The sequence below is a fragment of the Trichosurus vulpecula genome, chromosome 8 (genome assembly GCF_011100635.1).
Source record: "Trichosurus vulpecula isolate mTriVul1 chromosome 8, mTriVul1.pri, whole genome shotgun sequence".
Classification (NCBI taxonomy): Eukaryota; Metazoa; Chordata; class Mammalia; order Diprotodontia; family Phalangeridae; genus Trichosurus; species Trichosurus vulpecula.
The window spans coordinates 129,920,345-129,992,433 of record NC_050580.1 but is presented as its reverse complement, the minus strand read 5'-3'; the positions used below and the strand labels follow the sequence as shown (position 1 = coordinate 129,992,433).

At 40.4% G+C, this 72,089-nt stretch overlaps 1 protein-coding gene across 2 annotated transcripts; it reads left to right on the top strand.

Annotated features, from left to right (window-relative positions):
• Window positions 1-15,228: 15,228 nt before the first annotated feature.
• On the top strand, window positions 15,229-51,279 carry FAM174B (family with sequence similarity 174 member B). 2 transcript variants are annotated; one of them, XM_036769647.1, is made up of 3 exons: window positions 15,229-15,739; window positions 33,973-34,104; window positions 46,279-51,279. In XM_036769647.1, exons 1-3 carry the CDS (start codon window positions 15,420-15,422, stop codon window positions 46,280-46,282), a joined length of 456 nt encoding a protein of 151 aa, XP_036625542.1. In that variant the 5' UTR covers window positions 15,229-15,419; the 3' UTR covers window positions 46,283-51,279. The 2 variants fall into 2 exon arrangements, with proteins under 2 accessions (XP_036625542.1, XP_036625541.1); XM_036769646.1 differs by having other exon boundaries at window positions 15,265-15,739; window positions 33,973-34,116.
• Window positions 51,280-72,089: the final 20,810 nt, after the last annotated feature.

The following is a 72,089-nucleotide window of genomic DNA, read 5'->3' as shown; positions in this document are numbered from 1 at the left end:
CTTAATGTCGATGAACTATTTTTATGGCCAAACAGCAAACACTTTATGGGGTGACAATCTATTACCTTATTAGAATCCTTGAATGATTGGTGGATTGGTAGATTGCATCTTTGGTAACACCTGTTCTTAAACCATTTACAATTTTAATTTCACTGTGGGTTGGGGATGTCAGTAGGACATGCTTGCCTATTTAAATGATGGTTGGTTGGCTTTAAAATGCTAACTTGTGTGTTCATACACTCTATTGCTCCTAAGTCAAAACTCTATTTCACATTTATTTTTTTTAGCAATTTGTTGTTATTAAGTGGAGAGCTAGCCCTGTGACTTCAGGACCATGGGGTACTCCCAGTGTGGAAAGTCCCTCTAGCATAGATAATGGCTATCTTGAAATTTATTAGATTGCCTGGGGTTTGAGGAAATTGATAGACTTGGCCAGGATTATCACAGGTAGGACTCAAATCCAGCCTGACTCTAAGGCTGGTCTGCTGTTCACTGTACTATCCTACTTCTCTTTTTAAAAAAACATATACCATAAAATTAGTTTTTATATAGATAAATGTTATAGATAGTAGCCCATAGCAAGTATCCTATTAGATATCAGTCAGTTTTGAAGATAAAATAATACTGTTCCAATCAAAAAACACTAAGACTCACTGTGGTAAATGTTGGAGACATCATTTGCAATAAAACAACTGATAAAAATTAATATTTCCCTAAGAAAGGTTAAGGCCTGTCCTTCCTTTTTTTCTAAGGTTAATATCTCTGCTTGTGTTCTTTTTTATTTTGTTTTGTTTTTGGAGGGGGGAAGGTAGGGCAATTGGGGTTAAGTGACTTGCCCAAGGTCACACAGCTAGTAAGTGTGTCAAGTGTCTGAGGCTGTATTTGACTCAGGTCCTTCTGACTCCAGAGCCGGTGCTCTACTCACTGTGCCACCTAGCTGCCCCATCTGCTTGTGTTCTTGACCCTAGGACCCTATTCCTGCTTCTTCAAGGACGCTGCTCCATCAATCATTGCCCCTTTCCTTTATATCTTTTATCTTTCTCTTTCCTGTGGGTTTCTTTTCTATTTATAAACATGTTTAGGTCTCCCCTGTTTTAAAATAACCCTTCTCTGGCCCTTGCTGCCAACTTAGCCTACCATAATCTTTCTATTAGTTTATTGCAACTTTGTAAAAGAATCATCTGTACTTACTACTCCCACTTATTAACTCTTTTGCTCCTCATTCACTTACAATCTGGTTTCTGCCTCCATGAATTCACTGCAATGACTCTCCTGAAGGATACCAATGACCTAATTCCCAAATCCAATCTTGTGGTCCCTTTTCAACTTTTTCTGCTGCAATTGACGCTGCTTACCACTCCATTCTCACCTCTGTGAGAGTTTCTGGCTCACCTACCTTCCTGCTAATTCCTTTTCTATTGGCATTCCTCAGGGATGTTATTGGTTCTCCTTTTTTCCTTCTCTTTCCTCTTTTTACCTTAGTAAACACAATCATACCTTGTTCTCTCAACAAATCTCCTGTACAGTTATTTTTTAACTTAAGTGTTGGATTTTATATATCTCTCTGATTTCACCTTATTAGATTCAGTTCATCCGGCAAGATCTTTTTGACTCTCAGCTCTGTTATCCATTTTATTACCTGGCTTACTCAACCTCATGTCATTTGCAAATGTGATAATCATGCCATTTAGGTCTTCAACTAAGTTTCTGTTAAAAATACTAAACAATATGAGGCCAAGGACAGATGAGTGAGGTGCTTCATTAGTGATTTCCCTTCCAAGTTGGCATCTGGTAATGACTACTTACTAGATCTGAATTTACTTAAATGTATCTTGTACATCTTCTCAGTAACCTTAGAGCAGAGATGAAGCTCCAGGGAAAGGGGGGCTTCTATGGGACATTATTATGATCAAACAAGAATCACAGAACCAAAAAGAGAAGCAAGAGTCTTTAGAGGCCATGTAGTCCAAACTACACCTAAACAAGAGAGCCCTCTCTACAATATACTGACAGGTAGCTATCCAGCCTTTGTTTGAAAGTATTCAGTGAGGAACTCACTATCTTTTAAATGGCCATAATCAAAGGGGTGCTAGTAAATGGTTTAACAACTGGCTTTCTGAAAAAAAAATGTACCCATGACACATTTTTTTTTTTTGCTTTTTTGGCAGGGCAATTGGGGTTAAGTGACTTGCCCAAGGTCACACAGCTAGTACATGTGTCAAGTGTCTGAGGCTGGATTTGAACTCAGGTCCTCCTGACTCCAGGGCCGGTGCTCTACTCACTGCGCCACCTAGCTGCCCCCCCATGACACATTTTAAAATTTAATCTGCATTATTAATATTTTCTCCATCACTTTCTTAGGTCCAGACAATCAACAAAAGAATAAATCAGTCTTTGCCTTGTAGTGTTCACCATCTTCTAAGGTATAAATGCTCACATTGAAAATTTAACACCTGGCCCGCACAAACTGCATGAGCTGGCTCCAGTATACCTGTGGATGATTATTAGGAAATTCGTCCTTACCTCAAGCCTTAGAATACTTCTTTGCATCAACCATTCATCAGCTATTCTTTTTTCCTAGCTCTTCTCTCTAGGGCTAAGAGGAAGAAGTCCAATCTCTAGTCCACCTGACAGACCTTCAAATCTTTGAAAATAGTGAGTTAATGTATGTAAAGCACTATGTAAATTCTAGCAATTATTCATGTTTCTCCAAAGCCTTATCATCTCATTGTTAAATATCCTCTTGATGCTCTATGCCTATCAATATCCTTCTTAAGTGTGGTACCCAGAAGGGAACACAATGTGGTGTGACAAGGGAACAATTGAATGATCACCTCCCTAATCTAGAGAACAGTAATTCTCAAGACTCCCATTGGGTTTGCATTCCTTTAAAATTCCTTCCTAGATCTTTTTTTTTTTTTTTAAGATGAATTGCTATCATCAGGGGTGGAGAACCTGTGGCCTCGAGGCCCCATATGGCCTTCTAGTTCCTCAAGTGTGGCCTAAACAATGGATTCTGTCAAAGGGCCACACTTGAGGATCTAGAGGGCCTTGTGAGGCCTTGAGGCTGCAGGTTCTCCACCCCTGATTCTAGTCCCTAACTTATATTTTTAAAATGGACTTTTTTGAACCCAAATGTAAGAATTTATCTTTATCCTTATCACATTTCATCTTACTTAATTTGGTCTAATGTTTTAACCTGTTGAGATCCTTTTGAAAGTCCTGACTTTACTCTGAAATGTGTCAGGTATTTCTCTCAAGTTGGTATCGTGTGCAAACCTTTATCTAAGTCATCTTTAAAAAATATTAAACAGAACAGAGCCAGGCACAGATCCCTGTAATCCAGCAATCAAAATGTCTGACCAAACTGATACTGAGTTGTTAATAATATTCTTTGTGTCCTACAGTAGCATATACTGGTAGATAAATGTTTAATAACTGGCTTGGTTAGTGTAGGGGAAATGTGCACTTGACATACCTTTATGTTTAATCTACTTTATTAACATTTTCTACATCACATTCTTAAGTCTAGAAATCAACAAACAATAAAGCCCTGATTTGTAGTATTTACCAATTTCTGAGGTGAAACGTACCCACTAAAAACTTAGCAATGGGCTCAAGAGGCAGTTTGAGTTGGCTCTAGCACACTCCTGGTCCTACATTGAACCAGTTGTCTACTGTTCATTCATTCATTCATTCATTCATTCATTCATTCATTCACATTTTAGGATTCTTCCAAGAATTAAGTCAGGATGACATTTACATTTCTCCCATCTTCCTGTAACTCTTTACATCATCTTTCAAAGATCACGGGCTAGTGTTCAGTTCTTTGAGTATACTAGTGATAAACTGGTTAAAGAGAGCCACGTACTCTCCTATTTTCTCCATACTTTTCTTGGGTAGCCACTTCCTAGGAGCCATTTTTTGTTCTGACCCTTCAAGTCCAATGATCATTCTCCTTGGCAGAAAAAAAACCCAGAAGGAAAACAAGAGTTGGGCAGCTTTACCTTCACACAGTCATCCATTATAGTCTCATCAATTCTGAATGTCATTCTTATCTGTTTTTTAATCCTTTTTTTCTCCCAATATAGCTTAAAAAATTTTTTTTTGTGGCTCTAACTTTCCTCACTAGTTTCAGCTCATTCTGAATATTACAACTCCTCAAAATATTAGTAAGGGATTGTGCTGTGTTTTTGTATCCATCCACTGTTACCTTGCTTTGCTTCTATCTTTTGTATGTCTTTAAAAAAGTAGGTTAGTTGACAAATTTACTTTTCAATTCTCTGACCACTATCCTTCCTCCTCTACTGGAACTATTTTTCTTTGTGTTTTCTGAATTTCATTCTTGAGAATGAATACTCTTCCCTATATAATTTTAACCCTTGGAATTCTATTTGTCCTTTCTCTTAACCCTTTAAGATCTACTCTCCCCAAATTGAGGGTGCATGTTAGAATATTTCTGACTTTCCATCCTTCTCAGTCATATATTCAAAGGTATAGTAGTCACTGCCCTCAAAGACATCCATGATTTCTATCACAGCAACCAGTTGTTCTTTGTTGGTGAGAATTAGATCCAGTACTGATGCTTCCCCCTTTGTTTTTTCCACCTCTTGAAGGATGTCAACACTAACGAAAGTCAAGAAGTTATTAGTGGCTCTGATTTGGTCAGAAAAATGTACAGTTAATTTAAATCTCTCTAGCATCTATTATTGACCTCTATGATACACTATAATAGGGCAGACCCGATTCAGGCTGGCTTAGTGGCTCAAATTCGAGACTGGAATCAAATGAAACACTTGTAGAACAAGTTACCAAATGGAAGAACACTTAGCCATAGTCGGGGAAGGATATTCGGAGCAAGGGAAGGATATTGGGCACAATCTTCCTACTTTTGTGTTATCCATGAAGGTCCATCAATCAGAAAACTAAGGGAGAAGTTGCTGACTTCTCATGCCCTGGTTATTTTTTCTTTCTTTTTTTTTAACTTGGGCCATCAGAAAGCTTGATCAAAAGCCTGAGCTTTCAGTGCCCTAAGCCAATTAAGATAGTTCCAATACCTTTTAAAGAAAAACTAGCCTAGTTTGCATGGGGGAGGGCCTCAGGACATCTCTCCTATCCCAGGTGCCATTACTCACCTCTGAGCCAGGCTTGTAATCTGTTTCCCAAATATCTCCTCTATCTATATGTAATGTATTTTGGTGGCCATATTGCTTCTGTTTCTGTCTCCACTAAGATTTACTTAAAAGCTCTCCATTTTTCTCTGTGGCCCAGGTGTTCTGAACGGTACAACTTCATTATATAGCTTTGACCGTGCTCTTTTACTCCAGCCATTTTCTAACTTGCCATGCCCATCTACTTTCCCCTCCCTTTCCCTTCACTCTGGGAATTATAATAATAAAATCAATATCCCCCTTGGTTCTGGAAAGGTCATGTCAATTGATTGACTTTTTGTTCCATGAATAATCCCTGTGACTTCCCAGATCAAAATACCCTTTCCTGATCATCAATCCCTGTGTATCTTGTCTTTACCCTTAGAATACAAACTTTTTGAGGGCAGGAACTTATCCCTTTTTGGGGAGGTAGTTATACTAGCAGCTTCTGAGGATCAGAAAAAGCTTCATACAGAACATGGTACTTGAGCTGGGTTACAGAGTCAACATATCAAGCTATATAGGATCACAGGATTTAGAACTAGAAGTGATGGAATCCTAATAAAGCTGCCCCCGGCCCCAGTATTCTAACTTCCATATGGGCCCCATTGAACAGCAGCCATGTCCTGATTTAACCACATAATCTAGCTTTAACCATACCTCAGGGCCCCAGACTCCATACAGCCACTGCCCCTAGCTAGCCACTGTCCCCAGATCCAATTCACATAGTTGAATGGGTGTGTCCTTGTACTCAACCCCAATCACATCATTCATTTAGCCAAAGGCAGGACCACAATACCTAACTATCCATCTTGACCAGAAAGGACCACAATAGCTAGCCAATCAGAAAGCGCAAACAGAATGTTTGACTACCGAACCATAGAAGTGACCCCTTCCCATTACCTAATCCCTTAACAAATCCCTCCTGCCTTTGTAGTATTCATAATTTCTCTTGTATAGTCAGCATTGATACACTATAAATTTGCCTGTGTTGTCTTACTAAATTACTGGTTCCTCTTGGAACCTAGCTTCCTTCTGAGGGGCGTCAATCCTCAATAAACGCCTGTACTTGGATTAGAGGTGCTCTGACTCTGAATTCTTTGAGACGTTGCCACCACAACATGTCATGAAACCGCAACAGAAGGAACCCTAGAATTCATTTAGACCAAGCCTCTTATGTTGCAGATGAGTAAACCAAGGCTTTTACGAGTTATAGAGCTCATCCCAGATTATTTGATGGTAAATAGCAGAAACAAAGTTAACCACATTCTTTGGTTTTTTTAGACTTAAAAATCTAGTTTTCTTTATAATATACTACAGGGATTTCCCAATGAGCTCTGTGAAAAATCAATAGGATTGAAAAGCTGATCAATTAATGTACTTAGATCTCAGCTGAGATACTACAAAACTGCAGGGAAGCTTATAAACATCAGCTCTTTCAACATGTCCCTCATCTACCCATAACCTTGCATGGCTGCCATTAATAAAGTCATGTTGTAAATAAGAAGTAACATAGGGCTAGATTTATAACCTCCTTAAACTAATCCTGTGTCTTAACTTCACAAAGGAAATAGGACTTTTTATTGGGAGTGGAATGATATCAAGGGAGTTGTTCTGCAGGCTTAGGTAAAGCCAGGAGGTTCTTAAAGAGCCTGAGGTCACTTAAAGGGGAGCTGTCAAAAATAGACAAACTCACTTTTGGCAACCCTACTTCCCAGGGGCTGAGTGCCTTCATAATTGTCCCTATGGCTGCCCAGCTTCTCACACCAATATAACATAACTGTGCCTCTGTCTTTTTTTTCTAATTAATTTATTTTTAGTTTTCAACATTCACTTTTATAAGATTTTGAGTTCTAAATTTGTCCCTTCCCTCCCCATCCTCCTCCCCAAGACGACATGCAATCTGATATAGGCTATATATGTATAATCATATTAAACATATTCTCACATTAGTCATATTGTGAAAGAAGAATCAGAGCAAAAGGGAAAAATCACGAGAAAGAAAAAAATAAAAAATAAAAAACAGAAAAAGAGAAAAGCATATGCTTCAATCTGCATTCAGACTCCATAGTTCTTTCTCTGGATGTGGATAGCATTTTCTATCACGAGTCTTGGAATTGTCTTAGATCATTGCATTTCTGAGAAGAGCTAAGTCTAACAAAATTGGTCATTGTACAATGTTGTTGTTACTGTGTACAATGTTCTCCTGGTTCTGCTCACTTCACTCAGCATCAGTTCATGCAAGTATTTCCAGGTTTTTCTGAAATCCACCCGCTCACCATTTCTTATGGAAGAATAGTATTCCATTGCATTCATATACCACAACTTGTTCAGCCACTCCCCAATTGATGGGCATCCCCTCAATTACCAATTCTTTGCCCCACAAAAAAGCTGCTATAAATATTTTTGTAGATATGGGTCCTTTTCCCTCTTTTATGATCTCTTTGGAATACCAACCTAGTAGTGTTATTGCTGTGTCAAAGGTATTCGCAGTTTAATAGCCCTTTTGTATGCCTCTGTCTTGTAAGAACATCCTAAAATGCAGACATTTCTTAACATCCTTCAGTTTATCAAAACTTGTTTGTCCTATGTTCTTTTCTTTTACAGGTTATGATCTTGTTCCCTATTGATAATTAACAAATTAATACTGTAATAATGCTTAACTACAGTTTTCTACTACTTGCCTCATCGTAGTGTGTGGTGTGGTGTGGTGTGGTGTGTGTGTGTGTGTGTAGGGTTAGTTAGGGCAGGGAGAGGGAAAGACAAATGGGTTCTGAAAGGCAATATGAGTGTAGCATAAGATCTAGAAAAACTTCAAGTGTAAGCCCGGGGACCCAGGATCAGTCCCGCTAAGTTTGAAGAGGATTATCATCAGAGCTTGGCTCCTAAGTAGAGATTTCTTTTTGGAGGGGAGGCAGCTACAGAAGCTTATGAAAAACTCTGTTAAGATGGAGAGGAATTGAGATGGCCTGAATTGGTGGAAAAATTACCCACACCAATGAGACTAGGACTCCTTAAAAAAAATGGGATCAGAGGTTAATGCATTCCATTTATATAATTCATATTTGCATTTTAAGAGAGACTTTATGGAAACAATGCCTTAATTCAAAGGAATGAGGCTAACAGTTGGAAGTCATTTGGAACAGCCCTTTTGGTTGGTCCTAAATCTAATAATAATGGTGTTAATAATATCTGACATGTACGTAGTGATTTAAGCTTTACAAAGTACTTTCCATACATTATTTCATTTGCCCCTCAAAATCACCCTGTAGTGGTGGTGTTACAACTATCTCCATTTTATAGTTGAGGAAACTGAGGCTGAATAAATTGCCCAGAGTTATATCCTTTTTTTTTGAGGGGGGAAGGCAAGGCAATTGGGGTTAAGTGACTTGCCCAAGGTCACACAGCTAGTTAAGTGTGTCAAGTGCCTGAGACCACATTTGAACTCAGGTCCTCCTGACTCCAGGGCCGGTGCTCTACTCACTCCGTCACCTAGCTGCCCCAGTCCAGAGTTATATAGTGAATAAGTGTCTGAGGTAGGATTGGAATTCAGGTCTTTTTGACTTAACTATAGTGCTCTATGCACTACTTCATGCTTCTTATTGATAGGATAATAGACATAGCATAAGGAGGCAGCAACTGGCAAGTTTTCATGGCTTCAGGGGGATCCAGCCCCTTAATCCCTATTTATAAAGTGCAAGTCAAAGATGGCTCCCTATGTAAAGGCTTTAACAGGGGACGGTTGGTAGCACTGTGAGGGCTTGTTTAGCTGATCTCTGCTCTCCTGAAACCCACTGAGACTTTAATACGGAGCAGGCCCATGTTTGAATAAATAAGTAGCTGTAGACAGATGGAACAATCTTTCCATTCAAAGGCTTTGTGGATATTTCCATCTCTGCATTATTAATTTCGATACTGTGAAATGACTCTTTTTGAAAAATTTTTTTAAATAAATGGGTGGCACTTTTACATGCTGCTTGATTGGTTTATTAAAACTGGTATTATTTTGTTATGTCTTTGTCCCTCTGAGAGGATGCTGGAGACATAGAGATTGAAATAGTTCTTTACCTGGCAAAACCCCGTCATTTCCATTGTTTTTTGGGAAAATTCTTATATACCAACTAGACTATATAAAAATTGATGAAATGGTAAATGTAAAGAACTTGAATATAGTGCTGTTAACTTAGCCTCACCTGAATATATGGAAGAATCATTGCTTTTCATTAGCTACAATTTGAAGTTAATGGTCCTTTCACTTGATATTGATAGTGATGCTTATTACCATAAAAAATAGACCCAGATGTCATTTTAGAAAGCAGGAAACTGAACTGATTGACTCAGAGAATGAAATGTGTAAAGTCCCTTCTTATAAAAAGTGTATGATATTGATAGAAAAAAAATGACAAGTAGAACCTTCTTTTTTTTTAATCTAATGGTAATTTTTTTCAGTGTTTTCATCTTTCTAAAAAAGTAAACTAACTTCCAGAATTGGGAAAAAAGAAGTTATACAAATCTTAATTAGTTTTGATCCCATTTGCCATAATCACATCTGACAATATTATCAGAGGTTGGCCTTCCTTCCTTCCTTTCTTCTTTCTCTCCTTCTCCTCATTCTTATTGGTGTCTTCTGATGTAGAAATTACATGTTCATATATTTGACAAGGTAAGGTTTTAAAAAATGATTCAGTAAGTTATATGTATACATACATATATATCAAATTATTTTTAGATCTATGTACATAAATGCTACTGGCTAAGGAAAACACAGATCTTTTGTACCTATCAAGAATGAACAGAGACAGAACTTTGACAATCTTTTTCCTGCTAAAAAATAGAGACAGTGCTGAGTGTATTTTAGCTTTAGGACTTGTACAAACTGTCTGGCAACTAGCACATGATTCTTTTATGAACACTGTATAAAAATTTCTTTGAAATATCTTGCTTGAGGCTATTTTACTTCCATGCAAAAATGATGAATAATTTATAAAATTAGGTATGAATATCAGATGATAAAACTTTCATTTCCCATCGGAAAGTAAAATTAGTGGCATCAGGCGATCCATCAGAACCAATGTAGCTCTGACAAAGGGAACAAACTGAGAATGGGGATCTGATCCTTATGAATGAGCTCAGTTCTTTAAAAAAAGTTACTTTCTGGAGATATTTTCTAATGCAAGATGGGACCTTTATAGTCTGAGTTATGGAAAAAAAATTGACTTTGTTATATTATTAATTTATTTACAATAACTGGAAATATTTTTTTAGGGGGTGAGGTCAATAGAACTTTAAAAGTACTCATTGAGTGCTGTGTTGCTCTCAATATGTGTTAAAAAAGAAAAAAGGCTAAGGGATTATTTAAAGGCTAGAGGGATTCCTGTGGGCAGGAACGTTAAGATGAATTTGTCCTCTACTGTTCTTTTCTTTCACCAACTAATACTATTACATGTAACCTGGGGCCCTTTATTATAGCTCTGGGCTCACTTGGACAGTGTTTATTCTTGAAGTCTTCTCAATAATAACTTTATAGCTTATTTTGCTCCCACCCAGTAGTCTCTCTGGGAAAACCACAATCTAATTTCCTTCTAGTTCTCCTAAGAATATTTAATTTTCCTCTAAGCATTAAGCTTAGAAAGCATGGAACACAACATTATTAAAATGCAGGTAAAGACAGAAATGACTAGTCTTTTATCTTGAATAGCAAGAAAACAGTTTGTAGCCTACATTCTGGTGATTGCCATTTCCTCCCTCAGTCTCCAAATGGCTGAATCTCACAGTGCCCACAAAATGAAATTGTTACAACAAATTAATTAATTAAATGAATGAACTTGGTGGATGGCAAAATCAGTGTTTCTCCGGTCAGCAGCTCACTCTCTTACTCTGACATCAATATGCCTGGTTTGCATCCTCTTGTTCTTGGTGTTGTTTCTCCTACCTCCAAGGTGATACCACCAGGTTTTTGTGGCTTTAACCACAGAGCAATCATGAACACCTTGGCCTTTTCTGTCTCTGCCACTTTTTCTTCTTGCTACCATGACCTATAAGGCCCTTCTGGCTTCCTGGCGGCTCATTCTCTTTCCCAGGAGCCACTGCTCCTGTATTATAGGGCTTTTCTTCCATCCATCGTATGGGAAAATTCTCCTTAGAAATGATTGAATTATTGTGTCATGAATCATATCTGTCCAGACCTGCTACATGTAGAACTGTTGGGGTAACATCATCAGACCTGGGTTTTAGGGGTGCATTGACTATCCTAAAGATCCATGAAAAATTCGTATAGTCTTTAACTATAAAACCTTAGTACTAACTTTGCTTTCCCCTCCTCTTTGTACCATCCTGTTCTAGCTTCTTCTAACTGCTTTGGCAACTATTGTTCCCATAATTCATTGGGGGCAATTAAACACATGGGCTTTATGACTACTTTTTTATTGTTGTCTTGGAGGATTATTTGAATCTTTTCATATTGTCTGTCCAGCAGGAATGTGAATCCTCATGTTCCGTAGACTGATACTTTACTAAAATGTAGTTGATTCTCAATAAATGTTTGTTGATTTGATTTGAAAAGCTCTTTTTGAAAACACAACATTCCTTGCCTTAAGATAATGTAAAATCCTATTTTAGGGGGTGAAGGGACCATATGCATTGTGGGAGGCTTTTTTTCCCCAGAAAAAAGGACTCCTAGGCAAAACTGTTTTTAGGTCCTTTGGAGGCAGCTGTCAGATGTCTAGAAAACAAACCCTGCTACTGAGAGAACTTGTTCATCAGGAGCAGGTCATGCCAGACTAACCTCATTTCATTGTTTGACAGGATTAATAGACTTGTAGATTGATAAAGGGAATTTCAAAGATATAATACACCTGGATTTCAGCGAGGCATTTGACAAAGTCTCTCATGATATTCCTGTGTACAAGGGGGAGTGAAGGTGGCTAAATAACTAGACAGTTGGAGAGGATGAAAAATGATGGAAAAAGTGGCACCACTACATATCTAGAGATCCAAGTTTACAACCCCCATTTTTTCACTTTCCCTTACCTTACTCCCATCCAATTAGTTTCCAATTCTTGTTGATAAGACCTTAGAAACATATCTCACATCTGCAAGACCCTCCTCGGCCAACCTCTTTCCACTCTAATTTAATAGCTTGGATTATTGCAATATTCTCCTAATTGGATTCTTCCCCTCTACTCCAGGGGTTTTTAACCTGGGATCTGTGAGTTTTTTTTTAAGTTTTGATAACTGTATTTCAATATTATTGGTTTCCTTTGTAATCATATGCATTTTATTTTATGCATTTACTAGTGTGCCAAAAGTTAAGGAACCCCTGACCTAATCTCCCTCTTCTCCAATCCATCCTCCACACAGCTACCCAAGTGATATTCCATTCCTCTGGCCAGGTCACGATCAGCTTAGTCAATTCCAGTGGCTCCCTACTATTGCCTCTAGGGATCAGATATGAACTCTTCTTTTTTGTCATTTAAATTCCTTCACAACTTAGATAATATTAAAAAAGTAAATAAACAAAAGGTAGTTTATTCAGATGAATTGAAATGAACAGTTTGGAGCAGCTAATGAAATTTTCTTCTCTCTTTCTTTACTGATCTATATATATCTTCATGCCATTCCTCCTCCTACCACCTCTGGCTTCCACCTCTGATCTGGCACTCTGGTCCTTGCCAGGGGCCCTGGAATCCTGATCAGGTAAGAGTTCTGCATATCCATCCCAGCCCTGACTGTTCCCCCCTTCTATTCCATGCTTTGCAAACAATAATTAAATACCTTCCCACCTTGCCCTTTCTACTCCTGTCTCTGGGAACAGTAACCGTTTCAATGATGTAATTCTTGGAAAGAATAAGTCCGTCAGTTGTCCTAGTGCTCCATTTCATGGTCCCTCCAGACCAAAATCACCTTCTTGGCTATGACTTTTCTATATGTTCTATGTATTTTCTTACCCTATTAGAATTTAAATTTCTGGAGAGCAGTGATTGTCTTACTTTTTAAATCTGTATCAAGTTAAGAATGACTCCAGGGTTGTAAACTTAGACAAATAGAAGGATGATGCCCACGTTAACATAAATCAGAAGGATTGGAGGAGAGATGGGTTTTAGAGAAAGATGAGTTCTGTTTTTGAGTTTGTGATGACATCCAGGTGGAGATAGCAAGCAGGAGTTGATAATAAAGGAGTAGATGAAACTAAGGGGAGAGATTAGGGGTGGATACATAGAATTGAGGGTCTGCTAGTAGAATTTAAGTAGCTCCCAGGGGAGCGAATAAGATCTTTGAAGAAGAGACTATAACGAGCAAAAATGGACCAGGACAAGCTTTGGAGGACCCCCATACTTAGTGGCAGGCTAGAGGATAATAATTGACTAAAGGATATTGAGATAGAATAATCAGACAGGTAGGAAGAGAACCAATAGAAAGAATACAAGTTCCCTAAGGGCAAATACTATTGTGTCTTTATATCAACAGCACCTAGTACAATGCCTGGCATTGTAGTAACACTAAGTGCTTGCTGAATTGCACTGAACCCAGTGTCATAGAAGGTAAAGGAAAAGAGTGTCAAGGAGGACGGGATGTTTAACAGTGTCAAAAGCTGTATAGAGGAGAAGTAGAATAAGAAAAACCATTGGATTAAGCAGCTGAGATCATCAGCAATCTTGGAGAGATTGGTTTCAAGCTGGTAAATAGGATAGGAAGCTAGGTTGCAATGGATTAAGGGGGGAAAGTGGTATGTGTGTATGTGACAGAGAAAATGGTGCCAACAAGTGTGGACAAGCCTTTCTAGAAGTGTGGCTGTGAGAGGGAGTTAAGTCCAAGTTCATTCTTGGTTCTGCTGTTGCCTTCTAAAATAACCTATGTTAGCTGTAAGTAGTCTCTTGTCTCAGTTTGCACACTTGTAAAATAGCATTGCAAATCTCTGCCTTATCCAAAGGAAGTTAATTGCTGGGTTGTGTGTCCACAAAGTCTGATTTAAATGGTAATGCAGCATTCAAGAACCAAATTGTTTTTTACCCTATGAGGAGGTAGCAAGAAGTTCTGAAATATCAGACTCTTAAATTTGGATATGATCTATGCCTGAGAAAACAGCCCCGCCAAATATGGTAAGGAAAATTATAAAAGTTTCTTGAAGGAAAGATCGATGACTTTTCCCACATAACACACATTTAGCAAGGTGTTGTGATTTCAGCAGCAGGGGATTCCCAATGTGGGAAATTCTATCAACTCTCAAATCTCAACCCTTCTGTGACTAACTAGCGGTGGCCTGCAGTGCATAGAAGTTAGGGTCACACTGCTAGTGTCAGAGACTGAGTTTGAACTCGAGTCAGCCTGACTCCGAACAGTCCACTCTATCCACTCTGTTTTTTTTTACAACGGATATTATTTATTTTTACAATAAACAATTCTAGAAAATAAAGATTTGTCCTTCAAAAGATAAGACTGTTGTCGCTTAAAGGTTTTTAGTTCGAGCTGTGATTTGTTCTTCCAGCAGGGCTGATATATTTACGTGGGTCCCTATTGAGGGTCTGTAATTAGTAGCATCTCCTTGTCTTTGAGGAAGACCCAGAAAAATATAATTGAGTCTGGCACATGGATAATTCATTCTCACTTCACTCGTTCTTCATGTTGTTTTTTTTCCTTTTAAATCCCCTGTGCATTTTTCCTTTTTCTCCCGGGAAGAGGACGAATAGGCGCAATGGGGCATTAACCTCTCAAAGTCACACTCTGTGGCTCAGTTCGGACGTAAGTTAATAGCCTGAAATGTTATAATTGTTACTACTAACAGTTGCCAGCGTCCTGGGTTCGTGAGAAAGAGCTGGCCAAGCTCCGACCTAAATAACTTTCTCCGGGGTCCCCGTGGGGATTTGGGAGGAAGAAAAGGCGTCTGTGAGCCCGAGCAGCGGGAAAGCTGTGGCCAGAGGGGTGTCCACATCGCGGGCGCATCCACGGCCGTCCCCCTCGCGCAGCATCGCAGGGAGCCGGGGCGGGGGACTGGACGGAGCCGACGCGCCGCTCCCCACCCCTGCCTCGCCTCCCCTCGCCTCCCGGACCCGCCCACGTGGGGCCGCAGCCCATCGAATGGCTCGGTGCAACGTGTTGGCGGCGGCTGCGCGGGCTCTTCCGGCCTCCGCCGTTTCCTGCGAAGCAGAACCCCCCCACCCCCTGCCCGGCCCCTTGTCTCCTCCAGCCTGCGACCCCAGCAGCTGCCCCCGGCCCAGCCCAGCGCGGCCCCGGCTGAGCGCGAGGCTCTGGTTAGCTGCAGCCGCGAGCATCATGAGAGCGCTGCCTTCCCCGGTGCTGCTCCTACTCCTGCTGGCTCCCGGAGCCTGGGCTAGCGTGTTCCTCCCCTCGCCCAAGCAGCAGCCGCAGCCGCAGCCGCCCGTGCCGCCGGAGGTAAGCCCCGGGTCGGGGCCGGGGAATGTCACCCAGCTGGAAGGAGAGGCGGCGGTGGGCGGCAGCGCCAACCGAAGCGAGACCTTGGTGACTCGCATCTCCAGCCTGCTGAGGGACCTGCCCACCCTGAAGGCGGCCGTGATCGTGGTGTGCGCCTTCACCTCCTTCCTCATCGCCTGCCTGCTGCTCCGGGTGTTCAGGTATCCTCAGCCCGTACCCGGGCTGGCCCTCTCCCGCCCCCTTCCCCTCTCCTCCGTACCCCCGTCCCTTCTCATGCCAAGTGATGAGGTGTGTTGTAGGAGAGGGCCTCGGAAAGCACCAGCAGGGTCGGTGTCCTTGATCCCGAAGATGCTGTAGGGCTGCCACAGCTGGGCAACAGCTGTCACGATCCATTTGAAATGCATCAGGTCGTATGCTTGGTCTTCTAAGGAAATCGGGACTCTTTGCTTTAGGGTAACTGTAGCAAATTGAGATCCCCATCCCCAGGGTTGATGTTATGTTGCAATGGTGTCTCCATTTTTATACATTTCGGCAGAAACTTTAGGACTACTCCATGGACACCTTCAGCCCTTTGGGTCTCAGTTTCTTCGTATATGAAACGAGGAGGATCTCCAAGGTTCCTTCAAGCTCTGGAATGCAGTGATTTTTGTGACCCTTTTGCTTTCTGCTTCTCTCTAATAACCATTTTAGTGTTTCAATTCATGTCCTTCCTCCGCCAAAATAAGTCTCTGCCTTTCAGGCTTTTCTCTTTGGTTGCCATTGTCCCTGCCTTTTCTTCCAGTCTGCTTTTTATCCTCCTAGAAGTGTTTGTGAATTGGAGTACACAGGTGCTGCTTCGGGCTGGGTGTTACTAGGTTAAGAGCACCACGAAAGGGAGTCTTGAGATTTATGTGCTCTAGTTGTGGCTTTAACATTAATTCTTTGTGTGGCTAGGCAGCTCATTTTCTCAATGTAAATAATCCCATTTTCTCTCCCCATCCCCTCCCCCCTCCCCTTCTGCACATTAGAGAAGCCACAGAAAGAACATTGGCCTTATAGATAGAATTATCACAATAGCACGTAGATGGCACTTTATTATCCCATCTGATCCTTGCAACAACCTTGGGAGGTCGGTGCTATTATTACCCTCATTTTGGGGTTAAAACGGAGGCAGAGTGAGCTTGAGTGACTTGCCTAGGATGACACAAATGGTGCTGAGGCCGAATTTGAACTCCTCACTCCAGGATCAGTGCTCAATGCACTAGTTGCCTCAGTCAGAAGACCTCTATTTGAAATTCAAGATCGCTTCCTTACTAGCTTTGCATAATACTTGGAACTTTTCTGAGCTTATTTAGTCATCCATAAAATGAGGATGACAGAACCCGTGCCACTTATATCACAGGGGTGGGCTTTTTTTTTTCTTGGTCTGTCTATGATTTCATCTGTGTGCAGGGCTCACCTTCACCTATGAAGATTAGCAGTCCATTTGTAAAATGAATTGCCTAGGAGATTGTGAGCTGTTCAAGGTCACACGGCTGATACATATTAGAGAAAGTCTTCATCTTCTTGATTACAAGGCTGGGTTCTCTACTACACCATGATGGCCTCTCATGTTGGACCAGAGATTTAGAGAGTGAAGGGTCATCTAATCCAGCCTCATTTTATGGTTGAGGAAACTAAGCCCAGGGAGGTTAATGACTTACTCAGGGTCAAGCTAGAAAGCAACAGAGCTAGGATTTGAACCCAGGTTCTTTGACTCCAAATGTAGCACTCATTCCAATCCATCATGCTCCCATGGTTGTTGCAGAGAGAAAGATAATATCTGTAAAAGTACTTTGTGACCATAAAGTGCTACGTAAATATAAGCTATTAATTTATTTATGATAACAGAGTAGCCTAATTGGGATATACATAATGAGACTCAAGTAAAAGTTGAGTAAATGAAACAGGATTACACACTAGGGAACTTTTAAATGAAAAGTTTATAGATTCTAGGGCCAGGGTAATGGGTTGATTATATTTCAGGCTGCATGTGTGGTGGTGGTGATGGGGATAGGGGTGGTTTTGTATATGTATGAGAGCTTATGGAGGAATTAACATTTGCCATGGGAACGGTGTATCTGTGTGTGGCCACACAATAATGTGCTGAAGTAGCATTTTGTATAATGGCTGCAAGATGTTGATCTTGTGTTAAGTGTAACAAATGTGTCTTGTTGCTCAGCCTCGTTTAGCTGCCCATAACCTGTAAGGGGTCAGGGTTTCGTGGGTCATGTACCTCCATCCCTAGGCTAGCAAACAAACACTTTGATGTCTATTGTATTCATAGGAGCATGTATGCAACCAGCAGCTCACTAAGTCTATGAGCACCATCAAGAGATGGGAAGAAACTTAGGTAGGAACTTTAGGGTTCTTGATGAGAAATTTTGCCATTCTTTGCTTTGAACTTTGGGTAAAGGGTTTTCCTTATAAAGAAAGGAAGATAAACAACACACTGTGTCCCAGAAGTAAAGGGGCCATGAAAAACAAGAGATGGGAAACCATAAATCCCAGAGTTCTGCTGGCTTTCTAGTTGGAGAACTTCAGTGGCTAGAGAAGCAGTCGCTTGGAGATTTCAGTTGTTAGTTGGGCCAAAACATGAAACCAAACCCATAAGACTAAAAAGAAAGATTTAAAGAAAATATTTTAACTCTTTAACTAGCATGCTCCTTGTTTTTGCCCCAAGAATGGGAAATAGAATATAAACCAGGATGGCTCCAGATGTGAAAGGACTGCCCTGCATATTTGAGTCATGCAGCTTACTCTGCAGGCTAGGAAGGGGGTGGATTCTTGTTTACTTGGGAGTGGAATGATAAAAAGAGATTAGTTTTGCCGAGAAACAGCTGTCATGGCAAACTGATTAGTGTTCTCTCCTCCTCTAGACCATTTTTATTTGAATAAGCTTCTGATCCTATACCTGTGGGCAAGAAAAATCTAATTAGCTACTACCTATGCTGGCAAAAAGACTAGCCATAGACTCAGTGAATCTAATACTTATAAAACTGCTACTTTTGGGAAATTGCTTTTCAGTTTTCTTTGACTTGTATTCCCCAGGACAAATTCCATCTCTTTCATGAAACCTTCCATGATCCTTCTTGCTCCGTTACCTAAAGGCCATGATCTCTTCCTCTGAACTCACAGCACTTTATCCATTACCCCTACAGTTATCATACATTCTAGTAATATAGGTATTTATCTAACTGCTGGTTTCTCTACTAAATTGTAAGTTTCTTGAAGACTTATTTCTTTTTATTTCCCACATCCACAAGCATAGTGCCTTGTACACACTAGATATTGAATGAATGTTGAAAAATAGAGATGATGTGGGAAAAAATGGAGATGGTATTTGTAAAGCAGCAGGTACCTCCATTGAGTGAATCATCCAAAAAAAGGGCCTGAGGAAGGAAAAAAAGAGGGATCAAAAGAATAGTCAAACTGAAGGCAGTGGTGCCTTTGTTTTTGACCTTCTCAAGGTCAAAATAGTAGCTCCTGGGCTGTCTCCTGAAAGTCACTTTTCTTCCAGCTTTTCCCCTACTAATTCTTTGCTTTTGTTCTTGGCATTAAGATCATAGAACAGAATTAGAGCTGGAAGGTACTTTAGGACTGAACTGTACCTTGCTTTTCCAGCCCCTTGTGTTTTCTGAATATAAATTTACCAGTTCTCCCATTTTTCTCAAGGCATGTAAGGTCTCCTGTGACTTGACCAAAGGTTCTGTAAATGAGAAGAGTATGGCTAATCCCTGAATTTACAAATGCCCAGTTTACAGATTACACGTCTGTAGCAAGGACCACTTCCCTCCTGCCCTTCTTCGGGTTTTCTCATTACCAGATAAACTGTGTGAACCCAGGGAAGGATCTGGGAAAAGCGGGATAGCCAAGGTAAACTGACCTAGTGGCAGACTCCCAGGTAAAGTGGCCTGCCGGGAGGGTGATGTTTCCCTTCTGAGGGACAATCACTCGAGTTGGAAGGAACCTCAGAGGCCAATCTCCCTCATCGAACCAAAGTGAAAACAAGAACAACCTGTTATAAATACAATACTAAATGTCAATATGACCAGTAAGACTTACTTCACAACTGTTTACGTTGAAGTAAATGGGTTTTGAGGTATAAAATGTCATCCCTGGACTCTTTAGAATCATTTGTCCATTTGTTCTCATTTACTTTCTGCTTAAATACCTATATTTAATATGTACCCTTGTTCTTGTTAAACCACTTTTCTAGAAATCACTATAAACTCCTGTCTGAAAGGAGAGTTTTCTTTGGTACTTGGGGTTGGGGTGGGGCTGGGCAATATAGGTCAGCTAACATTTCCTGGTTTGGATCGGTGGCAAAACTTCAAGACAGGATTCTTTCCTTGTGGAGGGAGACTCCTGAGACCCGGAGAGATCTGCTCAGACTGTGTGCTAGGCAGAAACTAAACAGTAAACAAAACACCCCCCACCTTTGCCCCCATCACCCTATTCCAAACAGACTAGTTGTTGCTTATGATTGTCATCTCAATTACATGAACACCCCCCCTCCATCTTTGGTAACAAAAAGGAGCCCCACTGACTATTTTTACGACTTTAAAAGAGAACATCAACATTCCTTTGGTTTGTTTATCATGATAAAAATACTGTAGAACTGAAACTTTTATTGAGTGTTTTATGTTTCATAACGTAATAAGGTGGCAAAGTGTGTCATAGTGGATAGAGTGCTGGACTTAGAATCAATGAGATCTGAGTTCAATTATTGCCTCGGACACTTATTAACTACATGACCCTGGGCCAGTCATTTAATCTTTCCCAGCTTCAGTTTTCTTATCGGCAAGGTGGGGTTAATAATAGCATCTACTCCCCAGGGTGGTTGGGGGAATAAGCAAAGATAATACAGGTAAAGTACTTTGCAAAGCTTAAAGTGCTTTATAAATGCTATCTACTATTATTAATGCTTAATGATTAAAGGCATTAAATAAGCTGCGTATAAATCAAGGTGAGAATGGGTTTTTTTTTGTTAGAAGTCATAAGATTTAGAGATCATTTCCTACTGCCTCTCATTTTGTACCCTCTGCCCCTTTTTTACAGTATTTCGCTTGACAGATTCAACTCAGCTTTAAAATACTTAACTCTCTTCTGTCTAATGCATTCAAATTATGACTCGCTGTGCCAAAATTTAATTTGTATTCGACTTTTAAGAAACAAAACTGCCTTTCAAATTGAGGTATCCCTGTACAAAATAATTTGGAGTAGAACATCTGCCTCCCCAGACTAGAGGCTCTTGGGCCTCTTAATATGTTTTTGCCTTTATACTGTCCTACCACATAATGCTTTTGAGTTCTAAGGTCCCTGTAAGTGCTGGCTTTAGAGACGCAGCATGAGGTATTTTACATATATATATATGTATATATGAGGCATATATATATATATATATACACACACACCTCATGCTGTGTATACACACATATAACACATTGTAAAAGGAAAGATGAAGGAGCTGGTGAATCTTCACAGTCTCCTCCAGAAATAACAGAACAGATGGAAATAAATTCAGATTTTAGTTGCATACTCTGTGATCCATTGACATTGGCCTCCTTGCTGTTCTTCTACATCAGGACTTCTTAAACTTTTTCCACTCATGACCCCTTTTTGCCCGAGAAATTTTTACGTGACCCTGGGCATATAGGTATATAAAATAAGTATACAAATCAAACATTTATTGATAATAAATCATAAGTAAACTTATTTTAAAACAATTCTTTGGTATACGTATAATTTTAGCATTTATTAAGGAGATGGATGTGCATTTTATGTTTACATAAAGAATTAAATCTTGGCGGAATATTCAATATTGCAGGACATAGGGCATCTTCAGTGTTTTTCTTTTTCTTATTTTGTTTTTGTTTTTTTGGCAGGGCAATTGGGGTTAAATGACTTGCCCAAGGTCACACAGCTAGTCAAGTATCTGAGGCCGGATTTGAACTCGGGTCCTCCTGACTCCAGGGCCGGTGCTCTACTTACTGTGTAACCTAGCTGCCCCATCTTCAGTGTTTTACAGAGTTGATTGATATTTTGATTTTATAATTATCAATGTGAGAATGCTGCTTTGCGTAAATACATAGTACAAAATGGCAGAAGTACGTCTAGGCCCATTTCAGAAATTGTTGGAAATTCTGTCCTAATCCAAAGCCAAAATTCATTCGCTGATTTTGTATGTACAGTAAAAATACTGCAATTTATAACATAACAATAGTCCCGAATCTGAGCTGAGGTATTTCTGGCAGTGCTTGTTGGTGTTGAGTGGCAATGTGGCAGGTGCAGTGCGAAGTGTGCGTGTTGTGTGTTCAGAACCAAGGCTGCGGTGAGGTTGCATGATGTAGCGTGGGCAAGTACTGCCAGAACCACCTCGGGTTCATTACAGCTTTGATTTTGAATTAATTTTTGGTTGTTGCGTGTTCAGAAACCTTTTATTGTTGCCAAATTTTTTGTGACCCTCACATTCACTTATGAGGTGGTAACCCACAGTTTAAGAAGCGCTGCTCTACAAGACACCCCACCTCCTGATTCTAGGCATTTTCACTGATTGTCCTTCATGCCTGGAATTCTCTCTCTCTTCTTCTCTGCCACCTCTGCCATCCTGGCTTCCTTCACATTACAGCTAAAATCCTACCTTCTACAGGAAGCTTTTCCTCATCTCTCCAGAATAATTCTAGTACCTTTTCTCTGTTAATTATATCCAGTTTATCCTGCATATAGATTGTTTGTTCACAGTTATTTGCATATTATCTCCCCCATTAAACTCCTTGAGAAAAGAATTTTCTTTTGCTTTTCTTCTCATGCCTAATGCTTAGCACTGTGCCTGGTACATAGTAGGCACTTATTAAATGTTCATTGACTCACTGTGAAGGCTTAAAGAAGAAGAGAAAGAGGGTAGAAGGGCATTACAGGTAAGGATAATGGGATGAGCAAAGGGTCAGATGTAGAAAGTATGAGACATTTACAGGAGATAATGCATTGACCATTTTGGCTGGAATGGCGATTTGGGGAAGGTGGAGATAATACTGGTAGATACAATAGATTTTAGACTAGACTGTGGAGGGCCTTGAATTTGGACTTCGTAGATGATGGGGAACCGCTGAAAATTTTGAGCAGGGGAGTAAGTAAAATTGTCAAAGGAATGTGTTAGCATAATTAATCTAGTGACAGTGCACCGTATGACTTGAACATTGGAGGCAGTTAGGGAGCCTTCCAGTACTCCAAAAATGGACAGAATTTGTTGAATGACTAGATGAAGGTTGCAAGGAAAAGGGAGGATTAAAAGGTGATTCTGAGGTGACAGGATGATGACTCCTCTTAAAGAAGGAAACGAGTCAGGAGGGAGAGCTAGTTTGGGAAGTTAGACAATGAGTTAAGTTTGAGTTTAAGGTCAGTGGAAATGTAGAACAGATACCTAGAGATTTGAGATTGGAGCCAGAAAACAGATCAGGGATGGAGCTGGATAATTTCATAGAAATATAAATTTATAGCAGGAACCAACCTTTTAGTTAATAGAGTACAACCCCTTTATTTTACAGTTGAAGAAACAGGCCCAAAGTGGCTAAGTGACTCCAAAAGTCATAAAGTAGTAGGTATCAGAGCCAGAATTTGAACACAGTTCCTGACCCCCAAATCCAGTGCTCTTCCCACAGCATGGTGGTATCTGTATGGAGGTGATGGTTGAAGAATGGGAAAGGATAAAATCTTCAAGAGTGAGGAGAGAAGAGGGTTTAGAACTGCATTTTTCAGAGCTTTTCACAGAATTGGTGAGGGAGTGGAAAAAGCAGGTTCGTGGTAAAGATGTTTCTACAGTAGTTTCTGTTTTGCTATAGTTTCTTATGAAGGGTTCAGTGCCCCTGAGAGGTAGTATGTTGGTCACAATTGATAGAGAGCTGGCCTTGGAATCAGGAAGATTTGTGTTTTCAAGTCCTGTCGATAAAACAGGTAGTCCGTGTGACTGTGGACAGGTTACTTAATCTCTCAATGCCCCAGAGAGCTCTTTAAGACTAAATTGCAGAGCAGTACCTTTGGTAGAGGAATCTTCTTCCTCTTGGGGATTTCCCTATACTTAGTCACAAAAATGAAGCATCCAGCGTGGCGTATAGTTAAGACTATTACACCATGGAAGTTGATAGGTTACAGTTTTGCTAGGTTTAGGGGTGGCAGTGGTAAAGCCAACTCCTAATAATTATGCCTTTTAAAATAAATTCCCTTGAGAATGGCTTTCTCATTATCTGTTGGCATCCGCAAACCTTATTTGCTTGACTAATAAAAAAAGTGCTCAGCCCTTTTTAAACATAAGTGCAAACCTGGAGAAACTTGTCTAGCAGAAATTGTCACTCTTTTCCCTGTGACTCCTCTAACAGATTAAACATAGAGGGTCACAAAGAGCTGGTGTGATGATGAGAGAGGAGTTTGGAAGGATTTCATGAGAGCGCTGAGAAGTTACTTCCTGGAAGATTAATGGTGTGAGTGTTTATCTGCCTTCCAAAGGTTAGAGGAAGGAGAAGAATGGGGACTGTGTGTGTGTGTGTGTGTGTGTGTGTGTGTGTGTGAGGGGGGAACTACAGTGGTGCAAAGAAAACCTGAAATTTTAATTCCTTCCCCCCAAATGTTTTAACTGAAGTTTTTTTTTTTACCAGTATTAAGACTAAACAGTTGGGGGACCACTTTCCTCTCTCGATCTCTCCTCTGCCTCCCACTCCTCAAGCCAACCCTATTTCCTAGCGTATTACCACTTCCCCAATGCAGTAACAGGGTGCTGTGGTGGGTCAGAAAAGGTTAAGTGCTAAAAGATGTGACCTGAGACTAGTAACTTTGATGCATACAGTTGGAAGCAATGCAATTTTTGTGATCTTGGGAGATTTTAGAGCATAAAGATTTTCTTGGTAACCTTTTTGAAATAATTCTTAAAGATCAATGTCATGTAACACCCTTTTGTGTGTGATGGGAAGAGGAAGGCTGGACCTGTGATTTCATGGGTCTATGGAATTCTAGGTGAGAACTCCCTTCACCAGTGTAGAAGAGCAGAGTTACCCAGGGTTCTTGAGAGATTAATTGAATTGTTCAGGTCACAGGATCCATAAATGTTGGGGTGGGACTTGAACTAAGGTCCCCCTGACTCCTAGGGTTGTATAATTAACATTTATATAGTGCTTTAAAGTTTGTAAAGTGGCTTACATACATTATTTCATTTGAGCCTCAGAAAACCCCTTGAGGTGAAGAACTACAGGTGTTGTTACCCCCTTTTAGAGATGAGAAAGCCAGAAGCTCTGAGGGTCACATAGAGAAGTGTTGGGGTGAGATTTGAACCTTGGCCTTTCTGATTTCCAAATCCATTTGAGTAATCCATCATATTCACTAATTCCCCAGAGAACTTACATGCCCACAAATTGCCCCAACGAAGACAGGTTTCTTCCTTACAATATGAAAATGTGGATGAGTCTGTGGAATTCCGGAGAACCTCTTCCTTCTCTCTTGTTCAACTTATTGGGGAGTAGTTATGGCTTAATTGTTCCTTGTCTTTCTTCCCCAATCCGCAGGATAAGAAAATCTATGATCAATACCAGAGTTGAGAATGTATTTAAGTTTGTTGGTGGGGAAATTGATGCTCTCATAGTAATGCCTTTGTGGTTGAATAGAATCTAAAGGCATTGTACTGAACTTGCTGGCTAGCAAGCCAACCCACCTGTCATTGTAGTCCTAAAGGCTCAGGTTCCAACTTTTGTGTGTTTATTTGGAGCCTCAGATCTTTGTGTGGTGTTTTTATCAGAGCAATACTGACAGCTGCCCTAGAGAATCAGATTACTACAACAACAAATTATTCCTTGAGCGGTGTAATCTTGGGACACTTTTCCCCACCCCCACCCCTCTCCTTATCAACTGTGCAGGAAATGTGGGTGTTGGGCTTGGCAAAGCAGTGGGCTGTGGCATTCCAGTTACACACATACTGAGGCGTTGCTCTTCTTCATTGTCACAGGCAGTGAGTTGAAAAGTCCCAGCAAAGGACCTGTTCTCAGCTCTTAAAAAAAAATCTGGCTTTAATCAGGTTAAGGTGAAATGGTAGAGCCTAGATAAAGAAGAAAATGCTTGACACCTTTTGAAAGCAGTCATCCTCAGTTTCTTATTATTAGCAGCACCGAGTAACTAGCTGAGTGAATGTTGTTATAGTCTTAAATAGCTTCCTCTTCTGGTTTATTGTCCTCCCATTTCTAAAAGCTTTACTTAAGTTACACCATCACATTATCAGCAGGTGAAAGTGTTTGACCTGAGTGTTAGTCACTGCCTGGTAATGGATAGTCTTTGGTTCTAAGGCCTGTAGTACTTAGTAATTTTCTCTCTCCTGTTTTGGAGCAGTATAGTATTTTAAGTTCTATTATAAACTGTGTTATCCTGGTAACAAATTAGGTATTAATTACAATGAATATTTATACTTTAAATTTTTGTAATCATTTGTGCCTTTTCAAAATATTTGCATCCATTATTCATTCAACAGTAGTAAGCATCGACTGTGCAAATATTAGATCTCTACTGTGTGCAAGACACTGTGGTAGGCTATAAAGTTTGGGGATAGAATGATGGGGTCCTTGTTTTCCATGAAGTTATAGTTTCATAGAAGAGATATGGCACAAAACAAATATTACCATAATGCAATGTATTTCTGTGGCAAGTGCCATTTAAGTGGTACTGATAACAAATGCTTAGGGAAGTGAAGGGGGTTGTGTTAGATGACTTCTAAGACAATTTCTGGCTCTAAAATGAGTCTGTGAGTTCTCAGGAGAAAAAGAAAACTTTTTGGTAGAGATGATGAGAGATTTCATGAAGTCTATAGCATTTGAGCCCTCAGTCTTGTCAAGCAGACTTAGGGCAAAAATTTATTCCCATCTGGCAGGTGAGGAAATTGAGGCTTAGAAGGATCAAGCAATTTGTCAAATATCATTCAGCTAGTTCAGGGGTGGGGAACCCGCGGCCTCGAGGCCACATGTGGCCCTCTAGGTCCTCAAGTGCAGTCCTTTGACTAAATCCAAACTAGATTCTTGAGGATCTAGAGGGCCACATGTGGCCTTGAGGCTGGAGGTTCCCCACTTCTGATTGCTAGTTCTTAGAGAAGCTGAAAGTACAACTTCTAGCCCCGTTCGATAAATACCTCACCTCGGAATATAGTTTCAGACAAACAAACGCTTAACCCTTGGTTGTATTTAGGAAGGGGGCGGCTTTTTGAATTGGTTGACTGATCATTTGATCTCCAGACCCCTCACTGTAATTTTAAAAAATCCCTACATTATTTGTAGGATTTTAGAATTACAAGAAATCTTAGAGAGTATTTAGGACAAACCCTCTTATTTTAAAGATGCAGAAACCACACCCCAGGGAGGTGAAGTGATTCATCTGAGATTGTGTAGGTCATAAATGTTAGCTCTTGGGCAAGACTCCCGGCTTATAAAGACTCTTCTCTGCTCACAGATTTTCTTAAAGTAAAATTGTGACATTTTAAATTAGGAATGAATGAAAGAACTTAAGATTCAAACATGAAACAAGGCCTTTTTGGGCATTCCTCTCGCAGCTCTATTTTCACTTCATGTCATCTTTTCTATTTTTGCCTTGTTTTGTGCACCCTTTTAGGAGTTTTGTGGCCCAGGCAATTTTAAGTTGGGATATGAACTGTGATAAATAACAATTTAAAAAATTTTTTTTTATTTTTAGTTTACAACACATGGTTCTACATAATTTTGAGTTCCTGATTTTCTCCCCTCCCTCCCCGCTCCCTCCCCAAGATGGCATGGAATCTCATATAACTACCACGTATAACTTCGCATTGAATTAATTTATACACTAGTCAATTTGTGGAGAAGAATTATGACCAAGATAAATAACAATTTCAAGTGATACAAATGTGAAGATAGTACGGTAGTTTGCTGTTAAAACTCTGTGTGGGCAGCTAGGTGGCACAGTGTATATAGAGAGCTCCGGGCTTGGAGTCAGGAAGATCTGAGTTCAAATCCAGCCTGTGACCATAGGCAAGTCATTTAACCTTTTACCTCTTCTCTAAAATGGGGACGATAATAGCACCCACCTCTCAAGGTTGTTGGGAGGGTCAAATAAGACGATGCTTGTAAAGCACTTATAGCACATAGTAAGCCCCATATAAACATTAGCTCTAATTATTACTGTTATTATCATTATTATTATTAAAACCAAGAGGTGAGAAATTCCAGGGAAGAAAGAGGCTTGAACTGGAAATAATTCAGGAAACAAAGATAAAGAATTATCTTCCAGTAGCCCTGTCTCTTTGATCTCTCCTCATCTTAACTCTGCACAAGTAAGTTCATCTATCATTGTCTGCCAATCTTGTACTTAATTTCTGCTCTTAAAATTTTTTTTAAACTACATCAGGTGGATCAGAGAGCCCTCTGTTCCTTTCCCCTACTTGTTCTATTTCACCTCCGTCATCAATTTACCTAAATTTTGCCTATCTGTGAGTGACATCTATCCATTGGGAAACCCTCCTAGAGTATAGAACTATTCAGGAAATTAGGAAGATTCTGTAAATTGGTGAGGCTCGTTACAGGATGACTGGGTGCAGGCACCATCTTGCTTTGGTTGTTGCGGATATTCTGGTCTGGTATAATCTGGCTTATCAGCATCGGTTAGGCCCATCTTTTGTGCTTGGATGGTTTACTGGAAGCCTTATTTGGGTCTCTTTGTAAGACTGGGGCTGGGAATAGGCCCTCCTTTTCTCTCCTCTTTTCTGATTGGCAGCCAGCTGCTTAGGGAAAAAATATATATTTTTAATTTGAGAAGTATTTGACAAGACCTCTGACCCCTGCTGGAATCCTGATTCTGCTGGTGAACAGCACATTTTTCTATGTGGTCTTTCAATCTAGCTTCTATTTTCACCCCTTCCTTGACATTACCTCTAGTTGAGCCACAGGCAAGAACTTGTCTAGATGTCATTAAAGACTTCACAAGTTTCAGTTTCACCTTATTAACACCCAGGACGGTTGAACAGCATAAAAATTGCTTCCTTTCCGTGAGGTTTGGGGGCATTGGTGGTTAGAATTGTTGTATAAATCACGCACGAGGGCTTTTTCTAACGGCCGTTGGGATAATTTTCAGAGCTTTAAATTATTCTCTTAATAGAGACAGCATGCTTATGCTACAGGTAGTGACTTCAAGACCTCGATGTTTCTCCCCCTTCGGTTCTCCCGTGGACTTAGTAAATGTTTAGGGACCTTATTAAAGCTTTACATATGGTTTTAGTGAATGTTGTGACTGGGAAATTAATTGAGAAGAAGGAAAACAAGTTCAGACTTCAGTCTGAGGCACTTTGCTTTTTTCTGAAGCCTGGACTGAGCCTGGAGGGATCTCCTCAGTGGTAAATTTAGAAGTTTTTGAAGCCTTTTCTCTGAGGTCAGCAGTGGTTTTACCGAGGGGCCATTTACTCAAATAGAGGTGAAGGTTCAAGTGTAGCATCATTTAGTGAGACTCTTCATTTTCTTGACCATGTGATGCTCCATATGCATATGATTCCTTGGACAAGTTTAGCTAGACCGTGACATCAATTATTTGGCCCTTTCTAATCACTGGATACTAAACATTTTTCTTTCTCAAGCCCTTGTTATTCCTACCCGGTTCCTAACAACCACACATTCTTTTGAAATTTGAAGACTTATTTTCAGACCTGATTTGGGAGGCAGTTTCCCCAAACACATGGGGTGATACAGCATGGAGGGAGCGTTGACCTTTTGCTCTGATGAGGACTCTAGGAATAATTCTAAATCGCCCAGGGAATACCCAAAGTGATTTCACAGGGTATGGTATGGCACGAAGGTAGGAGGGTGGGCTAGTAGTTTGATTTTGGAGTTAGGAATCTGGTGAAATTTTAATGGTCCTTACTTTAACATTTTCCCTTAAGTCATTCTTTCAAATTCTCTTTATTAGAGTTTTTCCTTGGAGGCTAGGCACTGAGTAATGGTGGCAGAGGAGGAAGAGGGCACTTTGTTCCTGCCCTCACGGAGCCTCTCACAGTCTAGCTATCAATTCATTAAGCGCTTAACGTAGGCTAGGCACCATGTTAAGTTCTGGGGATACAAAGAAAGGCAAGACCAATCCCTGCCATCAAGGCATTTATATTCTAGTGGGGGTAGGAGGGATGTGACACAAAGCTATTCTCATGTAACACTTTATCTGAGATGTACAATACAAAGTACTAGGGAAGGTTCAAGGGGGACTTTGTTAGACATGGTGGGAATCAGGAAAGGCTTCACGGGCAAAACGACATTTCTGTTGCACTTTTTAAAGGATCGAATGAGATAATAATTGTAAAGTGCTTAGAAAAGTGCCTGGCATATAATAATCATTATACAAATGTTAGCTGCCACCACCACCACCACCACCGTCACCACCACCATCATCATCATCATCATTAAAGGATAGGCAGGAATTCAATAGGGAAAGGTCATTCTAGGTATAAGGACCAAGTGTGTTTGAAGGACTGACTACTGGAGTTTATCCATCAGTAAAAAGAGACCTTTCAAAACAGTATTGGCAGAGTAATTAGAGGAGTTTTAACTCACCTAGAGATTTTTTTTTTTGCCAGAGCTAAAAGATTTATGAATTATCACGTATTTGAAAGAGAGGTCAGAATGCAGTGATGAAGAGAGGGAGAGGCGCTGCCATCTTTGCATTTGAGTTAACAATCACTGGCCATGTGCTTATTTCCTTTTGCTCTCCTTCCCCCCATAATAACCTTTTCTCTTTGGACCAGTGGCTTCCCCGTAACTCTGCCCCCTTCTTTTATTCTTACTTTGAACCTTCTGAGCTTGTTCTATCCTGATTATGTGTATTGTTTGAATTTGGGCTCAAAACTGAGTTTTGCTCTATGTACTTTTGTGTTTCTAAAAGCGGGGAAGGACAGAATACCTAAGGATGTAGGTTGGTGATGCTCAAAACTTAAGACTGTGTGATGCAGTAGAACAAAGAATGTTGGGTTTGGAGTCCTAGATCCTGAGTTTGAATTATGGCATCAATATTTACCAGCTCTGCGACCTCCCTAGGTCTCAGTTTCCTCGCGTGTAAAAGGAGAATTTGGACTCGATGAACTTAAAAGGGACTTCTAGTTCTAAAATTCTTAACCTAAGGCTTACTTTAAATATTTTGTTGTCTATTTAGAGTACTTACATATTGTTAATTTGGCAGACCCCTTCTAGCCTACCTCCCTTTCTCTCCAAAGGCTTATTATCTCTTCCCTTTCCAAAGACTCGATGGAGCACATCAGTGCATCTTTATGAAATGGGCACACATCTGAAGCGTTTTGCATAAATATACCAGGGTGGGGTTTTAACAGTCATATAGTGAATTTTTAAATAAAAATGCTTTTATATGGTGAATAATCACATCATAATTTCTGTCTTTCTATATTTACTCAGAAGAATCTGTGATCTCATCAGTATGGGTACCTTCCCCACCAGTGCATTCTCATCCTATGCAAGTTTCATCCATATCTTTCCGTGAATCCTTCATAAAGGATTTTTCCTCCAACAACATGCCAGAGACCTTTTTTGGCTTTTCAGATAGCTTAGAGACACCTGTGTAGCATTTGGGTTGCCCAACTATTGGCTCTCAGTCTTGCTGCCTGAATGACTTGGTCATATATGCCCAGAGTGGCTGTCTCTTTTTATTTTCTTAATAGTATCTTATTCTTTTTTTCCCCCAGAATATTTTTCTTCTGGCTTCTTGTCACTGACAATATACTTACTCCACTATGCAGCTTTTCATTGCTTTTCGGGTCACCTGAAATTTTTATTCTTCCCTGATTGTGTTTTTCCATAACTGGCAGCCATATAGCACCAGCAGACTGTCATTGTCATGAAAGAGGTGGACTTTTGAAATGAGCAGTTTAGAATCACTGAAAACACTGCTGTGTTTTCCAAATGCCATCTATGATATTCTTGTCTTCTGCTTATTTCTAGGCCCAGCTTGTTGTCTTCCTGTCTTAAGATATCCATACTAATGGACTCACTTGGTGTACTGTCCATTCACCAGCATGGCATAGTCTGGGAGCTAGACATTTTCATTCTTTAGCTTGAATTTTCATATGTGTTTGCCTTAAAAGTGAGTACATAAAAGCACCCATATGTAAAAGCACGACTGGAGAAAGGCTCTAACAAATGAAAAGTACGCCATTATTAATCTTATTCCAGTGTGGCAGCATGAATTTACCAGCTCTGTATTCTGTTTCTTGAGTAATTGTTTTAGAGAGATGTTTGAGACAGGGAACACCGCGTAGCCTTTCTCCATTAGTGACCCACAGCAACCCTCTTCTTTCCCCTAGGTGAAAGTTTATTACAGTAACTCACTGTCATCATAAATCATCTTCATATTGATAACTTGGATTTGTTTAAAGCACATAGCATAGCTCGTGTTCTGTATTCATTGAAGTAGTTTCTAAGAGTGTGTATAGATACATATGTTTGTTTTCTGGTAGTGGTTTGCATAAGAAAAATACATTTTTATGCTTATGTATTTGGAGTATATGATAAAGGATATAGTATCCCTATCTTTTATTTTGTTTAAAAACAGATTCCCCAACTTCACGCTGATGGGATTTTGTTATTACTGCCTTGGGAATATCCTCCTGACTTTCAGCTATAATTGGCCACTTTACTTACGTGTTCAAAATTCTGAGCGTAACATGGTGTGCCTCAGAGCAATGTGTGAGAAGGGTGCCAAGCCTTGTGAAATGAAAATGTGCTTCTTTTGTTTGAAAGGTGCATAATTTGTGGTGTGAGACTCGTCTGTATCCTTGACTATTTTAAACTAAATGAACCATCATCCCTTTTCTTGAAAAGAAAATAGAAGGGGAAAGTCCCATTAGAGAAGCAATTGTGAGCAATCCTATGGTGACTCGTCGATAGAGGAAATTCAGCTCTGATGGTCTCAGGCTTTGAAAATTGACTGAGAAAGAGTTGGTTCTATGCCAACACATTTAATATTTTTAGGAATTTGGTGATCCATAATTTTGTAAATAGGCAGCTAGGTGGTGCCATGGATAGACTGCTGAGCCTGGAATCAGGAAGATTTATCTTCCTGAGTTCAAATCTGGCCTCAGGGACCTACTAGCTGTGTGTTCCTGGGTAAGTCACTTAACCCTGTTTGCTTCAGTTTCCTCATCTGTAAAATGAGCTGGAGAGGGCAATGGCAAACCACTCCATTATCCTTGTCAAGAAAACCCCAAATGGGGTCATGAAGAGTAAGACATGACTGAAAAGCGACTGAAGAACAACAAATTTTGTTTTATTAAAGTGTCTGCTGAATGCTATGTAATAAGCTTCCTCTTTGCTTTAGTCTATAGTCTTGGTAAGTTGCTGTGGCCAATAGATTTATCATTACCCAGGGGTCAACTTTCTGGTGATGAAGCTCTTTGAACTTAGCCACTCAGTCTAATCTTAAGATGATAGGGACCATCACTGGGCCCATGCTCAAAGTCTTCCTAATATAGTAGGACATAGGAGAGTTTTTGCTCTGTTAGCATAGTCTTAAAGACTCAAGGTCTGTTTTATACCACGTTAGAGGCATCAGCATAGGATTTTAATCGGGGAATGTTTTTTGTACTTTAAAAAAATGCTGTGGCTGGGTGTTTTTGTGTATTTCCCTAGTAGAGATAGTCCTCTGCCTTGACTCTCATTTCACCTTATGTTCTTGAAGTATCATAGAGCTGGAAGGAAGCTTAGACTCATGTAACCCAATGCCTTTGTTTTATTAAGGAGAAACCTGATGTCTATAGAGGTAACATGATTTATCTAAGGTCACGTGTCTGAGTGTAGCAGAGCCAGGATAAGAACCCTGGTCCAATGCATATTCCTTTACCCTATAATATATCATGGTTTCTCTTGACCATTCTTCATGTTGGGCAGAATGATAACTTAGGGGTAAAGCCAAGATCATTGGTTTCACACTTACTACCATGTTCTCAGTGGTCTGTCAATGTGCTATAAAATAACATTTTAGAGGCTCAAATCTCCAAATATCCTTCTCATTGTCTCCTACTCCATAGGGATAACATTTCTTCCTCAATCTTATTTGGTTTGAAGGCTGCCTGCCACAGGTCTCCAGTAATTCAATACCTTTAATTAGCACAGCCTGGAGATGGCATGTTGGTGGTAGCCCTTGGGAGGTACAGCAGCTAGGGTGTTAGAAGCAGAAAGATTGCCCTGGAATGGTGTGGTTTATATGAAACCAGGATCCTGAGAATGAGCTCAGTTGCCAGTTCAAGGGAACTGGTGGGAATTGGTCTTCTGCGCCAGAGAGCTATAATAAGCCCATTCCCTTTGCAGACTGAGGTGAAGGCTGGGGCAACCTATTTCTTTTCTTTCTCTGTTCTATAAGTATTTTTTTCCCCTTCCAGGTCTGGAAAGAGAATAAAGAAAACCCGGAAATATGATATCATTACGGCTCCAGCAGAGAGAGTAGAAATGACTCCTTTAAATGAAGAAGATGATGATGAAGAAGACTCAACAGTTTTTGATGTCAAATACAGGTATATTTACAGGTACAATATCAGTAGTTCTGGTAAAGACTTCCTCCTTGGCTTCTACTGTTTGGGTGAATATGGTAAACTGTGTTTTATGCTCCTATATGTCAGACCCATGAAAGTAACATCTAGCAAAACTCATTTTTTGTATGTACTTGTTCTCTCTGTAAGTTTCTGCTTAGGGAATTCCATTTATGAAAGTATAGGTCTCTGATCTTCTCTTAAAGGAATACTAACAGGATGGAGAATATATACAACCTCATGTTTTGTCCTTTAAACTAACATTCATTACCCACCCCCTTTTCACTCTACTGCTTCCCAATCTGAGAAATGGATAAACTGAGAAATTTGAGCTAAGTGAAGAAATTGTAGACGCTGGGTCTGAAATAATCAACTGCAGCTCTTGTTTCTCATCCATTTGCCCCAGTGGAAGATGATTATATAAATTTGTGCCAGTCAAACAGGATGCACACAAACTGGAATGTGTAGCCTTGCTTTAGTGGGTTCAGAAGTCAGAAGGTGGATTCACACACAGATTCACACAAATAAAACCGTTTATTGTCTTGTCAAGCTTGAAACACAGGGGTACTTCTTCAGTAAATCAGAACAAAATCAGAATGACTTTCTTTTTTTATGACTTTATTTTTTCTAGACATTTGTACCTTTTAAGCCCTTACCCTCTCAGAATATTTCAGAATAGATAGATTCTTTGAGTTGGGTAGTAGCTTAAGAAGTCATCTAAGTCTAAAGTCCTCCTTTTACAGATGAGGAAAGCGAGTCCCAGAACGTTTAAGTGGACAAAGTCACACAGTTATTCTGTGATGAAAGCTGGGACAGGACCCAAGGTCTCCTGATTCCCAGGCCAGATAAAACATTTGTGAAGGATATACTATGAATAATGAAAGTACAGAGCTAGGCTGCAGGGACATAAAGACAAAAATGAAAAACTGCCTTCCAGGAGCTTGTGTCCTTCTGGATGGCATGTTTGAAAAGCTAGGCAAGTGCTAGGAAATTTGAGGAAGGGGAGAGGATCAACACCTGGGAAGATCAGAAAGTTCTTCCCATAGGAGGTGGAATTTAGGTTGTACTTTGAAGGAAGTTAAGAGATAGAAGAGGAAAAAAGAGTGCGGGCCAGGCATGTAGGATGGTCTGTGCAAAGATTTTGGAGGCAGGAGATAGAACATCGAATTCAGGGAATAGCAAATAGTTCAGTTTGACTACAGCATAAAATGTGTGAAGGGAAGTGATGTAACATGTCTAGAATGATAGCCTCTAGCTGAGAAGTCTATTTTCTCTTTAAGGCGATAGGCAGGCACTGGAACTTATCTGAGCAAATCCCAGGCCTCCAAGATTTGTCATCCACTTTGTGTGATTCTTTTCCATATTTTCTCATGGATCTCCAAAAGAGGATCTACCAGACAAGGTGAAGGCTTTCCTTTTATTGTTTTAGTACCTCGGGTGTTTCAGTATACCATTCAGGATGGCCATTTCTCATCCTTGTTTGTGACTGTCCCCTCTCCCATTTCTGGTGATATCTATTTTCAGTAATGCTTTTGCTGTCTCCTGGAATCCTCAAGAACGTGCTACAGCCCTCTTCTAACCATGAAGTATCTTCCTGTTGCCTTTTGGGTTTATTTATAATTTTAAAAAATTCTTCTGAGAGTATGTTGCATCATTCACATCCATATAGTATCACTGGATGAAGATTTTGTTGGCGAAATATCTATGAGTGTGTGGCAAGGGACAGTTCGAGATGATTGAAAGAAGTGCGTGGTTTCCAAATGCAGTTCAAGACAGTTTCTTACATCTCCTCATTGTCCCTCTTCCTAGATCCTGGAGCCAACTCAGTATTCATCAGCCCCAGGTTGATAAGCTAATTTGACCCCACGTACCTTCATGCTATGCCTGGGCAACATACATTTTTCACTGAACAGCATGAAGTTTACTTTTTTTATTCAAAGACAGGCATGTTTTAAGTTAGAGCAAAGTCAGAGCAACCTTGTAACTAAATAGGAAAAAAAGTAACTCCTTTTTATTTCCTATTTAGCCATAATTCATCCGTGGTCCTTGGGCTTCCTCTCGGAAAAAGCTACGTTTAATATTGGAGATGTGACTGAATCATGACCTTGTGTCTTGGTGGTTTCAGCACATGATATTCCACCTGCCCTTTTGCGCGGTGGGAGAAGGGAAGTCATGTTTTCTGTACCAGGACAATAATCTGAGGATTATTGCTCACACAGTTCTTATGATAACACCATGTGACTGATATCCTGCTGTGAGGGTAAAGGCAGGTTTAATTTTCCTGAGGTTTTCCACCAGGTTGAAAATTTGATTAAGAAAAGAGAAGTCAGGCAAGCTTGCCTCTGGTTACACCCTCCCCCTTCTCCCGCCCTTCCCTCCCCCTCCCACTCCTCCCCAACCAGCACATTCTAATCCAAGAGATAAAAATCTTTAATTTTTAGGGTCAAATCTGAGGCTGTTTCTCCAGAAACACATGTTTCCAGCTCTCATTAGCAAAAAAGCAGGCTGATTGAAAGGTGGATAAACCAGCTTGAGTCACTCTGAAGGAATTAAAATTGCTGCATGTTACAAAAGGTTAAGACCTGAGTTTTGAGGGTTTGGTCGGATGGACTGTGTATGGTTACAGGCACATTGATTTATTTTCTGAGTAGAAGTTGATATTAGCAATATGCTGCAGCCCTCTCATACTCACCGTGTAGCTGGGGCCTATGGTTCTGTAAAACCCTTCCGGCCATTCCTTGAGCATCTCATGTACTCTAAATTCCAGCCACACTGACCATCTCCACACTTCCTGTGCACAACATTCCACATCTCTTTTCCCAGGGCTTCGTACAGGCTGTCCCTTTGCCTGGAATGCTCTCTTCTCACCTCTGTCACTTACCACCCAAGGCTCTCTTCTTCTGAAAGGCTTGGCTCAAATGCCACCTCCCATGAGGAAGGAAGGAAGGTAGAAAGAAAGCATTTATTAAAGACCTGTTTTGTGCCTGGCCCTGTGCTAAAGCCCTTTGAAAAATATTATTTCATTTTATCCTCGTAACAACCCTGTAGGGTAAGTGCTATTATTATCCCCAATTTACAGTTGAGGAAACTGAGGCAAGGAGAGGTTAAGTGATTTGCCCAGAACCTCACAACTCAGGTCTTCCTGACCCCAGGCCCAGGGCTTTTATCTCTTTTGCCATCTAGCTATAAGAGGCCTTTGCTGCAGCTATTGGTGCACGCACCTTTCTCTAATGACTTGGTATGTATTTTTAAATTTACTTACCTGTTTTTGTTATTTCTCCCCAGTAGTATGTAAATTCCTTGAAGGCAGGGACTGTTTTGATTTTTTTTTATTCCCCAAGCCTATCTAGCATCGTGCCAGGCCCATAGTATTTAATAAATGCTTGTTGAACTGAATCTCCATATCTTGGCTCTGGTGCTCATTTATCTGACAGGGAACATTTGCCATTTTGACAACTGTAGCACAAACTGATGCTGATAGGAGAACAAGTCATCTCTGTTACTTCTTCTGCCACAGCCTCTGGAGAGGGAGCTCTCCCCTCCCTTCTGGCAGAGGAACTTCTGCCTGTTTAAAAATAAAGTGACCCTTGTGGAGTAATGGGAGGAATGCAGAGGGAGGGGGATGGGTATGGGGTTGGGCCCAGTTCTAGAAATACCCACCTTCTCATCCTCTTTGGAGATCCGTGCATGTGAATATAATTAGAAGCGGTTGAGTATTCTACTGGCATGCTAGGGAGTGTGCCTACCCTCTTCTAGGTCTAAGAAATGGCTTTCTTGTACAGTTATCAATCTGGAGTTCCCTGAAGTGCAGACTAGGATTGATCTGAAATAGTCCAATATACTAGAAATGGGATAAAAAAAGACATAACTTGCTAATATTGCACCAAGGGGCTGAAAATCAGAGTCTGTCCGGGTGCTTTTACGCTGGTGCTGCACAAATTAAAGTGGGTTGATGAGATGACTGTTTAGTCAGCATCTCCTCTTCTGAGGTCTCATTAATGGCCTTGCTAGGAAGGCTTCATTTCCACCCCATGCCCAGCCTGACAGCAGCCTAAACCGTAATAATCTTTTGGGGGTTGGATTGCTGACATTAGTAGAAGGAAGAGCATCATCACTGAGACTAGGGAGGATGGAGATAAATGTGGGAATCATTTTAAAGTCATTAATTAATGAAGGCTTGAAATAATAACCGCTAGAATCCTAGAAGAGTCCATGAGCAGTGCAGAATGACTGGTATCTTCCATGGGAAACTGGAGTGCCTTTTGATGACCAGAAAATGATTTTTTTCCCAACTTGATCCTAACTTGACCGATTGTAATTTCCACCTCAGGTTGGAAGAGGGCTTGTCAGTCCACCTCAGCCTAGGCTTCACCTTAAAATGATGAAGACTGATATTTATATTTATTAAATATATAACTTTCTAACATTTCATGAATGCTTTTTGCTTTTATGTCACATTAATTTCTTTATATGCCCCTTCTACTCCCCTACCTATTAAACCTTCCTTGTAACAAAGATTAAAAAAAACCCCCAAAAATTTGGCAAAAGCAGCCAAGTCATCAATCATGTCTGACATACATGCAGCATTGCATACCTATGGTCTCCCCATTTCTTTAATGAAAGGAAAGGAAATATATATTCTTATCTCTCCTTCAGGGCCATGCTTGGTCATTATACTCATGCAGTGTTCAATGGAATTATTATTTCCCTTTACATTATTTTGTTTACCATATAGAGGGCTTTCCAGGTTCTGCATACTTCACTCTGCATCCATTCATATGTCATCCCATGTTTCTCTGAATTATTCATATTAGTTTTTTCTTATGATATGATAGTTTTCCATTGCATTCATGTATCACAATTGGTTCTGTCCTTCCTCAGTCAATTGGTACCTACTTTTTTTGCCCCGTTTTTGCCTCAATAAAAGGTGCTGTTAATCCGTAGTGGGAGTAGCACCTGTTTTGTGTAGGTTGGGCTAGATAATCCTTGAAGGGAACGGGGAGGTGCTTTGCCTTTTTTTTTTGCCTCCTTAGATATAAAAGGCCCAGCCTGTCGGGGAGTTAGCAGTGGAGGTTTTAGCGGGATTCCTATTGACCCACAGGGATACCTTTCCAACCTAGCATCGCTGATTGTCATGGTAACCACAGAGGTTGAGAGAAGTAGTATTTTATCTGCATTACTATCCTTTTTAACTTTAGGAAATGTGTCCTTTTTAAACCTCATTCTAGTAAAGTCACTTTTATTGCATTTTATGGGCCATGAGTGTCTCGTTGCATTGGAAATCTGTGAGTGAATCACTAGACTGGCCTGAATTAGGCCAGGCCTAGAATATAGCGTTAACATAAACTCTTATAGGTCATATTGTATCAACATTTAACTTATTCATAAAGTAATGCGTATACAAAATCAGTAAGTCCATTCTGGCAGTCCTTGGGTAAGCTTTGATTTCACTTCCTATCTTTACCTAATCTGATACACAACTTTGAGCACTAACTGTCCTCAGAATTCAGAGACCTCTGTTCTAGGCTCAGCACAGCTTTGTGACTGTGGACAAGTCACTTAACCTCTGGACTGCAGTGTCCTCATTTGTGCAATGCAGGAGTTGGATTAAATTTATTCAGTTTATTCAATAGTTAAAATTTTATATTGATATTTTATGTTTTTATATCATCTTCATTTCCAAATTTATCCCTCCCTACTCCCTTTTTTTCAGAGAGCCATCCTTTGTAGCGAAGAAAGAAAAAAGAAAAGAAAAAGCCTCAGTCAAGTAAAACTAGTTCACACGTCTACCAAATCTGACAATCTATACCACATTGCACAAATGTGGCGTCCTCTACCTCTGCAGAGGGGTGGCTTTTCTTGTCTTTGAGGCCAAACTTAGGCATAGTAATTACACAGTATTCAGTTGTGTTATTTCCCTTTACATTGTTATTGTCACTGAGCATAGTATTTTCTTAGTTAGACTTATTTTGGTCTGCATCAGACTTGTTTCTTACGGTACAGCAATATTGCATTACATTCAGCTACCCTTTTGTTTAGCCATTCCCCAGGCTATGGGCCTCAACTTTGTTTCAGTTGTTTGCTACTACACAAAGTGCTATGAATATTTTTAGTGTGTATCGGACCTTTCTTTCCAACAAAACATTTAGTACTTATCTGGTACGAGGCCCCCTGATGGTGGGGTAGGAATACAAAGACAAATGAAAAAGCTCAAGGAGGTTCCGTTCAACAACATTAAACAGGTAAGCAGATTATCAAACAAACCATGATAAGGGTGAGGACACTATCTATGAGGAATAGGAAGGGCTTCATTAGGGCACCTGAAGTAAAGCAAGGATTCTAAGAGGCAGAGAAGAGAATGAATTCCAGACAGCCTCATAGCCTCTTCCAAGGCCCAAAGGAAGGAAATGGAATGGAATCTAAGGTATTCCCCAAGTTTGCTCCTTGCTTGCTCCGAAATTCTATCATTCTTGAAAGTTCTTTCTTGCAGAGTTTTATCAGAAGCGGCTGTGGCTGAAAATGACTCCATTAATAACCTGCATCTGCTTGAACCCCTAAATTTACATGCAGCATTGAACTGAATTTGGCAGTGTACTCACAGCACAGTATAGGTTTTGTTTCTTGGGAGGGAAAAGCGGTAAAACGCTTATTCTTTCCCCTTTTTACATATTGAACCTACTTGTTGGACATGACATAGAAGGGATTCTTTTTCCTGTACGTGTTGGACTAGAGGGTCTACAAAGTCTCATTGAACTCTCAGGTTCTGTTATTTGAATGTATTACTTAAAGCTATCACATTGAAGTGGGAGGCAGGAGACCCAAGTTCTGTTAACTGTTCCTCCACTAACTGAGTGATGTCAGACAGATTATTTCTCGGGCCCTTGGTTGCTTGATCTGTTTGCATGTTGTCTCTCCCATTAGATTGTAAGCTCCTTGAGGGCAGGGGCTCTCTTTTATCTCTTTTTGTATCTCTGGTGCTTAGCCTAGCACATAGTTGGTGCTAAATAAATGCTTATTGGCTTATCGATCTATAAAAAGATGATTTCTAAGGTTCCTTCAAGTTCTCAACTGTTCCAAGTCTTTGGGAAGACTACAGCTTTCCTGTTGAGAACACCTGCTTTTTCCTCTTTGGGTCTTATTTTCCTGCACTCAGACTGGTCTCAGATTTCACATGCGTAGGCTTAAGATCATAGACCTAAAAGTGGAAGGAATCTTAGAAGTCATCTAGTCCAACGCCCTCATTTCACAGATGAGGAAACTGAGGCCCAGAGAGTATGACATGCCCAAAGTCACTTGAATTCGGTTCTTGTGACCCCCCCTAAGGTGTGTTCTTTCTACTGCACCACTGTGATTGTTATCACCATTCAGTTTTCACCGGTGGGTCTCCCCCTACCATCTGCTGCTTTTATTCTTCCTGATCCCAAGCTGTTCAGCAATTCTGGAGGAGGTCAGGAATCCTTGAGACTGGGGCCTCTGTCTGTTTATATTATTTAACCTTAGTTATCTTAGTCACTACCCCATTCTTCACTAAGGCTGCTTCACTCCCACCCTTTCCTTTCATTTTCTCAGCATTTGACTTTTCTTTTTACTTTGCTGAGATGATAGCTCTGTTTCGTGAACTCCCCTCATATCATATACCTCTGCCCACTGTAGTTTTCCTTGCTGTCCACAGACATGTCCGGATCTCCCCATCCTTAAAAACCAAAACCTTCCCTTGACTGTCATACCCTCAAGCTCTATTAGTAACACATCTCTCCTCATTTTCATTCCTCACTCCTAGAAAGGATAATCTGTACTTGCTGCCTCTACTTTCTCCCCCTCTGTTCACTTCCCAGAAGGTCTTTGCAGTCTGATTTCTGATAGCATCATTTTGCTGGAATGATTTTTAAAAGGTCAACAGTGTCCTCTCACTTGCTAAATCTAATGACCTTTTCTCAATCCTCATATTTTTCCTCAATCCTTATTTTTTTCTCCAACATTCTGTCCTGTTGCCCAACCTCTTCTCTTGAATGCTTTTTCCTCCATTGGCTTCTATAATGCTTTCTCATGGTTCTCTCACCTTGTCTGACCACTCCTTCTTGGTCTGTCACCTTTCCCATCCCTCAGTTTCTGTTCTCTTCTTTCTCTACATTTTTACCCTTGGCAGCCTTATATACACTCATGGCCCAGTTATCACATATTTATAGATCTGTAAGTCCAAACCTAAAGTGTCTTTGTCCATGTAGATCGATCAATTAATCTGAACTAATTATGTGTCTTTCCCCAGAACTACACTTCCTTGGATGCCCAACTAGCACCTCTAGATCACTTTGTCTACAAGTGAACTCATTACCTCTTTCCTCCTAACCCCATCCTTCCCTTGCAACTTCACTTTTTCCATCTGATGAGACTCAGTTCTCCCAATCACCTAAACTTGAAATCTTCAATTGGTTGCTCTCCCTTGAATCTCATATCAAGTCAAATTCAGACAATTTTAGCTTTATAACATCTCTCACCTACTTCCTCTTCTGTCTACTCACATAGCCCCAACCCTGTTCAGCGCCTCGTTGCATCTTTTCCATACTACTATAAGGACCTTGTAAATAGTGGCCTTTTCTTTTTCCAATCTCTGCTTTCTCCATTCCATCCTTCATGTTGTTGTTGTGGTTGTTCAGTCCTTTCAGTCCCATCTGACTCTTTGTGACCCCGTTTGGGGTTTTCTTGGCAAAGATATTGGAGGGGTTTGCCATTTCCTTCTCCAGCTCATTTTGTAGAAGAGGAAACTGAGGCAAATGGGGTTAAGTGACTTGCCCAGGGTCACACAGCTAGTAAGTGTCTGAGGCCAGATTTGAACTCAGGAAGATGAGTCTTTCCAGGCCCAGCACTCTGTTCAGTGTGCCACCTAGCTGCCTATCTTTCACGTACTGCCAAAATAATCTTCATATGCAGGTCTAACCATGTCACTTCCTTGCACAAAAACTTTCAGTGGCTCCCTGTTGCCTATAGGATAAAATCCAAACTTCTTAGTTTGGCATTTAAGGCCCATTCACAATCTAGCTCCAACCTTCCTTTTCATCCTTATTTTTTCACATTCCTTCTGTTTCTGCTCTCTATCTAGCCAGACTGGGTTACTAGCTGCTCCCTGAACTTGACATGTCATCTTTATCCTTTTTGTATTTACACACATTATTCCTTATGCCTGGAATGCACTTCTTCCTCAGATGCCTTCTCTTATTTCTAAGCTCAGTTCAGTAGCTGTCTCCTCCCTAATCTCTCTCTTCCATCCCTCTTTGCCCAAGATGAAAACATTCTCTTCCTCTTAAAATTTTCCTAAAGCACTTTGTTTGTATCTCTCTTTTGCCCTGTCATGGCCTATCATGTATATTTATGGGTTTATATATGTATATATGTTTATATATTTAATTTTATTGCTACTCATTGAGAAATTTATTTATATTTGTTTGTACTTATAAATTTATTTATATATTACATACCTATATATGTACACACATGCATAAGATAATATATACACACAATATATGGGCTATATTTCTATACTATATATTTATATATGTGTACACATATAAAATATATATTCATATATATGCACACATATAAAATATATTTATATATGTACATATATATGCACAATACATATGTTATGTTCTCCATACTAGAGGTTGAATTCTGAGGATGGGGAAATGTTCTTTTTAAATCTTTGCGCATCTATCACCTAGCACAGTGTCTTGCACTTAGTAGGTGTTTTAATTGAATTTGGCATTGAAGAGAGTTTGTGTGAAGTGGAGAGCTGCATGCACAGGTGTGCATGCGTGTGTATGTGAGTGGGGGAGAATTGGGGGAGAGTGTGAGAGGAGGAAGAATATGTATGGGGTGGGGGAAGAGTGTGTGGGAACGGATTCAAGAGGGAGGGAGGGAGAGAGAGCGAAAGAGAGAGAAAGAGAGAGAGAGAGAGAGCGAGCGAGAGAGAGCGCACGCACATGCAAGCACAAGCTGTTGGAGAGGTTCAGAACAGCTTGAGCACCGAGAGTGAACACTGTGGAATCCTCCACATGAAGCAATTTCAGATCTGGGAAGCAGTAAATTTGAACACCTACTGGCAGATTTTCTAATGCATCAGTAGTTAAGCATTACATTTGTACAGCTATTTCTTTTTTTCTTAAAATTTTTTATTGCTATCTTTTGTTTTCATATCACCTTTATCCCCAAATATATCTATCCTTCTTTCCTCTGCATCAAGCCATTTTTTGTTGCAAAGATAAAAAAAGAGGAACCAGCAATTCAGCAAACCAACCATTGCATTAATTGAGTCTGACAGTGTGCACAATATTCCATTCCCGTGGTTATAGTCCCCCTCCACCCCACCCAGCCTGTGCAAAGAAGGGAGAGAGGTGCATTGTTCTCCACCGTTGGGGCTAAGCTTGAGGATGATAATTACGTTGCATTCAGTTTCCACTTGATGCCTTTTCCATTTTCGTTGTTAGAGCCTTTTGCACAACTAATTTGGATTGTTACCAGTTGTTTTCAGGTTCACTAGGCCCCATTCTATTGCAGGCATTCATATGAATATATATTTTTATATATGGCTTAACATACTAGATTCATGCCAACAGTAAATTTCTTGACTCAGTATTTGGGAGAAGAATCCTGTGCTTCTAATCGATCAATCAACAAGTATTTGTTAAGTGTTTACTATGCCAAGCACTGGACTAGGTGCCAGGGATATAGATACAAAAGATTGAAAAATTCTTGATTGCAAGAAACTTATATTCCAGTGGGGAAGATGGCAATATTAAAAAATTGTATGGCATAAATATAAAGTTAATAAATACAAATACATGCAAATAAATACAAGGTAGTTTGGGAGAGAGGGCACTCGAAGTTGGGGCATCAAGAAAAGACTTCATATAATTTATGGACTTCAGCTTAAAGGAAGAAAGAGACTCTGAGGTGGAGGTAAGGAGAGAGTGCATTTCAAGAGGGGAGACCATTGGAAAAGCATAGGAATGGGAGATAGGGTGTCTTGAGTGAGCATGGAGAGAACAACAGTTTGGTTACATAGTAGAGTCCAGAAAGGGGAGTAAATGTCCAGTGATGCTGGAAAGTTACGCTGGGGCCAGGTTGTGTAGAGATTTCAACTCCAAACAGAAGAGTTTACATTTTGTCCTAGCAGTATTAGGAAGTGACTGGAGTTGATTGAGTAGAGAAGTCAGATGGTCAGATCTGTATTTAAAGAACATTACTTTGTGTGTAAGATTGGCTTGGAGTGATAGGAGACTTGAAGCAAGAAGACCACCTAGGAGACTGTTGCAATAATGTAGGCCAGAGGTGATGAGTACTTGATAGTAGGTAACAGTGTGGAGATGGGATAGGATGCAAGAGGCGTGGGGAAAGTTGAAACGGCACGATTTGGAAACTGATTGGCTATGGTGGGGCGAAGAAGAGTGAGGAGTTGAGGATAAAGCTGAGATTATGATCCTTCAAGGATGATGATGCCTTCCACAGGAAGTAGGGAAGTTTAGAAGAGAGTAGGGTTTAGGGGGAAAGATGACAAGTTCAGTTTAGACTTGTTGAGTTTAAGACACCTAGTTTGAAATGTCAGAGTAGTACAGGATTTATGTTCAGGGAAGAGACCTTAGAGACAGAGGGGTCATTAATATAGTCTGAATGTTTGAAATGTCAAATGAATAATTGGTGGTACAGGATTTATGTTCAGAGGAGAGACCCTAAAGATACATAGGTGATTAAAATAGGTGATGTCTAAAATTTCTGTTTTTGACTGATGTTACCTCTACAGGAGCTTCTCTGCCTTTTTGCCTTCATATTGGGGTGAGGAGGGGGAAACATAATTGCTGACTGAAGGATATCTTCCAGTGTCCCATCATGAAACTAAACTCAACCAGTTTGAGGGGAACAGGTATTGGTAGGATCAATGGGGTTCTCATTTCATTGGCCTTTTTTGTTTCCTTACACAGTTTGTAATTGCCAGCATCATCATCTCGTGACAGGGATAACCTGGAAATAAACAAGCACCAAAGAAGGAATACCAGAAGATAGAAGCATTTAGATTTACTTCCTTCTTTAAATGAATACATGAGTGGAATTAATGAAGATATTTCTGGAAGGTTTTAATTCTCATTCTTTCCTTGTTTTTCCTACTAGGTAAAAACCACTTTTCTGGAGTTGGGGCACACCATGGAAAATCAGTCAGCCATCGAAAGCCCTGCTGGACCCTGAAGTGTGGAAGGGACGATGGAAGCCATCATCTCTGAAGCGTTGATACCAAAACAAATATTCCCTCTGACTCCAGGACCTTATTTATAAACAGTTCGGCAGCAGGCGGGCCTGTGTTGAACTCCTGTGTCAAAATGTCAGAATTAAGCTCTTCATTTCCAAACCACTACCTTAGGTTAACCTGTGTCACTTTTGAATGTCTCTTTCAAATGCCACCAGGCTCCAGTTCTCTCTTCTTGAAGAGATTCTTTGATAAGGGGGGGAGGGTAGAAACTTTTTTATTTTTCTCCTTTTAAAGCAGATTTCTGCAAGATGAGAATTTTTTAAAAAAAATACACCCAGATCCCAGACATTAAAAAGCCAGAAGAAAATTCAGCTCTGTGATTTAGAATTAGATGCTTTTTCTTGTCTGGCTCTTGAGTCTTGAGATCTGAGGTTATACCAACTTCTTGGCTGCTTTAAATTCCAGCCACTTGCCTTAATCTTTTGGTGAGTGTGTTTTAATGGAAAAGCAGATTTCAACAATGGTGGCTAGTGGCTCTATGCTAAACCAGCCTTGCTAGGATTGTGTGTTTGTATGCGACAGACTTATTGGTGAAGAAAATTGTGATCGCTTGCTACTGATTTCGACAATTGCACTAGCCCCTACTGAATCATGCTATTCCTCATGCTCCAGTGGAGCAAATTGGTGTCTGAAATGAAGTAGTTTTTGTTAGACTTATTATTTTTTTTTTAAAGAGTATGAGTTCCACAGAATTAGGCTTGGCTGGTTTGAAAGGAATTGTGGATTTCAGGAAAAAAATTATATTTTTTATGATTTTTCCTTCTCTGCTGGGAAAATAAAACACCAGGCAGCTTTTGGTTTGTGTAAAAGTTTGTGCCATTTTTCTTGCCCTGAGTTTGCCATTGCTCTGTGTGTGTGTGTGTGTGTGTGTGTGTGTGTATGTGTGCATTTCAGTTGCCTAAATTTAACTGAGTGGCAGTTTGGACTGCTGAGAACAGAGTTTGGTCAGTGACCGTATCAGAAGTAAATTTGGAACTGGAGAGAGAATATTTTTTCATCAAACTGGAAACATCCCTGTCACTTTGGGCTGATGTATCTCATTTCGCTGTAAAATATACATCTATGTAGACGTGAGAGATGGATTTTTGTTTCCTCTTATACTTCAGGAATAATAAGTTTAGACAATAAGTATTTCTCTTTTGAATTTAGATTTGCATCATTCACAAGGATTGCTGAACTCGTAACTGTAGAAGTATGTGCATCTGTTGATTGCCAGTCACCCAGAAGTGACTGTATTTGCCTTTGCTTGAACATTGCACTAACGTCTGTTAGTGGGACCTTTTGGGACCCAGGGAATTCAGTCTGACTTGAAACAGTTTTTCCTCTCCTCTTCTCCTTCCCTTCCCTCTCGTCGTCTCCTTTTCACCATTTCTTCTTCTTCTCCTCTCCCTCTCCTCTCCTCTTTCCTTTGTTTGTTCTACTTGGTCTTTCTGGACCTTTTGGACCCATTTCTCCTTACACACTTTGCAATCGATTGGAGGAAATCTATACTATTAAAATATTTCTCTTACAGCTCCCTGGGAAGGTCTCTTGGCAGTTCCTGAGGCTTCCAGCGTTCTGGGACTCTTGGTACATCCATAGACCTTTTTTATACCCTCTGAGTTTGCTGGTACCACAGATAACTTGTGCAGAGAGGGTGCTTTGAATATAGCAGGCCGTGAAAGAATACCTCTTTGTACTGCCATAGCATTTTGAATCAAACCAGAAAAGGCTTTGTAGCTATCGAAACCCACATACGGTGCCTCCTGGACCTTCGCCCTATGCATTGGCTCCATATGTTGACCTTTTTTTCTTTTTTTCCCCCTTTTTTGCCATCTGCCAAAGGGCTGGGAATAGGAATGGAGAAGGATGTGGTTACTCCATATCTCTTGAAAATGCACTCTCAGCCAGAGTGGTGACTGGAAATGACACCTTCCTATTCACCATCTGCTCCTGTACCTTTTAACTGGAACTCTCCTGATACACTGCCTTTTAAAATATTCCCTTTCCTCCCTCCCCCATTCCATTTGCAAGATGGGCCAAAACCTGGGTTTTCTTTCCTTTATGTCAGAATTATGTTCCTGGAATCATTAGTGATCTCTGAAGCAGGTCACCACTAAATTCGTAGTGGAATTTTTGAATTGTAGGCATCTAGGTGAATCTTTGGCTGAATCAAATTGTTTTTGATAGTGATACTTTTTGAAACAGAACATGGTGCCTTTTTCTCTTAGGGAAATGACTGATCCCCTTTAAGGCTTATTTACTTGAGAACTTTATCAGCATCATTAGATGGTTCCACAAACTTGGTGAATTACAAAAAAAATGTTTAAACATAAAATGGTGATGGGGGAAAAGTTTGTTTTTACTTTTACTTTCACGTGGACTTGGTGGACAAATTTTTAGAAACTTCCTCTTCTCATGTGTAATGATGAAGGCCCATTTTCATGATGGACAGTTTCTTGGGAAGACCTTCGAATTTCTCTTAACGATTATGTACCAGCCATGTCAAGGTCCTCACCTTTGACCTGAATTAAACTTTCTGATACTTTTATTTGCTCTTCATTTCATACATATGCATTTATAATGAAGATGAGCTTAAGGGAAGGAGTTTGTACCTCTCCATTTTAACTAAAGATCAACCAGAAATAAAAGGTGTCTAATTCTTTTTCTAGAAGCTACTTTTAAAAAAAAACAGCATTCTCAGCAATAGTGAAAATTTAAAAGCAACTCTTTCCTAAGCTGGAGTATTTGAAACCTAAATACCTCAGACTTGGCATTTGGTTCTGGACTTAAGAAACTGTGCTTAACTTGTACCCCCTAGGCCAGGGGCATTTTCTTTTCTGAGAAGTTTGTCTTACACTGGTCTATATATACACTCATGGAGAAGCTGGAGAGGAAGAAAAAAAGCTTGTTCTGCAGTCAACCTTCTTTATTGATCGACTGAGCCACAGATAGAAAATGACTTTTTCTGATTCCCCTACTTGCGTTTCACTTGGATAATGAATTGTGAATTGGGAAAGTGTCCTTCAGCATACATCTTTCCAATAAAGAAGATAACGTTTTTTTTTATTCCTCACTATACTATGTAAAGCCCAAGTGGAAGGCAGAAAAGATAATGACTTGACACTTATCACCTCCTCCTTCTAAGTGGAGAGCATATTGAAAAGGTGATGTTAGCATTGATTATTCTATAACTTACTGTTGGGGAGGAGGAAGGCATTGTAGAATGTTTATAAATGACAGCCTTCAATTTTTAACCGTAAAGGATTCTTGGGAAAAGCCTTGAGTTTTATTTGTTAATCCTTCTTTGATAAAGTGCATATCTTCTAGACAAAACTTTTCACCAGACAAAGGTCAAACTGGCCGGTTGAAGGAAGGGTGGCTCCTGGTAGCATTAATAGTCAACATTAGCCTAAAAAAAGGATACTGTGCTGCATTGTCACCCAAAGACTATTATTGAGACTTGAATATTTCTACTGGATTAAGTATGGGCAGGAGGGAAGAAATAGGCCCTGGGCAGAACCAAGAAACTTAAGCCATCTCAAAAACGCTTTCACAGAGGATCAAAAAAAAGTGTTTAGGTCAACAGTTGATGATTGCCGACAAATTTTGGAGGAATCTTTCCTGGTACAGTCTAACTGCTTGAATCAATTGAATCTCTACTTTTGGGAAAACAAAACAAAACAAAACAACTGGGGGCCTGGAGAAGATGCCTGAGTCGTGGTACCATGAGCTGGTTACTCCAATGAAGGCTCTCACCTCATCGCCAGTGGCTCCATCAGAGACGTGGGTCCAGTTACGCTTCATACTGTGCTGTGTGTTTCTACTTCATGCTGTGTTGATGAAAGAAAAATTCTTAGTTTTTATTGAGCAGAGAGTATAGAATTTATGAGCATTTGATGTAAACTCGGTAATATATGCTGTATAGGATTTTTTTTTAAATGGAGGCTCTAAGTTGCATTATGTTTTGGGAATGATTGAAAATGAATGGTCTTGGTTCTTTTGAATGATTTGTCATTAATCACTACCTGGATGTAAGGTTTTTTGTCTAAGTCTTTTGTATTGCAGAGGACCAATATGGATATACTTTTGAAAGTGTCTCAATATTTGCTGCTATTTTGTGTACATTGTTTTTTGCCTGCTTTCACAGTAGCTTTATGAAAAAGACCCCCGCACCCCCCCCAACTTTTTACTTTTTCTGTTAATAGAGAACAGAACAATAGGTGGCACACGCCATCCTGTGGATTTCCTATAGATCTAGGTCACTTTTTAACGCCATTATTTTAAACCTTACTAGTTGATTTAATGAGACTGGAGGGAAGATGGCTTTTTTTTTAAAGGCTGCCTGCTGTTAGATGGGATTCTAGTGTTCTTGTATAATTCTGCTGGGATAGCCTACTGTTAATAGAGAAGAGTAATATGAAGGCCCATTCTTAAGAACCTTCTTATCCCTGAGGGAAAACTATAGGTCATTTTAGGCTTTTTTTGGATTGGGGGCAAGTAAGGGGTAGAGAATCAGAATGGCTGTCACTTAAAAGCCCTTTGTAAGAACTGAGGCATGCTTTGGTCTTCAGGTTTGAAAGACTATTTTCTTGTCTGCTTTGTGTATTTCCTGAAAGTTTTTTTTAAAGACTGATAATAACTAATAAGCAGCTCATTTTGGGGTGTCATGCTATCATGATCCATGGCATTATTACTAGACCATTCTTCAGAATTAGACTGGGGTTGGGGGGAGGTCATTTTTCTCTTTTTTTGTCTTATAGATGTCGAAATTTGTTTTGCCGCAACCTTTTTTCTGAGCCTATCATTGTTTCTTTTGTAATAATCCTGTTTTGTATGATACGGGATATTGAGAATACTGTTCATATAAGTTGTTTTGACAAAAATCTGTGTTTTGTGGTGTTTCTTTCCTCACCTTGCCCCAAAGATTTCCCAAAGGATTTGGAAAAGCTTCAGGGTACTTATCTCCCCTCACTAAAGGCGGAAACCCTATATATGAGATGAGGCTTGGAAACCTCCTAGAATAAAAATGGAAGAAGAATGGAGATAAATAAGTATTCCATGAAATAACTAATGGAATGGAATAATAGCATTTTCTTTCAAGAAGTACGCTTATGCCGCTTCAGGCATCTTATTACAAGTAACTACAGGAGACCTTCTGAGTCTCAGATTCGGCATTCACCATTCATTGTACCAGCCAGCCCACTTTTCTCCCTAACAATGATTAGTTCACTACCAAGCTTGCAAGCTTGGCCCCATTAAAAATGTGTGTGTGTGTGTGTGTGTGTGTGTGTGTGTGTGTGTGTGTGTTTGTGAAGTTAGGGGAGGGTTGACAGACTCACCGAACGCCATTAACTATGGTAATTCCACGTTAACCTCTGGTGGACTAGATTTTGTGGGGAAATGGTGGCTGTATTGATTAGGTAGTAAGCACCCAAAGGCCCTTAGCTCAAAAACACCTCATATGCTCTCCCACTAGAAATTCTTTTCAGTTAATTAGTGCTTTGGGGACACAAATACTTCCTGGGAGGGGCTAAGTCCAGTAATTATTAGATTCTTGTTATCAGCAGGAAAGATAAAAAAATGAATGGGAGCTTTGATTTGGGAGAGGGAATGGAGGAAATATTTGTTAGGACAAGTGAGATTCTTGTTTCCTTTTCTCCCTCCAACCTCCCCGATTCCTAATAATACCCACCACCACAATAACAGCTCCCATTTATATGTTATTTTTTTAATGTACATTCTCTCCGATCTTAACAACCTGAAGAGGTCCGTGCTCTTTAATACATTTTACAGATGAAGTAACTGAGGCTAAAAGGTTAAGTGACTTGCCTCGGACCACAAGGATTAGAACCCAGGTTTCGACTCCAAGTCCAGAGCTGCTCCTCTAGGCTGACTCTGCCTTTATCGTGGGCAATTCTGGATCCCGGAACCATATGTATTTGAGTTAGATCCCCAGTGCAAAACAGAAGGGGTCCTTTTCTAATCATAGACATTAGGAAATTTTAACTTTGTACTGTAAAAATGCATTGAATTACCGTTAGGGAGATAGTGCTAAAAATGATCTCTAGAAATGTAGCTGACAGCCGGGTGAAGCTGATCCTAAGGTTTATTGCCCCCCAAACTGCGACGTTGGTGTTTTCAAATGTTTGCCTGAAACTGGGCTTGAGCTAAAGAATTTCTCAGATGCTTAGCTCTTACGGTTTCCATATTACCTTGGCATGAACTTGGTATTTCCCCTTCCCTGTTGTGCCAAGCAATTAAGACTGGACTATCTTCCTTTCTGACCCCTTCTTCCTCCAACCCCTGCCAGGGAACTCAGTGACAGTCCGGCAAGTAATTGAGCACTGCACACACAAGACAGCTGTTGTCCATCTGCCATCTGGTGCTTTTAAATTTCAACTGTAAGCCAAATGAATTTCAATTCTTTGCTGATGATAAACCTACCAAAAATACCCCCAAGCTTCACCCAGCAACTGCTGGGGGGTCAGACTGTTTAGTTCCTTGGTTTGATTTTTCCACAAGAATGGAGTCTCCTGTAAAACTCTTCTGTGCATTAGCTGCTAGGGAACATTGAGTGGTGGTTGAAAAAAACAGCGAGCTAACACGTTATTTAACTACCTTTCTTTCTGGTCCTCTGCCTTCCCTTAGTTTCTGGCCTATGTGCTAGAATGGGGGGGTGATACTTTTGAACCCCAACCTTACTAGTTCTCAAATTAGGTCATTCTATTACTTGTCACTGGTTCACTAATGAGCTTAAACATGTCACTGGTAATAAATGACATTTATATAATGCCTTAAAGCTTGCTGGGTGTGTTTATGTTGATTATACTTGAATCTCAAAATAACACTCTGAGGCAAGTATGGTATCGCCAAGTTACTGAAGAAGCTGTGGAGGCTTAGAGTGACCTGCCCATTGCTACATGGTTAGCAGATGTCAGAAGCGGAATTTAAACCCAGGCTTTTCTAATTCTGGGTCTAAAACTTTAGTCACTAGACTGACTTCTTATGTGTGGTCATCTTTCACTTTTCTCTTTCTTGAATGTGGCTTGCTGTACATGTGTACCTGTGTTTTTGTTTATTTTTTTTTGAGACTGGGTCTCCCTGTGCCATCAAGCATGGGCGGATGTCACTGCTGATTGGCATGGAAACTTTGACCTTTCCTATTTTCCAACTTAGGCAATCTGGATCTCCCTCTGCCCGTACCCTGTACCCCATTATTGGTCTCAGACTTAATGCAGATATCTCACGGGCTTTAAAAACTCCCGAGGTAGAACAACCTACCAGCCTTAGCCTCCTCAGGGTCAGGGGCTACTGAAATATGCCACCATGCCCAACATATGCACCTGTTTTTAAAGGAGACCTAGCCTGGTGATGAGATTGTCAGATGTGAGCTTTGTAGTAGTCATCATATCTCAGGGTAGTTATTTAGGATTACAGATCTAGGGCTCAAAGACTTAAGGAATCAAAACCTCTCATTTTGCAGATGAGAAAACTGAGACTCAGAGAGGTTGACTTGCTTAAAGTCAGCTTCCCAGGCAGGCTTGGTTTCTACAGGGGGTTGACATGACTACATTCTTCCACCTCATGGGGGCACAAAAAGGATTAATGAGCTAACATTCTTCAGACTCCACTCTCCTTTTCCCCACCCCTCATGCATCTTTCATAGTTGCTGCCAAAATAATCTTCCTTATGCATAATTCTTATCATATCCCCTCCTGGAAGATCTTCAGTGATTCTTATTGCTTAATGGGTTAATTTTAAATGCCTTTGCCTAATATTCATGCCCATCCACAATCTGGCACTATCCTATCTTTCTAGCCTTGTATTAAAAATTATTGATAAATTTTGTTTTTTACATCACCTTCGTTTAATATAGCCCTTCCCATTCCTGTGCCCAGTGAACCATTCTTTGTAACAAAGATTAAAAAAAGAAGGGGGAAAAAGCTATTTAGCAAAATCAACCAAGCCATCAACCACGCCTCAGAGAATGTGCACTCACTCTGCTATATCCCAAGTCCTAACCTCTGGAAAAAAGGGAGGGAGGAACATTTTCCCAACTTTTCTCTGGGCCTATGCTTCAGCTTTATGTCTTATTATATTCCTTGGTATATATGTTCTGGTCAGACCTCAGTCCCTGAACCTTCCCTACAAGTTCTGCCTCTGTACCTCCTTCCTCTTACTCCTTATATTTGGAATGCCTTCCATCTTTTTCGACAATTAATTCTTGAACTTCCTTTGCTTGAATACCATCCCTTCCTTCCCTGGAGCCTCCCCAGACTCGCTGATCAGTAGCAACTTTCCATCTCTGATTTCACATAGCACCTTGTGCTTATATAATATTGTATCAATTTGAATCTTACTCCTCCCTCTGAGCTAATAAGTTCTGCATCTTACTTATGTTTTGTTTAGTTCTTTAGTGCCCACCACAATGTTCTTTACACAGTAGGCACTTAACAAATATTTTTTGAGTGATAATGAATGTTGATAGAAACAAAATAATTGACCTTAATCCTCATTAATAAAGTGAATGCCTAAAGTAGGGAAAGACAATTAGCAAGGGCATGACCAGTTGTTGCTTTAGCCAAGATATTGTTATGTAGATATCTATATAGCCATTAATAGTAAGTGATGCCGGATTATAAAAGTATATTTGCATTTCTTAAGTCTTTTATTTCCTACTGGAAAGCTAAGTTCAGCCCAAACTTCACATCTCTGGTCGATGCTTTAAGTGTTTATTTAAACTAGGACTTCAAGATAGAGCCCTAATATATGCAAAATACAGTGATCCTGGTATGTCAAAAAAGAGTGATGTATGAGCATAGTTTTTTCCTCACCTGAAGATTTTTATTGTTCAGCATTTTGTTGGGCACTGAAAGGTACACAAAGATAAATGACATTGTCCCTGTCTCAGATATATTATACACACACAATGTGTATCTTGCATGTGTGATGCGATTTGAAATCAAGATGACATTTGCACGTGAGAAGTACAACTAAATTTCTATGAAAGTTTGAAAGGGATTAGTGCTGGCTGGGAAATAGGGAAAAGCTTCACAGAGGAGGTGACATTTTACCTGGGCCGTGAATGATGGTAAGAATTGGCAGATGTGAGAATGGAGGGAATTTTGGGTATAGGGAATGGTGTGAGCAAAGACCAACAGGTGAGAAAACACGGATTGTAGTAGCAGTTATTATGAGGATAGAGTATAAGGCCGATCTATAATTCTATTAGAGCAGCATTTGAGGCAATGGCAAATTGGAGAGAATCAGACTTCCCTCATGAGGTGGTTTAGGGTAGAGCAGTCTAGGTATTTAACATCCAGGTTTCTGGAACTGGTGTCAGAGATGGCTTCATTGTCCATCCAGAATGGTACAATTGAGGGCACTGGGTTAGTGTGAGTGATCAGAATGGAGTCATAGGACTCAAATATGGATGCAGAAATCTGAGAGACTGCGCTCCCCTCTCCTGCTTTGCAGAACCTTCCTTGTGCCATTTGCACATTTTCAATTTCCCTATCTTTGCCTCGTTCTTCCTAGTCTCTCTCTCTGTCATTGTGATCCCTGGTTGTGCCTCTTCCTGCCAATCCACTTTATTGTATCCCCAAAGCACTGGGCCCACTTCAGCCCAACATGGAGCAGCTGCTGGGGAGGATCCCTGCTGTCCCCTATTATCTGTGTGTCAGTGACATTTATTGAATGCCTTAGCCTTCCACATTCATCAAGTGCCTGCTGTGAGCAGAGCCTTCTGGTGGGGCAGTTAGCAATGCTTCAGCACTGGTGGATGAACTGCTCTGCATGCTCTCTTGCTGGTTCACGCCTCCTTGCTAGGATAGTGGGGTGCCCTTTGTCCACCTCCCAATCCCCTATTTTCTACCTGTCATTTCAGGCCCAGGTTACATGTGACATCTTCCATGAAGTCTTCCCTGATCTCCCAGAGTTACCCCTGCTTCCCTCCCCCGACCAATCTGACAAGATCCCTCATCCTGTGAACATTCAAAGTACTTCATTTTATTGTTCTCTGAGGCCAGGTACTGCGTCTTATCCATCTTAGTTTCCTCCTCAAGGCTTTGTCCATAGGGAAACCTGATAGAATGGATATATGAAGATTTAGAGCTGGAAGAAAGCTAGGATATCATGAATCCAATCTGTTCACTTAACAAATAAGGAAACTGAGGCCCAGAGAAGTGAAGTAAGCCATCTATGATCACACAGTTAGTCAGTGGCAGAGCCAGGTTTCAAACCCAGTGCCCCTGACTATTGCCAGGGTTCTTGCTACTGTGCCAGCTGCATACTGCTAAGTATGGCCCTATGCTAATAAAATGGCAATACTGTTAGAATACATTGAACTCTAGAAGTGGAAGACAGTGAAGGATCTGACTATTGCTATTTGGCGCAATAGATAGAGGTCTGGGCCTGGAATGAGGAAGACCTGAATTCAAATCCAGCCTTAGACACTTATTAGCCGTGTGACTCATGGCGAGTCACTTGATTTCAGTTTGCTTCAATTTTCTTACCTGTAAAATGGAGATATTAATAACATTTACTTTGCAAGGTTGTTGTGAGGATCAAATGAGATAATAATTGTAAAATGCTTAGCCCAGGGCCTGGCACATAGTAGGAGCTATATAAATGCACATTCCCTTCCCTTTCCTTCTTTATTACTCAGGTGCCTTCTGCTACATTCTCCTACTCCACCCGCTTCACACAACAAAGTATCCTAACTCAGGGGTGGGGAACCTGTGGCCTTGAGCCACATGTGGCCCTCTAGGTCCTCAAGTATGACCCTTTGATTGAATCCAGACTTCACAGAACAAATCCCTTTAATAAAAGGATTTTTTCTCTAAAACTTGGATGCAGTTAAAAGGTTGCACCCAAGGACCTAGAAGACCACATGTAGCTTCAAGGCTGAAGGTTCCCCACTCCTGGCCTAACTCCTTACCAAGGTTAATCCTTCTGCTTGTTCAAGAACTCCTGTCTCCTTCAACAGATTGACCCTTCTGTTATCCTCACTCTTTCACTTATTTTCAATCTCTTCCTGTCTGGCTCATTTCTGTTGCCTACAAACATGTCCATATCTCCCCATCCTGAAAAAACCCTCACTCTATCCTTCCATCCTCAACGAGCAACTTCTATCTCTCCTACCCTTAGTAGCTAAACTCCTTGAAAAGACCATTTACAATAGGAGCCTCCCCTTTCTCTCCTTTCACTCCCTTCTTAACCTGTTACAATCTGGCTTCTGACATCGTTCCACCAAAACCGTTCTCTCCAAAGTTACTAATGAGCTCTTAGTTGATAATTCTGTCTGTCTTTCCTCGATCATCATTCCCCTTGACTTCTCTGCAGCCTTTGACAGTATTGATCACTCCCTCTTCCTTGATACTCTCTTCTCTCTAGGTTTTTGGGACACTGCTCTCTCCTGGTTCTCATCTTACCTATTAGACCTCTCCTTCTCTGGATCCTCCTTGAGATCACACCCTCTAACTGTAGACATCCCTTGGGGTTCTGTCCTGGGCCCTCTTCTCTTCTCCTTCCATGTTATTTCACTTGTTGATTTCATTAGCTCCTGTGGACTTCATCACTATCTCCATGTTGATGATTCTCAGATCTCTCTGTTCTTCCTTAGTCTCTCTGTTGACCTCCAGCTGCCTTTTAGACATCTCAAACTGGATATGTGGTAAACATCACAATGGAATTCATTATCTTCTCCCCTAACTAAACCCTCCCCACTCCTACCTTCCCTCTTACTGTAGAGGGCAACATCATTCTCCAAGTTCTTCAGGTTTGCAGTCTAGGTCATTCTGGATTCCTCACTTTCTCTCATGTCCCATATCCATTCACTTGTCAAGGCCTGTCAATTTCACCTTTGAAACAAACCTCAAATACTCCCCCTTTTCTCTTCTGGCACAACCATGGCTAGCGTAAGCCCTCATCACCTCATGCCTAGATTATTGTAATAGCCTGCTGAGGTGCATCTGCTTGCCCCAAGGCTCTCCCCACTCCAATGCATTCTCCATTCAGCCACTAAAGCAATTTTCCTAAAGTGCAGGTCCTGTCATGTAACCCTCAATGTCACGCTCAATAAAATCCAGTGGCTTCCTATTGCCCCTGGCAGCAAATACAAAATGCTCTGTTTGGCATTCAAAGCTTATCATAGTTTAACACACTCCTACCTTTCCAGTCTTCTTAGGTCTTACTACCAGACACATACTCTTTGATCCAACAACACTAGCCTTCTGACTGTTCTACAAACAAGATGTTTAATCTCTCATCTCTGGGCATTTTCTTTGGCTAACTCCCATGCCTGGAATGCTCTGTCTCTTCCACTCTGACTACTGACTTCCCTGGCTTTCTTTAAATTCCAACTAAAATCCTATTATAGAAAGCCTTCTTCAACCCCTCTTAATTCTAGTGCGTTTTCTCCATGAATTAGTTCCTATTTATCCTATATATAGCTTGCTTCATATATATTTGTTTGCGTGTTGTCTCCCCTATTAGACTGTAAACTCCTTATGGGCAGGGACTGCCTTTTGCCTCTTTTTGTATCCCCAGTGCTTAGTACAGCACATAATAGGCACTTAATAAATGTTTATTGGTTAGATGATCTCTAACTCAGATGTAATTGTCCAGGGATAGAAAGGATGGCGTTGACATTACAGCTGAGATAAATGTTCCTTTATTTTTCATTTATTCAGCAAACATTTATTAAGTGTCTACTATGTGTACTTCACAGTAGAAAAATGTGAGGGGGAAAGATGTGAAACTATACAGTCCCAGTCCTCAAGGAGCTTAGAAACCAATATGGGTGATGAGATGTATGCAAATGTTTGTCATTTGTTCTCGGGGCGGACTGTGACATCAGGGTTGATGATACCATGAATTGCAATTGCAATTGAATCGGATTTTAGTGAGGGTGGGCTCTGCAAAGTCACTAGCCTCATTTTCTCCTCCAGAGCCATCTGGGTCCAGTGGCAAGATATAGATCAGGATGACTGGAGGTGGCCCCGATACAGTGGATACAGTGGGAGACTTCACCTTTCTAAGTTAAGGTCTTTCCCAGATCTCAGCTACATATAATGGAGGTAGGGACTGGGCCTGTGGTTTAATTGGTGCAGGAAATTGCCTGGAGGAGAAAACCCTCTCTAAAAATTCAGGCCAGCATCTTCTTTGTAACCTATAGTGTTGGTGTTGACTAGAACACTTGAGAGTTTAAGTGACATGTTCAGGGTGATACAGCTAATAAGAGTCAGAGGTGAACCTTGAATCCAGGCCTTCCTGGCTCTGAAGTTGGGTCTCTATCCATTATGTCATGGACAAATATCATATAAATGAGAACATAAGTACAGAAAAGGAGGATAAAGTACTATGAAATTAGTTTGGTTAATTATGTATGAAGCAGGTGAAATATCCCTGGAGTTGATAAAGCATTTGATCACTGAAAGTGCTGTTAAGGATGATACTCAAGACTGAGAATAATGGTAGAGTCTGGGAAAGGAGAGGACAGAGTAGGTGGCCTGTGGCTATTCAAACATGGCCCTGAGGTAGAGGGACAGATGTAGTGAGAGGATGATGGCATCTGTGTTTGAATAATTAAGTTCAGCTTTTGGAATCAGCTTCCAATTAGGTGACTTCTCAGTTGCTGCAGAATTCTGTTAAGGTACTTTCATAGAATTCAGAACTACAAGGTTTCTTTTAAAGACACCTTGTCTTAGCTTTAAGATCCTTTATCTTTCAGAGGGGGAAGCTGAGAATCAGAAAGGTTGAATGATTTGCCCAAGGCCACATTACCCATTTGGTGTCAGAGCCAAGAAGAGAAACCATGATTTTTGATGTTTGAGCTGAATACATGGATGGACCCATATTTCTGCTCTTCCCTTGTTTCTGGGGAGGTACTGAATGCTCAGTACCTACAACAGAGGCTATCTGCCTTCCCTCTCAAATGTTGTTTGCCTCCTTTTTTTTCAGGAATATAGAGTAAACTGCATATTTTGGGGTTATTTCCAGATGCTTCTTCCTTTTATTTGGTGATTTACAATATTGCAGGTCTGTTTTAGTAGTGATTGACTTTGAGCCTGTTTCTGTGCTCCCATTTTAACTGTAACAATATCTCTCATAATCAGTGTACTCACCTGGACCTCAGAAACCAAAACCATAACCTTCCTCTTTTGCTTACTCTGCCATGCAGTTTTTTTGTATGCTTAAGCTTATGCCAGAGAAAGATCGTTTAGTTCACTTAAAATTTCTAGTCTCTTTTTATATTTAGCTACCTTTGCCATCTCCACTGTTGAACCACTTCCAACTGAGGAGATATTAGGGGTTTGTAAGTTATAAGTGGCCATTATTGGAATCTACCTACACAAGAAGGGTCAGACTGGAATTAAAGGTTTGATGGACCATGTGATAGATACACTGTATGCAGAAGTAAACAAGACTGGAAGAATCTGGAGGTTTTGCCCTTATTCCTATTTTACATGTCTTATCTCTTCTAAATTATAATCATCCTGTATTTTTGTATCTTCCCCCAGTGCCTGATGGGGCAGCTAAGTGGCTGGTGGAGAGAGTGTTGTGGAGTCAGGAAGATTCATCTTCCTGAGTTCAAATCTAGCTTCAGATACTTACCAGTTGTGTCACCCTGGGCAAAAGTCACTTTACCCTGTTTGCCTCAGTTTCCTCATCTGTGAAATGAGCTGGAGAAGGAAATGGCAAACCACTCCAGTATCTTTGTCAAGAAAACCCCAAATGGGGTCAGGGAGAATTGGAAACAGTGAAAAGTGACAATGATAACAACCAGTGTCTAACACAGCTAAACAATAAGTAGAGTCCCTGGTAAATGAAATCCTGGTAGCCAAGGAGAATGACTGGCAAGGTCCAGCAAAAGAAAATCTATGAGGTAAGAGAGTATGAAAAGTGATGTCAGTGAATAGGAGACACCAAATTGAGTTCTGCTCCTCATACAGAGGACATGTATTTTCTGCCTGGTTATACTTCCTGCTCCATGTGAGCCAGTGCTTATACAGTAGATTATGCTCATAACAAGAGGAAGAGTCAGATCTTTGCAGTCTCTTGGCTAAGCATCTCCCCCTAAAATACTAAGAAAGACTTGATTCTTCCCAGGGCAACTTTAGGATATCTGTGAAAAGGGAAATCTGCTACTGAAACCCACTACTAGTTTGGTATTTCCCTTTTCCTCTCCAAGTTTACTGGAATACTTGACCTTGTTGCTGGAACAAAGAGAGGGAGGACCTGTTGGAATGTAACAAACACACTCACTCATTTTTCTTTCTTTTCTCCCTCCTGACGTAGGATACTGACAGAAATGCATGTGATCTCTATTTTCCCTCCCTATCTTTCCCAGCTGTACCATTGCAGTGAACCAGAAAAAAAATGGATCTAGACTGGGGCTATTTTGGGGGACGTGGAGATCTGTAGTTTCCCAAAACAGTTTTCATAAAAAGGCAATCAGGAACTAATGAGCACACCCCTGCATGCATAGCCCACCTTTTCCACTTTTTCTGATGACTTTGGTAAGAGTGGGTTACCTTGGCACTGTGTAAATACTTGAGTTTGGGAATTTTGAGAGTTTCCCACATGAAGGATATTATTGAAAGAAGTGTCCCATTCTTCACTGGGACTCCAACTGTCACCCTTCCTGCTCCTTCACAGGATAAGCAAGAGCTGACAAGTAATAGAAAGAAGAAGGATAAGGAAGGAGCTTACCATGGCCATTGGGCATGTTCTTATAATTACTTTTCTGAGAGGATGAATTATATAGACAGTAGTAACTTTCTTTTGGAAATGAAACCTGATTGTGCAGAGGAAATGTGGAGTTATTAAATTTGTACAGAGCTTTTAACTTTTTTTCAGAGCACTTTGACATCAGTAAGTCCATTTTATTCTCATAACTATGTGAGATTAAAGAGGCTGGTGCTGCCACTTCCTTCTTCCTGACCCAGATTCTGGAGGCCCATGGAGACGGGACAACTTGAGGCACTGCTCAGATTCTTCCACATCTTGTTTCCTGATCTGACTGGCTCCAAGGTCCCTTGGAGCCGGGCAGTCAACAAGCATTTATTAAGTGACTACAGTACAAGTCACTATGCTAACAGTGTAACAGGGTACAAAAAAAGGTGAAAGAAATTCCCTGCCTTCAAAGTCTACAGACTACTGTGGAGACAACATGCAAGCAACTATGCACAAACAAGATTTATGCAAGACAAATTAGAGACAATCAACATGGGGGAAGGCACTAGCATGGAGGTAGATCAAGAAAGACTTTTTGCACAAGTGGGATTTTAGCTGAGAAAAGAAGAAAGTCAGGGAAGTAAGGAGTTGGAGATGAGGAGAGAGAGAGTTCCAGGCATGGGGGACAGCAAATGAAAAGCCCAGAATTAAAAGATGGAGTATTTTGTGAGAGGAAAATTGAGGAGGCCAATGTCACTGGATCATAGCATATGTGGGAGCATGGGTGGGGTTAAGGAGTAAAAAGATTGGAAAGGTAGGGAAGATCATGGAGGGCTTTAAGAGTTAGAGTATTTTATATATGATTCTTTTTAAAATTTATTTTTATTTATTTCATTAATATCCCCAATACATGTTAAAATACGTTAAAATTTATTTTAAACAATAATTTTAAACAATCATTTTTTAAAAATTTCAAGTTCTAGATTCTCTCCTTCCTTTTCCTCCCTCCCCCTTGAGAAGGCAAGCAATTTGACATTGATTATACATGAAATCATACAAAACATATTTCTATGTTAGCCATATTGTAAAAGAAAACCCAAATAAAATAAAACATAAAAGTAAAGAAAGGCAGCTAGGTGGCACAGTGGATAGATCACTAGGCCTGGAGTCAGGAAGACTCATTTTCCTGTGTTCAAATCTTGCCTCAGACACTAGCTGTGAGACCCTGGGCAAGTTACTGAACCCCGTTTGCCTCAGGTCCTCATCTGTAAAATGAGCTGGAGAAGAAAATGGCAAACCACTCTAGCGTCTTTGCCAAGAAAACCCCAAATGGAGTCACAAAGAGTAGGACATGAGTGAAACAACACAACAAAGTAAAAAAAAATGTGCTTCGGTTTGCTTTCAGAGTGCGTCAGTTCTCTCTTTGGAGTTGAGTAGCATTTTTTTCATCATGTGTCCTTTGGAATTACGTTGGACTATTGTTTTGATCAGAGCAGCCAAGTCTTTCTCAGTTGATCATGTTTACAATATTGCTGATACTGTGTACAATGTTCCCTGGTTCTGCTTACTTCACTTTGCATCAGTTCATATAAGTCTTCCCAGGTTTTTCTGAAATCATCCTGCTCATTATTCTTATAGCACAATAGTATTCCATCACAATCATATACCACAACTTGTTCAGCCATTCTCTAATTGAGGGGAATCCCATCTATTTCTAATTCTTTGCCACCACAAAAAAGCTGCTATGAATATTTTTGCATGAATAGGTCCCTTTCCCTTTTCTTTGATCTCTTTGGGGGTACGGATCTAGTAATGATATTGCTGGGTCAAAGGGTATGTGCATAGTTTTATAACCCTTTGGGCATAGTTCCAAATTGTTCTCCGGAATGGTTGGAGTAGTTCACAACTCCACCAACAATTCATTAGTGTCCCGATTTTTCCACATCCCCTCTAGGCATTTGTCATTTTCCTTTTCTATCATGTTAGTCAATCTGACAGGTGTGAGATAGTATCTCAGAATTGTTTAAATTTGCATTTCTCCAATCAGTTGTGATTTAGAGCATTTTTTCATGTGGCATGATAGCTTTGATTTCTTTTTCTGAGAACTATGGGCTCATATCCTTTGACCATTTATCACCTGGGGAATGGCTCTTATTTTTATAAATTTGGCTCAGTTCTCTATATTATATATGATTCTTTAGGCAATAGGGAGCCTCAAGAGATTTAATATGAGAAATTCATTAATGATAAAGCAGGCATTCCAGAGGGCTCAGTGGAAGAGACAGGCAGATATAGAATGAGAAATTGGGGAAAAGTAGGTTTGAGGTGGATGGAAATGAGAAATTGGGTGTTGTGCTTCAGCAGTTGAAGTATTCAGTAACATTTGGATAGGGAGAGTAATGGGGTGGAGTGAACTAACCATTGTAGAATGAGTAGAGGCAGAGTAGTATTGAATGGGGAATTCTCACTCCCACCTATTACTCTCCCTATCCAAGTGCTACTGAACACCCCAACTGTGTGTGTACTTGATTTCGTTGCCTTTAAAGGGTGGTTTGTTATTGAATGTGGGAGTGGCCTGGTCAAACTTGTACTTAAAGAAGCTCATTTTGACAGCTGAAGGGAGGGTGGGCTAGAAGTGGGGAGAGATTTCAGTCAGGGAAAGCAATCAGAAGGTGATTGAAGTAGTCTGGGTGTGAGATGTCACCACCAGGGTGGTGACAGTGTGAGAGGAGAGAAGAAAGTGTATTTGAGAACTAACATGCAAGTAATATTGACTGGACTTGGCAACTGATTGGATATAGAGGGTTAGAGAGTGAAGAGTTGGTGATGACACTAATTTGTGAACTGGCTGACTGGGAGGACAGTTATACCTTCAACAGTAATAGGGGAATTAGGAAGAAGGGAGGGTTTTGAGGAAAGGATGAGCTCTGTTTTGGACCTGTTGAGTGTAAGATATCTGTGGCGCATCTAATTTGAAATGTCCAGTACTTCTTCATGCTCCTGCTGCACTGAGATAGGACTTCTGAGTCCTCACAGCCAGTAGGAGATGCTGAAGATAAGTGTGAGAGTAAGGATGATAAAAGGGGGCCGTTTGCTGGAGAAGATGGGGTGGAATAGGATCACTTGTGACTGTATGAGAGTTTGCCTTGGCAAGGAGAAGGGCCCCCTCATCACATGAGACCAGGGTTAATGAGGAGAAAGTGGAAGGAGTCACCTAGGTGATCTGAGATGAGGACAAGGGGAGAACAGGAAGTGCTCAGGGAATTGCCTCAATTTTTTTTCTGATAAAATATGAGGAAAAATGAAAACGGGATGTTTGAGGAGAGATGAAAAGATTTGGAAGAGTCCTGGTGGTGAGTGGGACAGTGAGTTAATTAAGGAGGTCTAAAAGGAATTACCTTGCAGTAGTGAAGACCTAGTTGAAGTTATATAACATAAATTCATAGTAGATCCAGACAGCATGATTTTATTTTTCTTCAGTTTCGTTTAGCTGCCCGTATGTAAAAAAGACAAAAAAGATCGATTCTTGTAATTATAAGCTTGTGTACTTGATTTTTGTTGCTTTTAAAGGGCTGTTTGTGCACTCCCAGAAAGGGAAGAAGCGATCAATATGAGTCAGGGTGTTTTGTCAAAAACAAATTATGCCAGACTAACCCCATTTCCTTTGTTGACAAGGTTACTAGACTTGAAATCAGGAAAGTGCCATGAGCATAACAGAACTGGATTTTAGCAAGCACGTGACAAAGTCAATCATTCTGTTGTGTCAGCAAAAGTGAAAAGATGTGGCCTGAAAGACAGCACGATTAGCTGGATTCTTATCTGATTTATCCGAAATAGTAGTGGTTAACTGATCTTCGTCAATTTAAAGTGAGGCATCTAGAAGGGGCTTCGCAGGGATCTGTCCTTAGCCTCGCTCTAGCAACGTCATTTGCTTTGGTTGTTCAGTTGTGTCCGACACTTTGTGACCCCAGCCAATGCTGTCCGTGGGGTTTTCTTGGCAAAGATGCTGAAGTGGTTTGCCATCATCTTATCTGGTGGATTAAGGCAAACAGATGTTAAGTGACTTGCCCTGGGTCACATAGCTAGTAAGTTTCTGAGGCCAGATTTGAACTCAGGTTTTCCTGACTCCAGGCTCAGTGCTCTATCCACTGAGCCACCTAGCTGCATCAACATTATTATTAAGGCAAAAATATTACAAATTTGATAATCTAACACAGAGCTAGAACAACGCAATAGACAGTGGAATCAGGATCTCAATAAGCTAAAAAAAATGAGCCAAATCAAATCTGATGAAATTTAATAGAAATAAAATCTAAAGTCCTGCGTTTGGGTTAAAAAAAGTCTGTTGCAACAAGTTTAGGATGAGAGAAGTTTATCTAGATCTCATGTGAAAAAGTTTGGGTGTTTTAGTAGACTGTAAGGTAATTTAACAAATCAACAGTGCGACATGGCAGGTAAAACCATTTGCAATCTTTGATATCATTAAAAAAGACATAGGACCCAGAACAAATGAATTGATAATTTATGAAATTATGAAATTGGGGCAGGTACATCTGGTTCTTTGGGTGCTTGCCAGGAAAGACCACAACTGGCAATGGGAAATGGGGAGGCAATCACGCTTTAATTAGCCATAGAGGGTGTAGGGACAAGATACACAGCAGAGACAAGCAGCGAAAGGGGTACAAAGGCGGACCGAGTGAGGACAGAAGAATGGGATGGTGAAGGAAGGCAGGTAGCAGTGGTGAAGAGGATGGGAAGGGAGAGGGGCAGACGGTATAACTCACATACATATGGATTAGAGTTGGGAGCACTAGGAAGCATGGACCCAGTGGGGATGGAAGACTTTGTGGGGGGCAGGAGTTTGAGGTCTCATTTTTACAGAGTATTTTGGAGGAACAGACTAACTTTTATCTGTGCCAATTTGGGGCTAGTTTATTAACATATCCAAGTCATTTCAAAGTTGTCTGTTAAACTTTAAAGTTAATATGTCCATACCACCTCAAAATTATAAATTATCACTAACATAATAAAATTATCTCTCTCTCTCTCTCTCTCTCTCCCCCCCCCCCTTTCTTCCCCTTCCCCTCCCTTTCCTCAACCCTGTGCCTCCGTCTCTCTCTCTCTTCCTGCTTCCTCCCTCCCCCACCTTCCCTCTCTCTTCCCTCTCTTCTGAGGAAGTATGGAATTTGTCTGGGATTTGCATTAAATAGGACCAAGAACCTTGACAGCAATGTCTAGATGGGGCTGCTGATTTACCGCAGGATGCTAATTTTGGTTAATATATGATACAATTTGTAAACTATGCTCCTTTGATCTTTGGGACAGTTGGTATGTGACTTCCAGGTTCCCCTTTGGTGTTCTTATTTTTTGCTATTGACCCTTTATATTGGCTACTTATAAACTTACTATACTGACTAAACAGAGAGGGTGGTGGTCAGGGGGACCAGAGCAAGACACAATTTTAACACGATAACTATGATGAGAATACTACTGTATTTTGCCCTGATAAAATGATACGTCATAGAATCATAGATTAAGAGCTGGAAGGGGCTTTTAAAATTGTCTGGTTCACCCTATCTCCTTTTATAGATGAGGCAATTGAGATTCAGGTTCAAACCAGTGAACCCAGCAGACCCATATGTGAATCTAATATTGAGAAATAGTTTACTCAAATCTGGAGGTTATATCATGTTTAGATGAAGAAATAATCATTTTAGTTAAACAATTAGTGAAGGCACTAAATGTTCCTTTAACAGCATGCTCCAAATTTTTATGTACTCTAAATTGTAAGTCAATAACCTGTGGCTTTTGTTGGTGTGAGAAGCCCCATGAGCAACACATACTGAAACCCATCTATGATTTAGTAGATAAGTCTTAGAGAGTTCAGGGCAGTTAAGTGGTGCAGTGGATAGAGGGCCAGGCCTAGAGTCAGAAAGACTCATCTTCCTAAGTTCAAATATGGCCTCAGATACTTAATAGCTGTGTGACCCTGGGCAAGTATTTAACCCTGTTTGCCTCAGTTTCCTCATCTGTAAAATGAGCTGGAGAGGGAAATGGCAAAGCACTCCAGGATCTTTGCCAAGAAAACCCCAAATGGCAGTCATGAGGAGTCAGACATGACTGAAATGACTGAACTTAGAAAGTTCAAGTGACTTAACCATACTAGCATAGCTAGTGTCAAAAGCCAGATTTAATTCAGTTCTTCCTGACTTTGTTGCTCTATCCACTATGCCATGCAATCTCTTTGATATTTGCTAATATTGTTAAGATCCAGATAAGAATGGAAATGTGTGCTATTATCTCTCTTGACCATGCCTGGACTTAAATTAGGGATGGCTGGACCAGTCCAATGTAGCATACCCCTGATTATGGGTTCATTTCTTCTGAACAGTGAAGAAACCTCCAGAGAGATGGGATTGCAAACCTAATCATATAAACCAAGGAGATTGGCAGTGCAATTTTTCTAGGGAATATTTCAAAGGAAGGACAACATTGTTCTGGGATGATAGGTAGAGAATTTTTATCTGAAGATGATAATGAGATGCCTTACTGAGGGCTCATTCTGTCAAAGGATTAAGCATCATAAAAAATCTCTAGCATTTTTTTGTGTGGGTGAGGGATATGAAAAGCAAAGATATCTCTCTCTCTCTCCTCCCCCTCCCCTACTTTCCTCCCTCTCCTCAATCCCCTCCCTTCTCCCTCTCTCTCCTCTTCTCTCCCTCCTTTTCTCTCTGTCCCTCTCTTTCTCTCTTCTCCTGCTCCCTCCCCTATGTTCCCTCTCTCTCCCCCTCTTCTTTCTCTCTCTTTTCTTTTTCTCTCTCCCCTTTCCTCTTTTCTCTCTTTCTCTTCTCCTTCTCTCTCTCTCCCTCTCTCTCTCTCTCTCTCTCTCTCTCTCTCTCTCTCTCTCTCTCTCTCTCTCTCTCTCCTCCCCCTCCACTCTCTCTCTCTCCCCCACCCCGTCTCTCTCCCTCTCTCTCTCTCCCTCCTTTCCCTCCCCAACCTCCTTCCTTTTCACCTCCCTCCTCTCCTCTTCTCTCTCTGTCTCTTTCTCTCTCCTCCTGCTCTCTCCTTCTCCTACCCTCCCTCTCTCCCCTTTCCTCTTCCCTCTCTCCTCTCTTCCTTCCCACCCCACCTTGCCTTCTCTCCCTACCCCACCCCCCAGACAAAGACTTCTGCTTGTATTGAAATAAGCACAGAAGCCCCAGAAATATTTTTTTTTTGAGGGAGGGAGTCTAGAATAAGAAGTTTACACACATTGCTTCCAATTCCTGTGTCCTTGGCTTTGTAACTACATACCTGGAGGGGTTGCAGAATTTCGTAGTGAGAGGCCTTACCATCTTCGTAATAAACCATTGAAATAACATGACTATTTCAAGTTTTAATTTAAATGTTCAAGAGAGATATATTTCAGTGGAATGAGTAACATTTCTTATGGCCTTCTGGGCTTAAATAAAATGATGATTAGTACAAGTCAGGATACGCGAAATTTTGTTGAAACAGCTGTTATTTGCTACTGTTCTCATTGATAACTCATTTAGTCTCTATACGGTTTTCCATATGTGTAAATTATAGTTATGACATGTTGTTCGTGTTCAAAGGGACAAATGATTTGCTTTTATGTAACAACTATCAGAAGCAAATTATTCAGTATTCATTGCTTGTATGTTATAGAGAGAATCTAAATTTATTTTGACTTTTTTTCTTCTCTGTAGGGCATGCTTTTAATGTTCCCCTCTCAGAGAACTTGTGGAATTGACTAATCGTGTGCTTTGCATATTTATAAACACTTTGTTATTTATTAATGAACCATTTCAGAAGTAGAATTAGCATTTTATTCATATCCAAGATATTTCTCAAAGAGACCCTGAGTCATGTCAAAGAATTTGGAATTGAAGTTGAGTGAACAGAAACATAGGTGAATATTACCTTCTAGGTGAACCCTAAAGAGAGAACTGCTCTTTCCTGGGATACAGCTTTAGCTGGGTTCCCTTTGTAACCATGGTTTATGGGCCACTGTGTGAATACCTTGATTAGAAGTATTTTATCTTACAGGCTAATTGAACTGAAAAACAGGGCACCTAAAAACAGATGAAATCTTTATAATTTTGCAACAAAAAATACTCATGAAGAGAAGATGGCCTCTTCTTTTCTTCCAAATTCCCATTGACCTAGTCATCTAGTGGTTAGGGTTAGGGTTAGGGTCGGCAGTCAACAAGTACGAAAAAGTAGATACTGACTCTATCATTTCTTAGCAGACTGCAAGAATAGTAGTGTCTTTGACACAAATGGTTAAGATGAAAAGATGAGGTTTTTTTTTAATGTATAGAATTTGTCTGAGGTGATAGCAAGAGAGTCAAGTCGGGTTGTATTGTAGGGAGGGGTGAATAAGGAGTGGAATGCAGCAAAAAAGGTCTGGTCCAGAGATATAATTTGGGAATTGTTACCATATAGGTGAAAGTTAATCAAATGAATGGACTGAGAATGAAAGTATAGGGAGAGTAATTGAAGTTCCAGAGCAGAGTCTTTGGGGACCCCCCAAAGGAAAGGTAGTTGGAAGCAGATTAGAACCCAACAAAAGAAACAGGTGTGTATCTGGGGTGGGGGAGGGGAGGGAGGAAGGAGGTGAATGCAATGAATAGGAGGAAAATCAAGATAATAAATTGTCACAGAAGTTAAGAGAGAAGTGGGTTTGAAGAATTAGGAGATTGTTTAGTGTACCAAATGATAAAATGCAGAGAAATAAGATGAAGACTGAGAAAAGCCATTGATCCAGATAGAAGTAGGTTATTTGTGACCTTAGAGCAGTTTCAATAACATGAGGGGGGCCCTGGAAAGACACATTGCAAGTTGAGAAGGAAGGGAATAGGAGAAGAGGAAGGGGAGGCAGTAGGTGCAAACCATTCATCAGAGAAGTCTGGCAACAAGAGGAAGGAAAGAAATAGAGCGACAGCCCCAAGGGGCAGTCAGGACAAATGGAAGTTATTTTAGGATATAGGAGACTTGGACATGATTGAAGAAAGAAGTATTTAAAGAGAAACTGAAGTAAAAAGGAGGAGATAGGAATTTTAGACCCAAAAAGGACTTTAGTGATCATATAGCCCAGCCAGTGTTGTAGATGAGGGTCCTTAAAAGACTTGTCCATCATTTTTATAAAAATTTTATTGGAGAGAAGAAGGCAGGGCAATTGAGGTCAAGTGACTTGCCCAAGGTCACACAGCTAGTAAGTGTGTCAAGTGTCTGAGGTTGGATTTGAACTCAGGTCCTCCTGACTCCAGGGCTGGTGCTCCACTCACTGCACCACCTAGCTGCCCCCTTGTCCATCATTGCACAGATAGATGAATAGATAGGTTAAAGTTGAACCTACTATTGGTCACCTAAGACTGGGCGATGTTTTGTTTATGACTTAGGAACTTAAATGTTTGTTGAATTTAATTCGAATTGAACTCTGCTCCTAGTCTCTCATCCTCTTAAGTTATACTTATTCCTGGAGGTGGAGTTAGTAAACTTTTCTTCACATTGAACCGAAACCTTTCACTCCACAATTGCCCCTCCTTTCTCTCTCCATTCCTGCCTCCAAGTTCTGTTGTTTTCTCCCAAGTAGAAAAAGTTTAATTTCTTTTCTGCCAATCATATACTCAGAAACATCACTTAGGTGGAATCCAAATGACAACCACTTGAACTATTGAACAAACATTCAAGGGCTTAAATTATTTTTTCCAAGAAAAATTAGCCAAGGAGAGCAAACTTTAGGACTATTTAAACCCACTGACAGAGTCTCTTTAATAGGCTAAGCATTCCATTTCCTTTAACTGATCTTTGTCTGGCATACTCTCCAGTGACCCCAACGCTTTAGTTTTCCAACTCTGAACAGGTTCCAGGTTAACAACATCCTTCCCAAAATGGGGCATTTAGAACCGAATACAATGTTCTGGGTGTGGCCAGATTGGGGCAAGGGTACCACTGCTGATTTTGCAACTCCTGCTTTGAAATGTGATGTGGGTGGGTATAGATGTGT

Excerpts from the sequence above, each read along its gene's own strand:
- FAM174B (XM_036769646.1), top strand. The coding sequence starts at position 15,420 with ATGAGAGCGCTGCCTTCCCCGGTGCTGCTCCTACTCCTGCTGGCTCCC. Across the intron at positions 15,740-33,972 it reads CTGCTGCTCCGGGTGTTCAG|GTCTGGAAAGAGAATAAAGA; the intron begins GTATCCTCAGCC and ends TTCCCCTTCCAG.